Genomic DNA, 70,753 nt, shown 5'->3' on the forward strand with positions numbered 1-70,753 from the left:
ACGAAGGGCACAAATCCACACAACGGTACAAACCAATGGGCAGATTTCAGACTTATCCGTCCAGCACCACGGCAGGGTTATCAGATCGCTACAAGAACAACCCGTCAAACCAAAAAGAAAGAAAGAAGAAAGAAAGGGCTACCTCACAAGGAACAAAAGAACCCGGTTATTTAAGAAAGAACTCAGTAATCTCATGAACGACAGGGATCACAGTAGAAAAGTAAAAGACAACTCAGAAGACAAGATTCGTTACATTACAAGCGACTTCAAAAATAGAAGATTACAAATCTTACAAGACCCAACGAACTTGGTACCACGAAAAGCAAAGTAGCAAAGAGGAACGCGGACACGGCTAGGCTCTGGAATGACTATGTGTCCCGAATTGCTACTCGGAAGGACAAACCGCCATCAGCTACACTATTTTCTTCAAAGGATGGACGCAGTGCATCCAAGGCGGAAATCGGCAGCACGGCAAGACAACATGGAGCAGAGAAGGCCGGCAGGCATCTGTCTACCCAAGACCGATGTGATGCTGGATATGATGTTGATCTGCACCAGACAGTCTCAGGGCAGGCGACGAGGATCAACCCAGAACTGCCCGATGAAGAAACGAAGCCCACATCACAAGACTTCCTCCAACTACCGCCACGTACATCCTGGCACAATGCTGTCGTGGGATTAGCCTACCTCTAATCCCTATCACAAGACTTCCTCCAGCTACGACAAGACATACAGGAACTACAAAATATGCCCGGGGGCTGCTCTACTTCACAAACTACCATGTTCATGACCACGAAGGTTTCAACAGAATGTCCAATGGATGAAAACAAGCACTCCGAGACAGTATTTATAGACCAAAGGAGCGGCGCACATGGACTAGGAGTACCAACGAAATAAGCCTAACAAAGGACACAGTGAAAAGACATGACTCAATAATAGATGACTCAGGCGAGAGGAAACAGTACTCGAAGACGGGCATATTCGGAAGAATATACCAGCACAGTACAACCCGTGAACAAAAGGCATTTACACTCAACCACCACCATACAACTACATCTAACAACAGCAGACTATCAAAGAATACGCCAAGACCTCGCATCCGAGTTCTTCCTGAACAAAACAACACGGATATACGCTCGGGGGCTCGGCCAGCATCATAGCTTAATCAACACTAAGCTAGGGAGCTCGGCCTTCATTTCAACTACTCCCGGAGGCTCGGAACCAAAGACAAAGGACCAAGAATACAAGAGACTCAAGACTACAACGACGACGACACATCAAGACTCTTCTCTTCATCTGACTTCTTTTCTAAAGAGAAGAACTCGAAAAAAGCACGGGGCTGCGGGATACATAGCCCCAGAATTTTTTGAAGACAAGAATCTAGACCCTCCAACTTTTGCAAGCACCCACCCAAAAAGAACCCGGATATAAGCTTAAGCTCGGAGGCTGCATGCCGCGAAACTACTCGGATGATGGTTTAATCCAAGACTAAAGGGCCGCTTCAGAAAGATACCGCAAAACTACTCGGATGATGACATAATCCAAGTCTCGGGGACTACTTCAGAACACAAATTTTCAAACAACATAAAGGTTCAAGACCCTCCAACTTTTTGTTCCAAATAGCAAGAGGCTCGGGGGCTACACTCAGTGAGTGCACTTTTTCTTCGAAAAAGCACACGTCACCAAAAGACTTCCTCAACACAGACCACTTCAAGACATTACGACAAAAAGAACCCGGAACGAGCCATATTCGAGTTCTTTTTGATAAAGCTTCAATGAACAATCAGAACAACTTCAAGACAAGATCCTCCAGCTCCTTGTTCCAAATAGCAAGAGGCTCGGGGGCTACAACCAGATGGATGTACTTTTTCTTCAAAAAGCACTCACCACTCGAAGATCCCAAAAAGCGCTACAAGGTTTCACTCCAGAAAGCACTCGGATGACATTTTGTTCCTACTCAACAAGACTTGAAGGAGCAAAGCGAGACTTTCAGAGCTCAACCATGAAGTGCTCGGGGGCTTGTCGATGCGGGACCCATAGGATACCCCGCAAGGGAGAGAGAAGATCTAGTCCAACTAGGATTCTTCCCATGTAATCTTAGTAGTAGAACTATTAAGTAATCCTACTAGGAAATCTCATTGCAAACCGACTAGGACTCTGGCCTCCTGACTATATAAAGGAGGGCAGGGCTCCTGAGAGAAGGGACGACAATTGTACAACACAACATATCACGATCAATCCAACGCAAAGGCTAAACGCCGACTGGACATAAGGTTATTACTCGATCTACGATCGAGGGCCTGAACCAGGATAAATCGACTGTCTCTTGCGTTAACCATCGAGTTCAGCATATGCCAAAACTCGAACATACTACCCCGGGTACCCCCGTGGCAGGCTATCGGTGGTGAAACATCGACAGGACCCAAGAATCAGGCAGAGCAGATAAGACAAGGCACTCAAGTCAACCGCAATATTGAGGACCGTACCCTACATACCTATAGGACAGTATTGTCAGGCCATGTCGGAAGGGTGCTTTGCAGCCTTCTAGACATGTCAGAACACGAACAGTGTTGTGGGTGCTGACATTTGTCCTACAGTATGGTAGGCACCGACATTTACCATACCAGAAGAACACGATGGAGCCTACCACATGCATCTGGCGTCAATAGTATTATGGGCACCAACAAACCATCTTGTACCCGACGGCGTGGGCAACAAGACTAGGTAGCACACACGCTCTCTTTCTCTCACACTCTCTCTCACTTGTAAGGCCATCCCCTTCACCTATAAAAGAGGATGTGCTCTCTCCTAAAGAAAAAGAACAAGACAACAAAAAGAACAGACAGATCATTCCGACTCACTCTCTGCTAGCTTTAGATATTCTAAAGCTACATAGAGCATACGTTCCAATACATAGCTCACGTAGGAGCATACTTGTTGGTCACTTTTCGCACCGACAAGGGGTATAGAAGAACACTTGCTTGTCAAACACTCTGGATAGATGAGATTATTCAAATCTCGAGTTAGGAAAGCACTCTGAACTAATCTGGTCAGAGGGTGCGTCACTGCCGCACACTAGGAGCGGCACTGCTGCACCTAGTGCTTTACCTCTCCCACGATTCAATTCTTCTCAACTATTCAGACTATTTCTCAAATATTCTCCTAAACCACTAGACAATCTCAGAATGAATAGACCTAAACAAATACATGGAGTTGTCTACAATGTAGGTAAAGTGGCTACATAGAAACAAATCTGGTGCACAAATCCAACCAAACACAGAGAGTCATCAATGGAACAACATCTGCATTTACAAGTTCAATCTGTTAAGTGCGACACTGTCGCACCCAACATGCAGCACTACCGAGGGTACAGATGAGGCTCAACCAACAAATCATTGTTTTGATTCAATTCATCCATCAAACTAGTTTCTACCCTAATCATGCAGTCACTAGAAACCATCTTCCAACAAATATAGAATTCCATGGCATAGATCGGGATTAGGTTATGGTTTCATCTTGATTTACATGGATTGAGGAGGAAAGGAATGAATCGGCTCCATCCATGAGCTACTCTAGCTGCTAGCAGTGAGGGGGGAAGAGCAGCAGCGGGCTCGGTAGTGTCGCGGGTAGCATCACGGCAGGACAGGCGGCGTCGGCTACTGCCTGTGCGTGCGGTTAAGAGAGGGGGGCAGCGGCGGCTGTGGTGAAAGAGGGAGAATTACCCTGGAGGCTAATAGAAATAAGAGGTAAGATGGCCCCCCACTATAATAGCTGATATGGGCTGAATTTCTAGTTGAAATTCAAAGTGCGGCACTGCCGCTCGCCACACACTGCACTGCTACAGGGCAGGCATGGCACTACCGCACTCCCCAGTATAGCAGATTTAGCTACTAGCTAAATACCTATATATATAGGATATGGACACATATCTCAAGCACATTATGATCAGCAACAAATAATCAATACAAACAATGATCATAATGCACTTGTTTCTTATGATAAAATATTTTAAGCACAATATTTATACTTTTGCAATTCATTTCTCCTATCCATGCTAGTTCATCAATCAAGGTGTGTTATAGTTCAAGCAACGTTATGAGAATCAAGAATATTTAGCTCACTACGCAAAGCACAAAACCTTGACTTATCAAGAGGCTTAGTGAAGATATCGGCTAGTTGCTTTTCGGTGCTTATATGGCGAATTTCGATATCTCCTTTGGCTTCATGGTCTCTCAAGAAATGATATCGGATGTTTATGTGCTTAGTTCTTGAGTGGCTTACGAGATTGTTCGCTAACTTTATGGCACTTTCGTTGTCACACAAGAGTGAGATTTTAGTGAAGTGACATCCGAAATTTTGAAGAGTTTGTCTCATCCAAAGTAGTTGAGCACAACATACATCGGCTGCAACATACTCGGCCTTGGTGGTGGAAAGGGCTACACAATTTTGCTTTTTAGAACTCTAAGACACTAGAGACCATCCAAGGAATTAACATGTCCCCGAAGTGCTTTTTCGATCTACTTTGTAACCGGCGTAATCAGAATCCTAATACCCATGTAGATCAAACCTAGAGCCCTTAGGATATCACAAGCCAATGTTAGGAGTGTGTACTAAATATCTCAACATTATCTTAATGGCCACTAAGAGACACTCTTTTGGGTTAGCTTGAAATCTAGCACACATGCACACACTAAGCATAATATCGGCCCTAGATTCGCACAAATAAAGTAGAGAGCCGATCATGGAGCGATATACCTTAGTATCCATAGCTTTCCCTTCATTATTGAGATCTAGATGTCCATTGGTTGGCATGGGAGTTTTGATAGGCTTGACATTCACCATGTCAAACTTCTTGAGCATATCATGAGTGTACTTTGTTTGGCTAATAAAAGTTCCATCCTTCACTTGCTTGATTTGAAATCCAAGGAAGAACTTTAATTCACCCATCATAGACATCTCAAATCTCTTGGTCATGATCCTACTAAATTCCTCACAAAAAGAATGATTAGTACTACCAAATATTATATCATCGACATATATTTGGCACACAAATATATCTTTGCCAACTTTGTGAGTGAAAAGGGTAGGATCGACTTTGCCTATTTCAAAGCCTTATTTAAGCAAGAATTCCTTAAGGCATTCATACCATGCTCTTGGTGCTTGCTTAAACCCATAGAGCGCCTTTTGGAGTTTGTAGACACGGTTGGGAAACTTGTGATCTTCAAAGCCTGGTGGTTGCTCAACATAGACAAGTTCTTGAATAGGGCCATTGAGAAATGCACTCTTCACATCCATTTGATATAGCTTGAAGTCATGATGAGCGGCATAGGCTAGAAGCATTCGAATTGCTTCAAGTCTTACCACCAGTGCATATGTTTCTTTAAAGTCCAAGCCCTCTACTTGAGTGAAACCTTGGGCAACCAATCTTACTTTGTTCCTTGTCACCACTCTATTCTCATCTTGCTTGTTGTGAAAGACCCATTTGGTGCCAATGACATTGGTATTGGGTTGTTCTACCAAGGTCCACACTTGGTTTCTTTTGAAGTTGTTGAGCTCTTCTTGCATGGCCATCACGCAATCCGGGTCTCCAAGTGCTTGTTCTACCTTAAGAGGTTCCAAAGAGGAAACAAATGAGTAATATTGGTAAAAAATTGCTAAATGTGAACAAGTTGTTATCCCCTTTCGAAGACTCCCAAGGATGTTGTCAATGGGATGATCCCATTGTATGGTTTGCCTTAGTCTTGGATGCTCAATGGCCTCTTGTTCATCTTCTGGATCTTCATCATCTTCTTGCTCAAATATGGGTTGTAGGTCTTGTCCATGAACTAGAGTCGAATTAGCTGCTGCTAACTATGTAGGTGCGGCACTGCCGCACTCTAGAGTTGCAGCAGATGCTCGCTGTAGTGTAGCATTAGGTACGTCAGCGAAAATAGGTGCAGCAGCAACTTGAGGAACCTCCACTTCAGTGACTTCTTCTTCTTGTGGTCTAATATCACCAATAGCCAATTGCTTGATTGCTTCACATGGTGGATCCTCCTTTCCTACAACACTTAAATCAACTTGCTCCACTTGAGAGCCATTAGATTCATCAAATGTCACGTCTACCGCAATCTCAACTCTCCCAGAGGTTTTATTGAAGACACGGTAGGTATGTTCATTTAATCCATAACCAAGAAGAAAACATTCATCAACTTTAGGTGCAAACTTAGAGGTTTTGGGTTTCTTGTTAAGTATGAAACACTTGCACCCAAACACTCTAAAGTAAGACTCCTTAGGCTTGTTACCGGATAGAGCTCATATGAAGTTTTCTTCAACTTCTTGTGTAGGTAGAGACGGTTGATGGCATGGCAAGTGGTGTTGATGGCCTCGCACCAAAAGATGTCCGACGTCTTGTACTCATCTAGCATTGTCCTTGCCATATCAATGAGTGTACGATTCTTCCTCTCTACTACACTATTTTGTTTAGGGGTGTATGGAGTTAAAAACTTATGCTTGATGCCCTCTTCATCAAGAAACTCAACTAGAGTATTCTTTAATTCGGTCCCATTATTGCTTCTCACTTTCTTGATAGGAAGACCAAACTCCTTTTGAGCTCTTCTAACAAATATCTTCATCTTCTCTTTTACTTGGCACTTGTCATGCAAGAAAAATACCTAAGTGAAACGGGAATAGTCATCAACAATAACAAGACCATATTTGTTATCCTCGATACTTAGGTAGGCGACCGGTCCAAAGAGATCCATATGTATTAGCTCCAATGGTTGCTTGGTGGTCATGATGCTCTTTGATGGGTGAGGTATGCCAACTTGCTTTCTGGCTTGACAAGCGCTACAAATTCTATCTTTCTCAAAGTGAACATTTGTTAGCCCAAGGATGTGTTCATCTTTTAGAAGTTTGGCCAAGTTCCTCATCCCAACATGAGCTAGTCAATGATGCTAAAGCCAACCCATGCTACTTTTTGCCACTAAACAAGTCTCAAGCTTAGCTTTACTTTTATTGAAATCAACTAAGTAAAGCTTGTTCTTTAATTGACCCATAAAGACAATAGAGGAATCCTCTCTTCTAAAGACTTCCACACCCTTATCCGAAAAGAGACAATTGTAGCCCATTTCACACAATTGAGAAATGGACAATAAATTGTAACTTAATGAATCAACATGTAATACATTTGTAATTGAATGCTCAAGGGTTATAGCAACTTTATCGAGACCAATTACATCCCCTTTGAATTGTCTCCAAAGACAATATTTTTATTTGAGTGCGTCATCGGGGAATATGATGAGAACATACTCCTTTCTCTGGTCATGTGATTTGTACATCTGCTATCAAGCACCCAACTTGATCCACCGGAGGAGTATGCCTACAAAACAAGTTTAGTTACTAGATTTAGGTCCCCAAATTAACTTGGGGCCTTGCATGTTAGTCACAAGAATCTTAGGAACCCAAATAGAAGTATTCCTATATAAGTTGATTTCCTTTCCAACATATTTTGCAACCACTTTCTCATTGCTGTTGTTCTTCAAAACAAAGCATGATGTTAAGTTTTGTCGACATACATAAGTCTTTGGTTGATAGGCATACTTGTTCTTAGTAGCCCACAATGATTCCTTAGGCTTCTAGAAAACTTGTTTCTGCTGGTACACCTTCTTCTTGGGCTTATTTTGATCAGGAATAGAATTGGTAGCCTTTCCATTTTTGTAGGGCGCGGCACTGCTGCCCTTCACCGCGGCACTACCACTCGGGGACGCTACACTGCCGCGGTCTGTGTAGACTGATCTGTACCAATTTTGCCCTTCCTCTCAAACTGCACACACTCATAGTCATTCACTATCCTTCTTCCATTTGTCTTGGCTTCTTTTGTGTGTCCAAGCCCATGCTTGATTGAGGGATGTCTTCCTTACTTGAATTGTGGCCCTTTTGATTCATCAACGTTCTTGTCATTGAATTGGGTCACACTTATCCACCCTTTTTCAATGACTTCATTGAGCCTAGCAATCTACTTTCTCATAGCCTCCATGTTTACAAGGTTAGTGGAATAGGCATTCAAATCAAGATTAAAATATTTTTCACAACCTTGACTAGTGGAGAGAGTAGTGGTTTCCTTTGCCTTAGGGAGATGTGAGTTGCTATCCCAAAGAATGCTATATTGCATCTCAAGTTCTTTGTGCTTTTCATCTAAGTCACAATACCTTTTCTTGAGAGCTTTATTTGCTTTCTTTGTGATAGCATGGTCCTCTTGCTCTTTGGCCAAAGCCTTGCTTCATTAGCCCCTTGTGAAATCTCTTCATAAAGAGAGCAACATAATCAATCTTCTCATATTGATCATCATCATTTTCATTTTCACTTGAAGATGATGTGGTCTCTACTCTTTCTTGAACTTGCTTGCTTGCTTTAGGCTTGCTAGTTGAAGCTTGTTGGTTGATCTTGGACTTACTTGTAGAGCCTTATTTGCTTGATTTGTTGGCCTTGAGAGCTACATCGTTGATCTTGATGCCCTCTAACTTTGCTTGCAATTCTCCAAGTTTCTTCCTCTCATTTGCTTCTTCTCTTTGCATGTTAAAGGTCAAGATCCTCCCAAGTACAACATTTGGTGTGAAGTACTCAAACTTCTTCTTGTCTCTAATTAGAGTGACTACGGTCTCATTTCTAGGTGAATAAGCTTCCAACATAATCTTGATAACTTTGTGATCATCTAGCTCATCACAACCATAACATCTTATCTTACCCACCATTGTCATCAACCTATCAAACATCTCTTGTGGTCCCTCTCCATCCAAAATCACAAACCAGTTGAGCTTTGACATCTACAAATCAATTCTTGCCTTTCTTACTTTGTCAACCCCTTCATGTGCTAGGTGCAAAGTGTCCAAAATTTGCTTGGTGACATCAACTCCAATCACTCTATTGTACTCATCACCATCCAAGGCACTAAGCAACACACTTGTGGCTTGACCATTGAGATGAATGATTCTCATCTCTTCTAGTGTTGGGTTCTTGGGATCAACTGGTGGCTCAAATCCATTGCAAATAATTTTCCAAATGTCGGGGTGAATACCTATAATATAGGCTCTCATCAAGTGCTTACACTTGGCAAAGTTAGTCCCATTGAAATAAGGTAACTTTCCCGTGGGTACATTGATGAAAGACCTCCGATCATGGTTAGTCATAGGAATAGAAGAATAGTTAAAGGATACGGCGGCATATTTGTTGTTGTCGCCCTTGCCCTTTTCTTTCTCCTCCTTCTTGTTCCCCTTTGACACTTGGTATGACTCATCATCATCTCCATCTTCGGAACTACTTGATATGCTTGATGATGCACTTGTTGCCTTCTCTTCTTCTTCCTTCTTCTTCCTAGCTTATCTTCTTTTTCTTCTTGCTTCTCTCTTGAGCCTTCTTTCTTCTTTTCTTTGCTTCTTCTTCTCTAATCGCTCGTCCTCCTTCTCTCTTGCTTCTCTTTTTAGCTTTCTTGCCTCCTTCCTTCTTCTTCTCTCATTATCATTGAGAGCTCTTTCGGCATCGGTAGCCTCAAGATGTGGTAGTGTGGTGTTGCTTGCTGTCGACGCGCTCAGCTCGCTGCTGTCCGTGTCGATATCCACTGGCTTCATGCCACTAACTCCTCCTCCATGCTCCATACCTCACGCGGTGAAGCGTATATGATGTAACTTTGCTTAGATACCACTTGTAGGATCTCTGGTTGGCCTAGAGGGAGGTGGATAGGCCTATCAAAACAAACACTCAAACTTTTATCAAATTCACCCTACGACACTGCCGCTCTGGAGGGCGGCACTGCCGAACTACGGCACTGCCGGACCAGAACAGTGGCACTGCCACACCTACAGACAACTTAGAGTCATAGTTCAAAAACAATGAACGGAAACTTAGACCAGAGAAATTTCTTAGCTTACTGTAGGTATGATAGTCACAGATCAAGAGCTAGAATGAGTAGGAACACCCCACACAAGTAGATCGACTAGAAACCCTAGAAATCACTTCAACCAACAATATGAAATGCAAGTAATGTAAAACAAGCACAAATGACACAATGATTTATCCTGTGGTTCGGCTCGCCACCAAGACTTGTCTACCTCCACGTTGTTGAGGTTAGCCACTAAGGCTTAGGGCTTTCCAACCCTTCCTCGTTCTCAAGTCAAGAGACCTAACTCTTAGGATAAAAGGTAAGTTTACTAGCTTCAAGAGATGGTTACAAACCCCTCAGGGCTACCACACTAGGAGCTAAGCTCCAAGAGTAACAAACACAACCGTCGGCCAAAACGTGAACCAAGTGCTCTTTTTAGTTTGGGAATCAATGGAGCTACTCTCTAATCAAGTTTTGGACCCTTTTCTCTCAAGGATTGATGGAGAAATCAATGAATTTGCTTGAGGGCTCAAGGTCAACAATGGAGGGAGAGAGAGAGAGAGTCTCCTTTCTGTTTTGGACGAGCTGGAGTGAGGAAGAAGAGGCAGAACGCCGTTGGGGAGGAAGGGGAAGGGTATAAATACCCCCGGCCTCCAACGATCACTTAAGTCGCGGCAGTGTCGCGGCTCAAGTGCGGCAGTGCCTCTCTTTAGGTGCGGCAGTGCCTCTCTTTAGGTGCGGCAGTGCCGTACCACGTAAGACAACAAGGGTAAAAGTAAAGTGTAGACTGTCTTGGCTATAAATCTGAGGATGCATGTGTATGTTTGAGCACTTGGTAGCACATGTTAGCTTAAGCATTGTGTCCCCCTTTATAGTACGGCTTTTCGTATACTCAAATTCAAAATATAAAAGAATTTAAACCTACTTTGAGTTTGAAGCCATCTACATTTATAATTGGGGGCTCCTTCGTTTCGTGTAGTATCCTCGAACATGAATTCTCTGCTTGTCATCTCGATAAAATCTCATTAGTTCTCTAATTGCGTGGTTATTATCACCAAAACCCACAATTAGGGTTTGATTGCACTTTTAGCTGCGCCGGGCTGGGCCAGTCTAGGCCCACTGTCCATCGGGCCCTGGCGTGCTTGGGCTAGGCCGAAATTGCAGGCTTCGTGTCGGGCCATCGTGGCTCGGGCTGCATGGACATTTATAATCATGTCCCTAAAGCTTTTGTACTTGTATATACTAATAGTACTATCCTCTAATGTGTTTTTGGTTAATTGAGCTGATGCGAAATCATCAACTGGTGCAAAAAAACGCCGATCATTTCTACAGTATGTTGCAACTTTCGACCTAATGCTGCATACTCATGGTCACGTGGGATGGCTGACGGCGCATTCGGTTTTGCTCTTTATTTTTGTTCACGCCTTGTACGTTTCATCTGCATAAAAATTGGTTTATTGCCCCATACAACTATGTCGATCAGGATTGACTTTCTCATTTACAAATTGTTATGCTTTTACTCATGTGTGGCCAAGGATACCGTAGTCTACAGACAACGGTCTTGTTTGGTTTCTGCTTCCAACTCTAGTTCCACCGATACTTGATAGTTGTTGGAGCCCAAACCCGAAAGTTTACAACTTCGCCGTCTCTAACTTTGATCCCACTCCAGTCTCACCAATACTTGTAGTCGTTGGTGCTTATTCTATGATGTATTTTTGTGATATGATGTTCTGTGGAGTATTTTGTGATGTCCGCTTATTATACATGTGATGTTCTATTATGTATTTTAGATGTCCACGTAGTATACATAAATCTACGAAGTATTATCTTATAATATTCACTTAGCATGTGATGTTCTACGATATATTTTGTCATGTTCATATTATACATGGGATGGTCTATGATGTATTTGAGGATCTCTAGGCAATATAAATTTCTTTTACGATGTATTTTCCTTATTTTTTGTAACTTTGTAACTTTTATTAAAGAAAGGAAAGTTGCGAAAATAATTTTGCGAGATAACGAAAAGTATTTAAAAAAGTTATGGAAATATTTTCTCTCTGAAATGAAAAGTCACTGGAGGTCGGCAATTGACCGACCAGCGGTTGTTTCCCAGAATAGTGGCGTCGGTTTCTTACCTAGCCGGGCAAAGCAAGCAGTGGCAGGGCAACAGACCTCCAATATCGGCCAACCTGACGTGCCCACGGCCCATCTCCGTCTTACTAAATGTGGCCTGACACAGAAACGAGCCCAAAAACTCCAGAAAAGTGAAGAGGCGAGCGGGCTTGCCGTACCTGGCCCACAGTCATTAAGAATTCGGACCCAAACCGATGCACTCCGGTCCCGGTCGTCTTTCTTTCGGGTCTTCCCCTTCGACTTCGAGTGGTCATAAACCCCCGCCTCCCTTGTGTAATCCCCATCCGTCTCGACCTCGCAGCCGCAACAGCGAAACCCTAGCCTCGACCTCTATCTCCCTCCGGCCACAGCAGGTAGGAATCTCCTTTCCTCATCGTTCCACGGGTGGTTCGTTCCCGTACCCCGCGCCGCGCTGCCTTCTAGATTTGTTTTCTTGTGGGGGTGTCGTGTCGGGTTCCGGAGATGCGGATTCGGACGCGGACGCGGCGGGGGCTGATTTGCTGATTGATGACCCTTCTAACTTTGTTGGTGAAGGATGAGCAGGCGCTGGAGCCGCACGATCTACGTCGGGAACCTCCCCGGCGACATCCGGGAGAGGGAGGTGGAGGATCTGTTCTACAAGGTGGGGAATTTTTTTAATTGTTTGATTCCTTGCTACCCTATTAATCATTAGCACAGAGCGCAACCCGTCTTACTGTATTAGGCTGGGCTCACTTACCGTGTGCTTCTTAGATTCAGTACCTCCGATGCTTATACTACTTTCCTAATGCAATAGGATGCGATGCACTGCTATGCTCTTTGTGACCATGCCCATAAATCGTAGAAAACTGGTGGCTTGGATAACCTTGTGCTATCAGGGTCCACCTAGTTCCTACTACATTCACTATGATCCTCAAGCTATAGCTTGCGCTTGAGAATGTTGCTTATAGTTGCTGTTCATTTGAAAGGTTGCATGGATTTATACTAATAATGTCCATTTTTATAAAATTTGTGAACGCAGTATGGTAGAATTGTTGACATCGACCTGAAGGTCCCCCCAAGGCCACCTGGTTATGCTTTTGTTGAGGTAAGATTCACCTGAATGTGTTGAATGACATGGTTATCTTTTCCCCGCAAAGATTATCTTGTGTTGGTTGATGACTTTAGTCACGAACAGCAAATTTGAGGTACTTTGCTAATCTTGTAGTTTGAAGATCCTCGTGATGCTGAGGATGCAATTGCTGGGCGGGATGGATACAACTTTGATGGACACCGTCTAAGAGTAAGCTAATCAGTGCTTTGATAAGCTACATGCTTACTCTCTTTCTCTTCAATCTGTTGATCCAATGCCTACTTCTGTGGTCAGGTGGAGGCTGCTCATGGTGGTAGAGGTAATACTTCCTCGAATGACCGTTCAAGTGGCTTTGGTGGCGGTGGTGGAGCACGTCGTGGTGTGTCGAGACACTCAGAGTATCGTGGTATGGTTTCTATTCATGTTGAACATCAGTGATTGCTCTTCTCTTCTCTGTCAGCAACCTTTAACTTGAATCATTGCAAACAGTTCTTGTCACTGGACTGCCTTCTTCTGCTTCATGGCAGGATTTAAAGGTCTGAGGCAAAACTTTTTCCCTGTGTTCTTCCATAAGACTGTATCGTTTGTCTCATTAACACCAAATATATTCTTCCCAGGATCATATGCGGAAGGCTGGTGATGTTTGTTTCTCTGAAGTGTATCGCGAAGGCGGTGGTAAGTAGCATTTTTGGGTTAAAGCCGCTGCCTTTATTACAATTTTGAAATGTTCATCATAAATATTTAGAAGCAGAGGTGCACAAATATATTTGGGGTGCATTTTTTTTTTCAAAAGCAATTATGTTTGATCTTTTTGCCCTTTTGGTGCCATCGTCATGACAAAGGCACATCCTGTTACATACTGGAGATCCATATATGGCTATACGAAGTTCCCTGTGTTCCATTTTATTTTTCTCTTAGTATTCTCATTTCCCAGAACAGGAAACTATTAGTTCTTTGATATTTTTAAATATTGATTGATAAAATACTAATTGTTCAGTTAAAAGATAATTTAGGAACAGTTGAAAAATGCTTGGGATTGCAAGAATGATACTGCCACAAGAAAGTTCAAGCTTGCTTGGGTACATAATGACCAAATGTACTACAGTAACAATTTTAACATGCTAGCACCACTTGAATGGATCAAATGTATTGGGACAATAACTAAAGCTCGTAGCCATTATTGAAGTAATGTGCTTGCCATACTTAGTCCCTATGATTGAAGCAGCTTGAGAACTGGATGCTTGAGGATATTGCGTTCGAAATTTGCAAATGGACTTATTTTGTTGGTGAAACTGTAAGCTGCCCACAATTTATAGGGAAATTCATCACACATCCTATATTCTCAATCCCCATAAATGACCATCTGTTCATCAGTAATCTCTCTCCCCTTGATCTGGAATACGGACACGGCCATTTTGATGACTTCTTATCAAGTTTTAGAAAGAGGGCCTACTTAGCCTTCCCATATCTGATGTGTCAAAAAAAAAGTACTCATCATTGCTGTTTATTCTAGGATTTGGGCACATATAAATGCCGCATAACATGATTACTAGCATATCTTATTATTTATTGTGAAGGTTTATTTCATTTGGTTGCTTGGTTTTCAACCTTATTTTCTTCAAGGAATGTGTTGTAAAGCTATCTATGTTCTTAACACTTCTTTTCTTTTTCAAGTTCTTATCATATATTTCTATCTTGTTACAGGCACCATAGGAATTGTGGACTACACAAATTCTGATGATATGAAATATGCTGTAAGTCCATAATACATTCCCTTCTGTCTTGGTGTGAATCATTTCATTCTATAGTTTTTTTTTCCATGTATCTACTTTTGACCACCTACAATACCTGATATTTGATTGCTTCCTATGTGTCATCATTAGTTCAATCTCTTCTACAATAGCCCTAAAAATGTGCTCTTAATGCTTTTGAACTATGCTCTTGTCATTGACAACCCATTGCAGATAAAGAAGCTGGATGATACTGAATTCAGGAACGCCTTTGGGCGAGCCTATATAAGGGTAAGCATTGTATCATGTTACTGGTTTAGTCCTGGGGATCATCTGTGTAGTTCGTTGTTGAGCATGCACCTTATTCTTTACAGGTGAAGGAATATGATGGCAAACGTGATCGCTCCTACTCACGTAGCCGAAGCCCAAGTCGTAGCTACAGCAAAAGCAGGAGCCCGAGGTTTGCTGCTGTACCGAGATGTCATGGGTAACCTTGTTGATAAGTAATAACTAACACGGAATATACTTTGCAGCAAATCACCCAGGACTCGCCGTTCAGCATCTAGATCCCGGTCTAGATCCCGGTCGAGGTCTGTTTCTTCCCATTCAAGGTCTGCATCAAAAGGACGTTCTCCGTCTAGGTAACATACACTGTTCCAGATTTTGAGCTTTTTGAATCCTTATATGTGTCAAGTTCTTTTCTACTGTTTTGTCCAATGCACAATATATATGCATTAGTAGAATATCTGGCCAAATTGCAAATATGCCTACTTCTGTATTGTAATTACCTGTTGCCTACTCTGGGCTTTTTTTTTATTTGCAAAAATTGCTTCTGTTTTAGTCAAACAGTGGTTAACAATCTTTATTAAAATATCATTTTTGTTCTGTAACCTTCATTGGCCTGAATATTTGGTATCTAATCATTCTCTAATAAGTAAATCAGTTAAGTCCAAGTTAACACAGTTACGCTCCCAGGCATGTATACAATGATGATGGCTCGCTGTACAGTCTGATTGCTTTGGGATTCCTTCTCAAGTGCTCAGAGTCTCTAATGAACTATATGAACTGCTTAGTCTGTTCTGTTTTGTTTTTGAAGACTCAATTATCTCGCCCTTTTATCTGGGATTGTGCGGTCATCTGGGGATTGCACATTAGGATATTGAGGATGGGATTTTCACAATATGCTACAGTTCAGTTGGTTTTATAAGGTATGGTTATTAATTGAGAGCTTGTATGGAAAGCTAAAATCGTCCCATTATTTTACCTAATGTCCTGTAACTGATTGACATCAGAGCTTGGGCATAAGCACATTGTTTGGAATACTGGACATAGGAGCGTTAAGGATTGGTGATCTGGATTATGGTGGTACAGTGACTAGGAATGTACTTGGAGTTCAATGCTTGGGGAATGAGTTTTCTTCCTACCTCGGGCACACTTCAGATGGTTGCTGTAGTTCGTATATGCACTTTTGACATTATTATACAACAATTTTACACTTGCATGGAACTGAATGCTTCAATTTTCATGAGCTTTTATTGCTTTCGACGCGGCATCATGGCTTTTGGAACCAAGTTGTTAAAGCTGCATTTTGGATATTGAATCAGTTGTTTCTGGAACGTTTTGCAGATCACCAGCAAGATCCAAATCTCCAAATGCTTCTGTAAGTTCCCTTCATCATTTTGATAATATTTTGGTTATTTTTGTTGCTTAATTTTATATCTGCTAAAATGTCTATGTAGCCCGCAAATGGTGAAGCAGCAAGCCCCAAGAAGCAGAGTCCAAGCAGGAGCCCATCCGGCTCACGTTCTCCTGATGTAAAATGATTCTACTCGTATTTTCCGTACTTAATAGCAAACACAGCTGAACTGACAACAATGCGATCAAAATTTGCAGGTGAAACCTGAATAAAATTAATATGCTGTCGAGGATTGCAGATGGAGTCCAGAGATCTTTTCTGGACACTTATCCTCCATACTGTTCTAGTTCCATCTTTGTCTTAGCAACAGTACAAGATTCGATGATATTAACTATCAGTATCAACTTGTATCGATGGACCCCTGTGTTGTCACTGTTGTGTTGAATAGTGCGCTGAAGGGCCCATTTACTTATGCTTAATTTTCTATTAGTGATTGTTGAATGCATGCTATGTGGATTTGTGCTATGTTGACTATCATGTTGTTTTGGAGCTCATGCATGTTTTCTTCATTTCCGTAATTTATTTGAAGGTTGCTGCAGATTATGCTCAATTTTGCACTATGTGAAACACATAGGCTCGTTGCAATGATGCTGTCCTGTAATCTTGAGCTTTATTTGACTAGTGAAATAATGCTGCCCAGTAATCTTTAGCTTTATTTGACTAGTGAAATAATGCTGCCCTGTCAGTATAGTTAAACAGCATATACTTGCACTTGGGGACTGTATCACTCATTCACTGTATTCGTAGTTACTCCATTCCAAATAGTAAGAGTTTTAACTTTTCTAGATACACATTTTTTTTATACTATGCATTTACTGTATGTCTATAGTAAAAAGCAATGTATGTAGAAAAAATCAAAATGTCTTATCATTTGGACCGGAGGGAGTACTTGGTAGTCCGATTTGCAGTTTGCTAGACTTCGGCGGTCGGATGTAAACGAGGTCGTGCAAACTTGCTGCCATTTTACAAAGGGCGTGATTGGTACGTAGCTCCTGTCTACTACGTACCGGCACAGCATCAGTTGGAACCTGCGTTTCTACCGAACCTGGCCGGTGTTGTGCAGTGTGTTGAGTACTCCCTCTTTTTTAGAATATCTGTCGTTCTCGTTTTTTGAGAAACAACTTTAATAAAATATATATTAAAAAATATTATTATTTATGGTATATAATTAGTATCATCGGAAAGGCCTTTGAATTTAGATTTTAATAAATTTATTTGGAGATATAAATGTTGCTAGTATTTTTTACAAATTAAGTTAAACTTGTGGTAAAAAACCGGAAACGACAATTAAATGGGGACAGAGGGAGTAGGTAGGTTGTGCGGACTGAGGGGAGACGTGCATACAATCACAATCCTTCGTTTCTACCGAGCCTGGCCGGTGTTGTGCAGCGTGAGTAGGTAGGTTGTGCGGACTGAGAGAGGAGACGTGCATACAGACTGCCGAACCAATCACCATCGTTCCCTGTCCTGGCTGCAAGCAGATGGTAACCAAACAAACTCGTGAAGATGCACTGATCCTGGCCAACAAGAGCCTGGTGCCTTTTTTTTTGGCGAATAAAGAGCCTGGTGCTGCTGGTGCTACGATGCGCAAGGAACTAATCACGCCCGAAATGTTTGTTCTATTCACGGCAATGAAGCTGCAGCGGTTGTCTGATGGCAACTGAGATTATAATGCCGCGTTGTTTTTCAATATTTCTGTATGGAAATTGTATCCTTTAACTTACACTGATCTTAAATCGGCAGCCACCAAGGTTGTTATTAGTACATCAGAAGGCCCGTGTCATAAACAGACTTACAGACACAAGCAACATTGATGTTTTCCATGCTGTTTACTCTCTTGGTCCCAAAATAAACGTCGATATGGTTTTTGTGCCGGTCAATTTTTATTAGGTTTGACTGAGTGTATAAAAAATATTAGCAATATTTATATCTCTAAATAAGTTTATTATAAAAATAGATTCAATGATTTACTTAATGATGCTAATATGTACTATAAATATTAATATTTTCTTGTATATATTTGGACAATGTAAAAAACAATTAACACCCCGAGAAACGAGAACGACACTTTATTTTGTGACATAGGGAGTACTCTGATATAGTATTTACCAGTACACTAGCAACATTAATTAATTATTAGGGCCCGACTGTACTCAGCCTTAAACTCTTAATAGACTTTAACATTCCGATAGAAAAAAATCTAATGAAACACACGGATTCAAAGAATATCAAAATCTAATGAAACACGACTAATAGGAGATACTTTACTGATATAAGAATCACCGTACAACCCAAATGATACTTTACTGATATAAGAATCACCGTACAACCCAAATGGGTTCTTATTAATTGAATCGAGAGAATTACTTCCTTGACTCTAAAAAAGGCTATGCTTTCTTTCTTGGCCCCTCTAGTTTTGAACTAACATATTTGGACTAAAATCCAACTTCAGTTTCTTATTTGTCCATTCTGTTAGATTTGGCTACTAACGGGGGCACAAATTGACGCTCTTACCCCTAGGCAAGACAGACAAATATTAGTTTTGTTATATTTCATTTTGAGGATTATTTAAACTATTTTACATGGTTTGTGCAATTATGATGTCCTAGACCATGCAAAATTAGTCTAAATAATCCTAAAAATAAAATATACCATATTAAACTTTGTATACTCTTTACCTATCTCACCTAGAGGTAAAAGCGTCATTTCGTGTCCCACCTAACACCGTGAGCAACCAAACCTAACAGATGGGCTAAATAAGAATCAAAGTTGGATTCGAGCCAAATAGGTAAGTTCAAAATTAACGGACCGAGAAAGGAAGTGAAACTTTTTTTTAGATAATAAGAAAGTAATTATCTGAATTTTGCTAAAAAAAAGTAATTATCTGAATCGAATTTGCTTCGGACAAGACAAGAACGAACTCGGGCCGCAACGAACGCCTTGGATAGAGATCCCTGGGCCCACCCGCAGAGTGCAGTGTTGCCCTGCACTGCACCACGCACGCCATCGTTACCAAGAGGAAAGCGGCAAGACTATTCCGTCCCATCTTCTGCCGTCCGGTTCCGCCGAACACGCAGCCAGGTCTCCTTCCGCCAGAGCACGCCACCTCGGATCCCCCTCCCTGCTCACGTGCCCGGCGACTCGGCACCTCCGCCCCCCGTCCTCCTCCACGGACCACCTGCCCCCCACCCCTCCTCGAACGGCGTCGAGTGGGGATTCATCAGGACTGGTTGGTGAGCCCTTGACCCGCTCGGATCGTTCTAATTTGTTCTGATTTTTTTTTCTCTCTCGTTTGCTTCCGCGAGCAGTCGACTCCAATTCTTCCGTCGTAGGGGTTACTCCAATGCATGCGGTTAGTAGTTGTGGAGTTCTGGGGTACACCTGATCCTTCGACGGTTAGATTCGGTTCGTCTTCTTGTTCTGAGTTTTCGAGTTCATGGATTAGGGCGCCACTACCCTGAACTAGATAAACTTTGTTGTTGGTTTAACTGAACCCCCATGCCCCACGGTGATGCTGCACCTACCAGTTTGTGTTGATTTTCATGGCATTCTATATTTGGCAATATGGTGTTTACTGAGTATTATGTTGAGGAAGCCTCAGCAGTGACAATTGGTTTTATCCCCACTAAGGCCTTGTTTGGATGCACATGCATCCGTCTCAATCTATGAGTGTTGGAGCGGATTGGGGGTCGAACTTAGTTTAATTTCCACCCCAATCCACTTCAACACACATAGATTCAGGTGAATACATGTGCATCCAAACAAGGCTTAAGGATAGGCATTCAACTTTTACCATGCAATCTGCATGTAGAATCGGTGTGGAAACCACATGTAGAGCAGTGGGCACTCGGCAGTGGCTGTAGTTTTCTTAGATAATGGAATGAAAATTCCCAACCTTCACATCATGAGATGTTTTGGCCGATTCTTATCACAATATCTGCACTTGCAGCAAGAGCAAACACATAGTTGTTTGGTGTGTTTATATGGTTGCTTTTTGCCCCTGTGCCTGGAACTCCTTTACTGATTGTAGGTTCTGTTTTTTACTCTTGGTATAACTGGAACATGAGATCCTTCAACAGTTACTCATAAGCCCTTTGTGAATGTTACCATTAATTCGCCTAGCTACAGTAGAGTACTGTGCCACTGTTCACTGATGATTTGCTTGTACCATCTTCTATAGTACATAAATGCAGATTTTTTTGCTAGTTTTTCTGTAGACATTTATCCAGGAACATTAATAAAATCTTTCAGCCAGAAGGATTTATTGATTAGCTCGGCTGTTGCATCGTTGTACCCATCAAAGAATCCAACTCCTGGTTATATACTGAAAAAGAACAAACTCGTATACTTCATTCTTGCATTTTTTTGCTGGAGAATAGAAATGCACACCTACTAACCCCTAGTTGCTTGAAGAATAGACCATAGTCATTAAAATACGTTAACATATCAGGGAACATGCAGTTATTTGCTGACCTCATAGTGAGTTGCCATAGAAATATAGCATTTCCAACAATTTGTTGGCCGTGTAGGTTTCAAATCCTATAGGACTACAATATAATAGGACAGACTATCTCGGCTGGAAGAATTGTTCAATCTTATATGCAGTTGCTTACCAAAGATTCTAGTATGCTGCATTCTTTGTTGTTACACTTTGGAAATTTTTAAAGAAATCTGCTTTTCTAATATAGGGAAGGACTGGCATGCTCTACAGAGAAGTGTTGCAGAGCATTAAAAGCAGTTTGGGAAGACTACAGGAATACCAAAAAAGATTGCCCCTTAGCTTCTGAATCCTTCAATCCTCTAGCCTGTAAAAGAACAAAGCCAGGAGTAGCTAAAGACGACAATCCCAACACTTCGTCATTATCTTTACTGACAGTATGGCACTGAAAAATGTGATCCGTTTCATTTTGGTGCTGGCCCATGTGAGCAGTTGTCTGGCTCGATCAGGGAACATGTTCTCTCCTGGCTTCATTTCAGCATCAAGGCCATTACCAAGCTGGCCAATTTTGAGTGCAGGAACATCTGTAACTGTGGCTCTTGTTCTGTCGTTGTTTCTAACCTTTGAGCATCTGTGTGCATACCATCAACCTGAGGTATTTTGCTTTCATACCTTGGTTTTGATTTATTAATATTCTCCTAATAAAGATTTTATATGTGTGCAAGATGTTCGACTATTCACCCTGTTCTTCTTATCCATTTTTACTTTCTGATTCAGTTAATCACTATGCATATTTCAGGAGCAAAAATTCATGATTGGTCTGATTCTGATGGTTCCAGTATATGCTGTTCAATCAGTAAGTAGATACAGCTACTTTTGCTTTCTATCCCAGCATTTCTGCCAATAAGTTGCCATCACTTCCTAAATTAGTTTAATCTTCATATCATAATTATGATACTTGGAGAGAATCTGAATGCTGAATATTTTTGGATGGTACAAAAATACAATCTTCTTGTTATTTGTCTTCGTCTTACTTATGTAATTTTTTACAAAGTTCTCTGTTCTCCTTGTTGTTTATTGATAGTCATACTATTATGTTATTTGGTCCACCCCTCTTTAGTTTTGTATATAGTGATATAAGATGAGATCACATTAACCTTTACATAGATGTTCAGCGACTGCAACCCACTCTTTAAAAATATGCTGTCTTTGATACACTTTATAATACTTGTATTCGCTTATTGTAACTTGTTTTGGCTTTCAGTTTTCACCAACTTGAACTTATTTTATGGTATTCATCTGTTCAAGAATAGGCGATTGGACCATATATGTCACTAATAAGCAACTTCGACTGAGCTTTTGGAGTAATGCATATATACAAAGTTACAGACTCTTGAGATATTGTACACTTAAAGTTGTTTTCATAGCAAACTTATAATATCATAACATGCAGCTAAATATTTTCTTTATATATCAGTGGTCAAAGTTGAAGTTTGTCTGCTGAAATTTTTAGACATCATATATTTCTGAGTCTTACCGCCTGTGACCGGAAGGTCCCGGGTTCGAGTCGCGGTCTCCTCGCATTGCACAGGCGAGGGTAAGGCTTGCCACTGACACCCTTCCCCAGACCCCGCACAGAGCGGGAGCTCTCTGCACTGGGTACGCCCTTTATATATTTCTGAGTAGAGGGAGTAAATTCTGAAACAACCTTGATTTTGTTTCTTCAGTGTTGGCAGCATTCTTATTTACTGTTGGAAATATATAATGTTTCTTGTGTTTTTTGCAGTTCTTTTCATTACTGGATTCGAATGTCGCATTCATCTGTGAACTGATGCGTGACTGTTACGAGGCATTTGCCATGTATTGTTTTGAGAGATATTTGATAGCATGCTTAGGTGAGTATTTGAATATCTGTTGGAATTCTGCACAAGTGAAATATCTTCAGTTAACCAATAGTTGGAAGTAAGGCACACCAATACTTCCATTCTCAGCAGCAGAATAAAGAGGAATTTCGCTCTTAAGCAGAAGGTTCTTATTTGTGTTCTCATCTGTGGTAACGACCAGGAGCAGCAGCTGGTCTGGCGTGCTGTACAGTTGTGGTGTGTGTCCATAGGCAGCGCTTAATGTAGATCAAGGGTCCCTACTATAGAAAGTTCTTTAGGAAATACTCCCTCCATTACAAATTATAAGACGTTTTGGCTTTTCTAGATGCATTTGCCTTTCCTATGTATCTAGAGATATTGTATATCTAAGTGTATAGCAAAAGCTATTGTATCCAGAAAAGCCAAAACGTCTTATAATTTGGAATGGAGGGAGTACTAGTTTTCATCACTTGAGTAATACAAAAAAACAAAACTAAACTAATATAGGTTTATGTATCTGAGTTTGGTCCCCTTAATCTTTTTCAAGCTCTGGCATTAATGATGATGTAGAGTCCCATTACATGCTGCTATGACTTATATAGCATGTGATGTTTCTTTTTTACTGGCAGTCACCCTTCAATACGATGCAATTTCAGATTTTGCTTTGGTTACTCCATTCCTTAAATATTATGGTCCTGTTCATGTTGAATACTTGCTCTTAATACTTAGGGCACACCACTAAGTTATCCTGATGCAAGATAAGCCATTTCACTTCAAAAAATTGACTGGTCAGGTTCATGTTATTTTCTTTCTTATAAAAATAAAATAGCTGATTGTTCTGCACCTGCTGTGTTGTTTCCCGCTATGTGCTACCAAACTACTTCAACCTGACCCTTGCATTATCTGCTACATAAAACATTGTGGTGTCTTGTCCATCACTTGGTTAATGCCACGACTTACAAAATATATGTGATCATAAAAGAAATATACCTGTATCAAAGTATTCATGTGGAATGATATCCTTTACGTTCTTCAACTATTCAAATTTACAGAAATAAAAATTTGATCATAAATAAGTATGAGAACTTGGTGAAACTCCTAAGTCTATTCCCTGTTTTAGTTTGATCATGCATGGGCCTGCATAGTTGGAATGATGGTTGGCTCAAATATTGTTTTCTAACTTATGTAGTTATATTTTAGCTTCCTTTATATGACCAATTTTTTTGTCATTTAAGGTGGGGAGGAAAGTACCATTAGGTTTATGGAGGGTCGGCTCCAAATAAGTGAGAGCTCACCTCTGCTAGATATGGATTATGATTATGGCATTGTGAAGCATCCTTTCCCATTGAGCTGCTTTATGAGAAATTGGTACCTTGGTCCCGACTTCTACCATGCTGTGAAGATTGGTATTGTGCAATATGTATGTATGCATGAGGGGTCACATTTCTCTAATTTTCTTAATCCTGTTTAATTTGTTCTGATTGATTGTGGTTTCCTACTTTCTAGATGATCCTCAAACCTATCTGTGCTGTCTTGGCAATTTTCTTTGAACTTCTTGGAATCTATGGAGAAGGAAAGTTTGGGTGGAAATACGGGTACGAGTATGAATCAATTCCATTGCTTGTGCAGTTGTGCGCTATTTGGCTATTGTTCTTTTGAATACTTTATTTTGGAATTATAAGTATACTTCTGTCAAGAACAGTCTAACACCTAGTCAATACTTGCTTAAACTTTTCAAATTTTGTACTCAAATGACTGAAAGATTTCAAGTTTTGCATCCTCATGAATTTTGTCGATTCATTTGCAGGTATCCATATTTGGCTGTTGTCCTAAATTTCAGCCAGACATGGGCATTATATTGTCTTATACAGTTTTATACTGCTACCAAGGAGAAGCTGGAACCTATAAAGCCTCTGTCCAAGTTTCTTACTTTCAAATCTATTGTGTTTTTGACCTGGTGGCAGGGTGTTGCTGTTGCGTTTCTTTTCTCAACTGGACTTTTTAATGGACATTTGGCACAAAGGTTTCAAACACGTATCCAGGATTACATTATATGCCTTGAGGTCTGTTTTATCTGACTTTTTTTGTCCACTGTCATGGTTTAGCTTATGCCCAATTTTGTTTGGTTCACTTTTCCATATGATGCCAGAACAACAAAGAAAAAAACTTTAATGTTAACTTGCTAGGTCATTCCATGCTCTTTTTTCCTTAGCACGTCTCCAACTATATAAGCTGATAAATATGGAGGAGAGAGAGACCGTAGCTAGTAGCCCTGAACATCGTGTTGTGAGAGAGGGATGCATCGTGAAATGTGCGGGACTATCTCTTGAGTCTACACTAGGCTCTTGCTTTTTGCACTGTTGAGTGATTAAAAATTTGATTCAGCTAGCTCTAAGCTAGACCATTAGAGACACCCTTAGGAAGTTATATCTATCTATTAGTTAATTATATGAAAAATCTAGATCAGTGCTAATACTCGTGTACCTGTTTCTTGCCTGGAAAGATAAATACTATGTACTTGTGCTAAGTATTATCTTGAATTGAAGGGTGGGCCTGGTGCAAGCGGTAGAGTCTTACCGCCTTTGACTGGAAGGTCCCGGGTTCGAGTCGCGGTCTCCTCGCATTGCACAGGCGAGGGTAAGGCTTGCCACTGACACCCTTCCCTAGACCCCGCACAGAGCGGGAGCTCTCTGCACTGGGTACGCCCAAGTATTATCTTGAATTGTCTTATGTTATTCTATTTAGTCTGTTATCCTGATATTAGCTGTACTGTGTCACTGTTAAAATTTTGGTGTTCCTCCATATCAATGAATATTTGCTGTAAATTAATTTACACAACTTCCCTTTATGCTCTGTGCAAACATTGTGAAGAGAATGGCTGCGAAAACCTGCTAGTTTCATGTCTCAATATTGTTGGGTTGTTTTCCCCATGAATTTCTTGTCTCAAGTAGATCTTGTCACGATAATACTTTTTTTTGGCATGCGTACATCCATTGTGTTCATCGTGTTGATGATTACTATTGATGCTCGTATCCTGGCCTGTTTAAGTTCATTCCTGTAACAAATCTCTTGAATGACAGATGGGGGTTGCTGCAGTGGTCCATTTAAAAGTCTTTCCAGCTAAACCTTACAGCCGTGGGGAAAGAAGTGTTCGCAATGTGGCTGTCATGTCTGATTATGCATCACTGGGAGCTCCAGATCCTGAAGAAATCGGAGGAGGGATTGACAGCTTAACAGTCTTGCAAACTCCTGCCACTAAAGACAGGCGGTTGAGTTTTTCTCAGAGTGTTCGTGATGTTGTGTTGGGCAGCGGTGAAATCGTATGCTTCTGACACTCAAGTTGCTTCATCCTGACATATTCAATCCATCCTAACTATTGACTCGTTTGTTTATGTTGCAACTTTTCAGATGGTTGATGACGTCAAATATACAGTTTCCCATGTCGTGGAGCCTATGGAGCGGAGTTTTACAAAGATAAATAAGACAATTCATCAAATCTCAGAAAACGTCAAGCAGCTTGAGAAGCAAAAGAGGAAGGCAAAGGATGACAGTCATCTTATTCCCCTAGAACCATGGTCAGAGGAATTTTCAGAAGCTCATGATCATGTTGTGGGCGGTAGTGTCAGTGATAGCGGATTGGCTAAGACAAGGTACAACAGGATCTCAAATAGGCCCCGGAGGTCATTTGAGTCCAGATTGCGCAGATGGTTCTAGCAGCAAGTCGGTGCTGGTGGGTTAATTGATTTTGATTTTTGATCAAAAGAGGGGGTTAACCTTTTAACTCCAGTGGTTTATACATAGGCCTTGTCTTATGAGTCGTACTGTTTCGTCAAAGGAACAGTGGGCCATATACATCAGAGGACATAGCGAGGACAAAATGATGGCAATTCTGACAACTGGTAGTCGGCACGAGGTGGAGGCAGTAGCTTCCTGTTGTTTATAGCTGACCCTGGGCTCTTTCCCATTGTGGAGGCAGTAGCTACATGAGTTTTTTATTTTAGCGTCCTTGTTTAGAACTTAGCTTTTAGGACCGGCAAATACGGATGTAACCCGTTGATTCCCAGAGTTAGTAGAAAGTACCATGCATTAAACTGAGACTTTTAGAACTTACCTTTTAGGACTGGCAAATACGGATGTAACCCGTTGCTTCCCAGCGTTCGTAGAAAGGAACATGCATTAAACTGAGAGATTTGTAATACGTGTTAAACATGGTTTAAATTGAAATAAAGAAATCAAATACTCCAGTTGGTTTAATGCTTACATTCTCGTGCATGGGAGCACGACGATATTTACGGTATCGTTAGTTTAGTGCCTCATTTACGACAAGTTTGGCGTGTCTGCTTTCTTTTCTTTTTTTAAATCCAACGGACGTTAAGATTTAAGAGGCCTTAAGCTATCTAAATAAATATTGAGATCATTGCACATATTTGCAAAATTGTGCCTATGGTATGTACGCGTTTGAAGCTCTCATAGGCTGCTGGCTTTCTTGCGGTTATCTAAGAGCATCTTCAATAGATTACTAAGTAAAAAAAACTGCCATTTAGGAGATTTAAGATGTATTTAGTAGCGATCTGGATTCTTCTAGCAATGTTTTAGATTTAGATTCTATAGAAACATTTCTCTATAACTAAAATCAGGAGAAACTAGGTTTTTAGATGTTTTTTAGACTAAGTACGAAAACGAGAATCGGTTTAAGTGATTCTTCCTCAAACGTTTTTCTCTTTGTGGCATATGATAGCAATTCTAGTATTCCTACTAAGAATCCAAAACGTTTCTAGTTGTTAAACGCACCCTTAAAGTGCTCTAACAGATTACTTATCACCAACAACTAATTTTTAAATCACTAAATCACACCCTCTCTCTCCCACAAATGGAGGGGATGGAAGCATCTCCCCTGTCCGTCTGTTGGTGCTTGAGCCATGAAATGTCACGTGCACAATCAGGCAGGCGCCGACAAGGCCACAAGGAAAGTGTTTTTTTTATTGATTTTTAATGGTATTTATACGATATAGGATTAGTTTTCCTATTAGCTTTCCCCTCTTTTGTTCAATATTTTTTTTCGTTTTTATCTTTCTTTATTATCTCAAAAAAAGAAGTATTGATTTGGTTGAAAACGAAAAGCATATTTGACTAAAGAAAAAGTCATATAACATAATTTTTTTTTCTTTAATTTATCATCTCAGTGACACTTCAAATAGTATTTATCTTTCGAAATACTTGAATGCGGTCGCGTCGGTTTGGACGTGGCTTCCACTCCGCCTTGCCTGTCTCTTTGTTTCTCCGCTCCATCTCGCCCTCCCCATCTCCGTTCGCTGGCAGTAGTAGAGCCCCGCGCTGCCACTGTTGCTTCCTTCCTCCACCCAAGCCGACCATGCCATGCCTCCCTGGCCTCTTTCCGAACCCAGCGCTGTCAGGATGCGTCGCCGGCGCGGGTCGCCGTGTCGGTGTTTTCGGACCACTGACGAGTAAATTTGTATTTGTGCGTCTAGCTCGGATAGTGTGCTCGGAGGACACAATGGTTTATACTGGTTCGGGCGGAACGTCCCTACGTCCAGTTCGCTGCTGCTCGTGTTACCGGCACTTGGTCTGCAGTAGGGGTTACAAACAGGCGAGAGAGGAAGAGGATCCCATGTCTCTGGTGGAAGGAGTGGACGGGTATTGAGAGCTCGACTACCCCGGTCAGCTGTGTGCTTGTGTCGTGCTCTTGTGTTTCTAGCTTGTTGTCCGACCCCCCGGTAGGGGCGCCCTGCTTCCTCTTTTATAGGCGAAGTGAAAGCGCGGGTTACAGAGGAGGAAAAGGAGAAGAACGAGAGAGAAGAAGACTTCCAGGATGGCCGGATCCTTCTTCTCCTTCATGTGGGTCCTGTCGATCTTGTAGATGTCAACAGGGATGGCTCCACGTCGCAGCCCTGTTCATCACTGGCGCCATGCGCAGGCGTCCTCTGTCGGTCATGGCGCTCCATTCTGTCCCGACAGACGTCATGGTGAATTGACGCGCCTGTAAGCGTTCGTACGAGAGTTAGGCAGAATAGCACCGGCACGCCCGACACTGTTCTTGATATGAATCCTCAGGTATGGCCCGTCATGGCCATGGGTTACATCGAGGCATGCTAGTCTCTTCCCTGGTGTCAGAGTTTTGACCCAGGCTCATACGCTTGGACCTGGAGTGGTTAGCGGTGGTATGGGTCCCTGTCGGATGAGACGAAAACCACAACCTTGGGGTCGGGCGAGATGGAGCCTGTACCCAAGGGGTTGGGCGAGGCGGAGCCCGCACCCAAGGGGTCGGGCGAGGCGGAGCCTACGGCCTCGGGGTCGGGCGAGACAGAGCCCGCGGCCTTGGGGTAGGGCGATAAGGAGCCCCCAACCAAGGGGTCGGGCGATAAGGAGCCCCCAACCAAGGGGTCGGGCGAGACGAAGCCCGCGACCTTAGGGTTGGGCGAGACCTTTTAATACGTCTTGCTCCATCCGGGGAAGTTAGCATGGGCGCTCACTTCCTTGCTTTGGGTATCCCTACTATCGATATCCGACAGTAGCCCCCGAGCCTACGGAGGAGTAGAATACTCCTTTGGAGGCTTTTTCGAACGGGAGGACTCTGAGGGCCTTGACCTTCTTTTTATGTCCCGCGACGCGTCCTGGTAGGATGGCGGTTCCCTTTTGTCATGGTCGGTCTTCTTGGGGGCATGTAACTGTAGGATTTAGGAGGTCGAAAAGATTTTTCTTGATCCCGGTCCCCTAGGTTCCGATCAGTCCGCCGTCGTACTACGACCGAGCGTTCGGTCTCCTTGTGAGTCCAACTTTCCTCGAGCCCCCGCGCGTAGCGGGGGTCTAGTCGAGGGTCAGCTCATCTTCATGATCATCGTCCCTCAAGCGTTTTTTTTGAAAAAACGGAGGGGATGAGCCGTGCCATGTTTTTCCTCGATGGACGAAACATGATGCTCGGTGAGCTGTTAACGGGCTAGTCCGAGTGGGGTCCTAGCTTCCCGTTCATGGGGATCCAACATGGGTCAGCTGGTGACCGACTCCTGACTCTTGGCGACCAATCCATATAGTTCTTGGGTCCGTTCGGCCGGTCCCGAGGGCTCGTTGCCTTTCTTCGAGGAAAAAACCATGGACTGGGAACTGACCAAGACCCGAACATGGGCTAGGATGCCCACGACACTCGTGTGCCTAGGTACTGGCCACTTAGTGGACCCATCCCTTTCCACCCCTCACTCTAAGGGCGCCCCAAAGCGGCTGTGAACCCATCGGAGGGCCAACCTTCGAACTCTTGGCCTAAATGGGCCGTAGGAGCGTTTTCAGCTCCGTATCCCACCTTACCTATGATGGTTCATGGCCCGTTGAATGAGCAAACCGTCATCTGGCGTATCCTTCGAGGGTACGGCCAGAGGTAGCATGCGTGCGATCTTTGGAGGGAGGTGACGTGACACGACGCAATGGGCACGTGAATCTAGGCAGACGGTTTGCCTTCTCACCCCGCTCTGTCCTATAAATAGCGGCCTTCCCCTTCATGTTTCTACACACCAAAACTGCAGCCTTACCCTCTCTGTTTCTTTGTCGCCACCGTTTGGATCTGCCGTGCTTACTAATCCACCGTCGGAGCCCTAGATTCGTAGCTTCCGCTTCTCCGCAGCTGCCTCCATCCTACATGGATTCGTGGTATCGCTCCGATGTTACCTATGCGTGCATGGAAGGCCTCGTCAAGCGTGGTCTTCTCTGCGGGAGGACCGATATGGCGGAGTGGCTTGTGCCCGGCCGCGAGGATGCACTGGCGCCGCCCGACGGCTATGTCGTCTCCTTCACGCTCTTCCATGAGCGCGGACTCGCGGTTCCTCCTCACCCGTTCTTCCGGGGTCTGCTGCACCACTATCAGATCGAGCTACAGCACTTGAACCCTAATGGGATCAAGCACATTGCGGCCTTCATTACGATATGCGAGGGGTACCTAGGGATCGAGCCCCACTTTGAGCTCTAGAGATATTTCTTCTCTATCTCCTTGATCAACAAGAAGGAGAGAAGCCGAGAGACCCTAGTGCTAATGGGATGGGCGGGTATCCACCTCCGAGGGTAGCTGGCGGCTGAGTACATGCCCTGCCATCTCTTCGGATCCAACAAGGGGTGGCACTCGCATTGGTTCTACTTGAAGAACGACCCTGTCACTTCCTTGTCGATCTTCTCCGGGCGTCTGATCGAAGAGGTGCCACCGTCATGGCCGTGGGGGCCACCCATCAAGGAGAAGAAGAGGATGTGCAACCTCCTTGAGGCCATCGTGTTCCTAAAGACCCACGACCTCTATGGGGTCGACGTCATCGGGGGGGTATCACACGAGGAGGGTGGCGCCCCTGATGGCGCATGTTCTCCTGCTATACGGGATGATGCCCGACGCGCAGCTCATCGGGACGACGCTCGCCTAGGGGCTGCTCCATGATAGCAAGGTCATGCAGTGCGTCAAGGAGGCCACGGGGGAGGCCGACATCGTGTTCCTGATTCTAGGGCATCCCATGATGCGGCCGGATGCAGGCTTCATCGAGCTACCGGCGGGGTTAGCCTTTCGGGACTCCGTCACGCTGCTGTCAGAGCACGCGGCCATGAGGGCGGCCAACCATGCCACAGATGAACAACAGAAGAAGAAGGATGATGAGGAGAAGAAACGACGGTCGAAGCAGCGAGCGAAGCTGCAACGAGGGAAGCAGCGTCAAGGCTCGTCGGAAGAATAGGAGGAAGAAGAAGAGGAGGAGGAAGATGATGGCTCCATGTTTCCCATCCTGTGGGATGATCTAGCCACCGGGGACAAGAACCCGCCTTCACCGCAGGCGGGGCCCTTCCTGTGGCATGTTGCGAGGTAGGAGGGGGAGGACGCGCCCCTGAAGCCAACAAAATCAAGCCACCCCGCCCCGTCTGGGCCTTCGACGGCGGCCTCGAAACTGGCGGAGTCAGGCCACCTTGCCTCGTCCGGGCCTTCGACGGAGGCCTCAGAGCCGGCGGAAACAGGTCGCCCTGCTCCGTCCGAGCCCTCGGCGGCGCCTCTAGAGTCGGCGGGAGGCGGCCGTTTTCATTTGTCCGAGCCCTCCAACCCAAGGGAGGGATTGAAGCGACAATGTGCTGACGAGGAGTAGCTAGGGTCGGGCAAGCCGACCCTAAAACGTCCTCGTATGATGGTGTAACACCTCTGGTGTTACGAGCTCGTTTAGCACTGCGATTTAGGCCTAAGAAAAATTTTCGAAACGATTTTCTTGGATTTTAAAATTTGACTTATATTTAAAAATGTCTGATAGCAAATAAAATGGCGAATGGTTGGTTCTATGGGATTAAGTGTGAAAAAACAATTTTTATAAACCAAATAAAATATAGCTGGTAATTCATATTTAGATAAAAGTTTGAAGTGCAAGCTTAGTAGATAAAATGCTATTTTTCGGCGTTTGAATTCTAACAAAAATTTCTAAATCTTAGTTTCGTGTTTGGTACGATTTGTCGCATCAAAGTGTGGACTTGCGCCTTCGTCGCATTAGTAAGTTATTTTGATTCACTTGTAAAAGCGTGCGCGACGTCGTTTTGGCCAGCCCGGTCGCTGCCACTGCCTCGTTCTGCGCTGTGCTCCTGCTGTCTCGCGTCGTGTCCTGGTCCCTGCACCATTGCGACACTGTCGGCCGCCCGATGCCATTGCTGCGCGTGCACGATCTCCCTGGCCACAAGTTTCATAGCGCCGTGGTCTGTCTTCACGTCCCGCCAAGATTGAATTGTCTCGTCCATGCATTGCTATCCTGCGCCGGCCAAGTGTGTTTCTGTGCTGGCACTTGGCCACTGCCCTCGCTGGTACTGCCTCGACATGCGCCTTGTCAGCCGCCCACGTGTGCTTGCTTCCTCATCGTCCCGCTCGCGTCCTTGCTACTGCTGAGTCGCTGCTCGCTCTGTTCCCTTGCCTCTGTTGCCTGCCTTCCTTGTCTCCATTGCTTGTCGTGTCTGCCTTTGTTATCTGCCTTTGCTTGCCTTGCCTACCTCGGCCGAGTCGAGTACCCATTGCGGCAGCATCCATGGCCTTCGCGTATACGCGCCCTACGTGTCGGCGTGGCCACGTTTTTGCTTCCTCTGCTGGCCGTGCTGAGACCCATGCGCACCTCACTTCTACCCGCTGCCTCAAACCGCACCATTGCTCTGCTTCCCCTCCCTCTATTTTTCTGCTGCTGTGGTGGATGAGCCCCAGCTCTGCTCATCCACCTAGCTCTCTCGTTGTTTTCCTCCCACCTGCAGCGCCACCGTGGCTATGCTCCCATCGCCGGCCACCGCATGCGCAAATGCATGGGGAACCCCACGGTCCTACGCTGCTACCGCACGCCACCGTTGCCCTGCTCTAGGTCTGCTCGCCGATGCTGGTCCTCCTCCGTCGCGCGCCCGAGCCGCAGCCCCACTGCGTGGCCCTATGCCGCATCCACGCCATCCGTCGCCGTCCGTGGCCTGGTCTCCTCGCAAGCCCATGCGCACCTCGTGGCTCCGGGCGACCTCCAGCACGGGCTCGGTGAGGTCAGCCGACTCATCCGCACCCTCGTGCCCCTTCTGTGCTGAGCCAGCAGCAGCGCCACGAGCAGCACACCGGCGTGCTCTGTTCGTCGGCAACCACCACTGCGCCACCTCTATCTCTTCTCTGGCATAGTTCAGCGTAAGGTGGGCACCCACTTCCCTCCATCACCCCAGCGCCTCCTCGCATGCACGCGCAAACGCACCATGAGCGGCGTGACGCCACGCTCGCGTAAGCAAGCAGAGCAAGCTAGCAGCCGGCTGTGCGTGCCTTTGCTCTTTCTAGCTTGTTGACGTCATTCCTGCATCACACCCAATATAGGGCCATTTTCTTGTAGGAAAATAAATCCCAGAATACATTAGGAATACCTGCACGGCCTGTTGGGCCGCGACTTGCGCACCTAGCCCGACCGCGCCAGCTATCAGCCTGCCGCCGCCGCACTTGGCCGCTCGCGCCCGTGCCCCCGCCGTGGGCCGGCTTGCTCGCGCCGGCCTTGGTCCGCTGCCACCTAGGCCGCGCACGCGCCTGTGGGCCGTGTCGCAATGGGCCAGCCTATCATCGCTCACGCTCGCGTGCGCGCCCCGCCCCCGTCTGGGCCGCCGTGCCTTACCGCGCAGCTAGGCCGGCCGATGGCCACCGTCCGCGCACTGGGCCGGCTTGTGCCGCCCGCACCTGGGCCGTTGCCTGCACGCCTAGGCCGCGTTAGGGCTGCTGGGCTGCTTAGCGGCCGTCGGCCCTTTTCGATTTCTAGAGCAAATTCTGATTTAGCTTATAAGGTAAAATTTGTAAATTCAAAGTAAAATTTATAGGTGTCCAAAAATAGTGAAACAAGTTTTGTTGAGTTCCTAAAATCATGATCTATCTAATAGTGTATTTTGTTCACATAGATTCGGTATGTTTTTAGGGTTGCTCTAATAATTTTAACATGCTTAATATTGATAAAAGATGAACTTGTAGGAATTTCCGTGATAAATCGGTGATAGTGTTGCCTCTAAAAATTTTACAGTAAATTACTAATATTATTAGCTGCTCACTGTAATTTGTGTAGCTACAAAATAATTAGTTGCTGGATAGATAATGATGCCCTATTTCGAATAAAAATTAATTCGATCGGATAGAATAAAGAAACACCTTGGGTTTGTATAACTAAAACATTGGTTGGAAAATAACACCTTATTCGACAACATGGATATGTGGCCTAAGTACTGTCGTCGTTAGAACTAGCTCGTTAACTTGAGAGGCGTAAATTGTATATTATGAGTCACAATTGCAGTGATTAATTATGTCTTTACATCGCATCACATTGCGTATCATAATAGGGACGTCGATGGATCGCGGAGTCATCGAGAATTGCTGGAGAAATGGTGCTTTTGGAGATCGTGTCGCCATGATGGAAAGCTAATTTCTGATTAATCTTACCCAGGCAAGCCCCGGTACATAACCCCTACTTTTCTGCAGTTTAAATTATATTTGTGCATTAAGTTTTAAGGAGTTGAATGAAACCCACTTATATATATATTTATATCTTTATCCTATAAGTCTTACTAGTATGACATGATCGTGTAGATTGCTATGCTACAGGACTTCGGTAGAAGTCGAGTGATGGCTGTCACTCACGAGAAATAGGAAATATATTATTGGATTATTATCACTTGAAATATATAAAAATGGTGGAAAGGAAAATGATAGCCGGGCAGGGATATGGTTTGGGTATTGGTGGGTGTAAGAGGTTGTGTTGCCGCAGCTGCGGGGCATAGCTTGGTTACACTATTTTCCCTGTCTGTGTCAATTAAGGATCGGTCGTTGCATAAGGCTCTAGGCAAGTCACAGACTTATTATCCCGAGCACATACTTGGGTATGAGCGCTTGGAAGACTTGTTACTCTCTTGTCATAGGTTCTGGCTCTTTCTAGACCGACTGTCTTGGTGGTTTTGGGGTTAGGAGGTCCTTGCACTGCACTAAGTCCGGGACTCAGGGGCGAGGGCTTGAGTCCCAGTTTGGACGGGGACCTAGACCCCGTGACAGGAGGGTAGTAGGTTGGTCCTACTTGTGCTCGGGGTACAAGCGGGACGTGTGTTTTTGGGTACCTAACTGGGGGCATTGATTCGCGAATCGTCAGCGTTTCGGTACGACTTGTCTACGATTTAGCATCGTAGTAAGAACTGGAAGATAAAAAATAGAAAAAGGAAATTTGATTGCTTACCACCTGCTTGACAGTAGCATAGGTACTTACATAGAATGGTTAGTTAATGAACTAATACACTGCTAATAAAAATCAAATATAAGGACACTTTTAATAATGCTTCCTATAGATGCAATAAACCCACAAGCCAGATAGCCTTGCATATCATTAGAGTATTTTCTTACCTCCTATCGGGTAAGTCTACAATTGAGTACTTAGGGTTTTATTTTCCCCTGTTGTAGGTGACAGGTGGATGCTAGGGCTGACTTTTATGTGTGAATTCTTCCTATTGGGCTCAGAGAGGATTTCCTTTACGCCACGATCATAGTTTTATTTATAACTCTCACCAAATATTTTTATAAAATGGGGTTTTATAATCTGTTGTCATAGTTTACATATCAATGCTTCATCATGCCATGAATAGATATGTATTTCCGCTGTAACTCTATTCACATGTTTATATTCCGCTGTTCAATTAAATTGTTCATAAATCTGATAATAGGATTTCATTTCGCTGTTATAACAATGAATATTATACTCTGATGTTGTATTAATAGTGATGTAAGAAATGGTTAAGAATGATGTAAGCTTTATTCTCTCATTTGTGATCCTGATGGAAAATTATGGATTTTTGGGTTCTCCCCTGAGGTGTGCCCGACAGAACTGTGTAATTTAGTGTTCTCCCTTGGGTGCTTAGTGTCTAATGGAAGACAAACACTCCTAGGAGACATTAGATTAGGCGGTTCTGCCACAGATGGCGTCAAGGTGAGTCGAGAGTTTTTGTCATCCTTTGGTCCTAACGAATTTTTGTCGCGAACTGACCGTCATGTCCCTTGCAGCGTCAGAGGACGTGGGACTCTCCTACGGCTTGCTCCGAAAAATATTCTCCTTTGGCAGATGCGCTAGGAGCCGGCTGTCGCCGCGATGATGGAGGGCGTGAGTGGTGTCGGGATGGCCACAACGTCGACCGGGAAGGTGCAGTCGATGGCTATGTCCATGAGAGAGCAGACGGAGGAGGGCGCGTCTAGGGCGCCTGTGGCGGGCGCGACGTAGCCAGTCATGTCCTCGGCATTGTAGACGGAGGAGGCACGGCCGGAGCCACCGTCTGTGCAGGTGGCCATGTCCACGGTGGGGTAAATGGAAGGGGGCGCACCCAAGGCATCCTTCGCGGATGTGGCGACAGGGCAGGCCTCCGTGTCTGCTTCACCTGCCCCCTCTGTCGCTAGAGGAGCCGCTCTAGAGGAGCTACCGTCGCCAGAGAGGTCAACATCGCTTGAGGTCAGCGCAGGGACATCCCGGTCTCTGGTCCGAGTGGCTGCCCTTGATGAAGTGGCAGAGGAGAGGGAATGGGGGAGCGTCCACATGGAGGTTGGGGACATGGTTAGCGCCTTGACCACCATGTTGGGCTCGATGCGTGGTATTGTCGCCCCGATTGGCCAGGTATGATATGACCGTGCTTTCGACCCCCATGTTCTCTTTCTGTGCCTCTAAGTCTTGTCTTCTTCGTAGGTCCTTATGGCCTGCAGCCGAGAGAATTCCCAACTCCTTGCTAAGGAGACACGATGGAGTGAGGGGCTGGCCACACAGCTCGCTGCCGCCCATCAGGAGGTGGCTGAGCTTGCCCCTACCACCCAGGAGGTGACTGACCTCCAAGTCAGGGAGAAGGACGCTCGCGACAATGCCCGCAAGGTCGAGGAGAAGCTTGTGGCCCTAATCGAGAGGGCACGCATGGATGCCTTGGAGGCTGAACGGCTATGGAAGGAGCGGGATGATTTGCTCTGGGCCATAGAGGTGCTCCGTACGGGGACTGAACCGACTTGCCAGGAGCGCACCAATGCTCAGCAGCAGGTCAGTCACCTCGAGGAGCTCTGGAGGGAGAGGGACCTGAAGGTTGCAGTCGAGGGCGTGTCCATCGGGTTCGCTGTGGAGGTCGGGCAGCGCCAAGAGGAGGTCCAGCGCTTGGAGGCCAAGGTGACCCAGCAGCGTGATGAGGTGTGCAGGCTTTGGGTAGACGTGGATAGTAAGTCCCTAGTTTCCCTTGTTGTCTTTCTCCCTGGAATCCATGGTAAGCCTTAACATGGTCGGTATGTGACTTGGGCAGGTCTTGATGATAAGCTCAGGGCAGAGGTGGTGAAGAGCCGCGGCCTGGAGAAGGAGCTCAGCGAGGTGAAGGACACCCTCTAGAAGGAGAACGATGAACATGACAACCTATGTGTCGCCATCTAGCTAGTCTGCGACGAGCTCGAGCTAGCCCCGGAGCAGGAGACAAGCTCCCTCGCGGTTCGCGCCACCTAGATTATGGACCGAGCACGTGATATGGTGAGGGGCCCGCTTTACTTTGGCGTTCACTGATCATTCACGATTGCCCATTCTCATTACGTGAACATTGATCTGGTGACGATGAGCCAAGGCTTTGTGCCCATCTATACTAACACCGAGCTGGACACCATCGAGGAGGAGGTGGCCCCCCTAGCGCATGACCTTTTTGCCAAGATAGAAGATGAAATCATCCCTCCAAGGGGTTAGTTTAGTTAGATAGGTCAGGTGGTGCATTTGTAATAAGCGAACAAGTCACATCCCTTTTGTTTCGTTTAAACAAGTCTGTTCTTTTGTTTTAGTTTGAACAAATTTGTTCTTCCTCCCTTTTTATGTGTAAAAAAGAGGTTAGTGCGTTCCAACCCTTCCTTTTGTTAAGACTGTAGAGCTCGAGGTGTGGGCGAGAAAACTCTGGTCACATTGATAAGCAAGAGTGCCGTAGCTGCTAGGGCATAGGTTTCTTGCAGTCCGACCAGTTTTACTCAGCGTTCATTTCCGTAAACCTTGCCTCTAGGTTTTTAACATGAGAAAGGGTCAGGCACGGTGACTATTTTAGAAAGGGTATATATATACCCTTATCTATATATACCCTTATCAGCCACCGAGTGAGACCCGACCCCTTACCGTTGCTAGGGTTAGGTTTCACTAAAGATCGAGGAGATGATAGCGAAAACTGATAGGGGAAAGCGTTTTTGTTTTAGAAACATTATTCTTAGTTTTCATATGTACCCCCTCCCTAGGGTCCGAGCCATCGTTCTATGACCGCGCATTCGGTTTTCTTGTGAGTCCAACTTCCCTCGAGCCCCCGTGTATTGCAGGGGGTCCGGTTGAGCGGTCAGCTCGTCTTTGTGATCGTCACCCCGTCCATGGTTTCTGCAACTAGAGGGGTTGAGCTAATGTCACTTGCCTCGATGGCTCGAGTGTCGCGCTTGGTGAGCTTGCTACCGGGCATGTCTGAGTAGAATCCGGGTCCATCGTTCATAACGGGGTCGGCGTAACCCTCACGTGTCATTCCACTGCTCCTTAACCCACCTCTCGGCTGATGCCCGAGTCATTCTAGAGACCGACTCAGGTGGCCCGCTGGCTTCCCCTCGATGGAGATTCTGTGGGCATGGCTTGGGGTTAGGATCGAACGAGAAGGTCGAGATGACCCTGTCTGCTTTTGAGCGGGTTGGGCAAAGATTGCTAGGGCTCATCTATGTTTTCTCCCCTAGCTCTATTCGACGCGAGGCGGCCTTGAGCCCTTCGTGGGCTAGCCTTCAAACCTTTGTCGGTCGCCGCTCATGTTGAATGAGACGACTACCGCTTTGTGACGTGACACGAAGTGTTGTGATGCAATAATTGCATATGCGATGCTTGGATGTATAAGAATAGATGAATGAATGCTCATGCACTAGAAAAGTAAAGTGGGGGTTGGTAAAGTTACCTCGATGGCTCGAGTGATGGGTTTAGGGAGCTCTTACCGGATATGTCTGAGTGGAATCCGGGTCTATCGTTTGTGACAGAGTTGGCATAACCCGCATATGGCATCCTACTGCTCTTTACCCATCTCTCAGCAGTGGCTCGAACCATCTGATCGACTTGGGTGACCCACTGGCATAGGACTTACCTCGATAGCTCAAGTGATGAGTTTGGGGAGCTCTTATCGGATATGTCTGAGTGAAATCTGGGTCCATCATTCATGACGGAGTCAGCATAACCCACATGGGGCATCCAACTGCTCCTTACCCGTCTCTCGGCAACTGCCCAAGCCGTCCGATCGACTTGGGTGACCCGCTGGCATAGGACTTACCTCGATGGCTCGAGTGACGTGTTCAGGGAGCTCTTATCGGATATGTCCAAGTGGAATCCGGGTTTGTCATTTGTGACGGAGTTGGCATAACCCGCATGGGGCATCCTACTGCTCCTTACCCATCTCTCGGCAGTGGCCCGAGCCATCCGATCGACTTGGGTGACCCGCTAGTGTAGGACTTACCTACGGAGATAGAGGATGAGATCATCCCCACCAAGAAATTAGTTAGGCAGCTAAGCCAGGCGGTGAACTCGTAATAAGTGGACAAGCTCTTAAATTTCATGATGGCCAAATAGATTTTTAGCCCTTCTCCCCTTTTTGTATAAAAAGGTTAATGTGTTCTGACCCTTTCTGTCGTTAAGGTTGTAAAGCTTGGGGTGCGGGTGAACAAACTCTAATCACGCTGGTGAGCAAAAACATCATAGCTGCTAGGGCGTAGGTTTTTTGCAGTCCGATCAGTTTTACTCAACGTTCATTTCCGTAACCCTTGCTTCTAGATCTTAATGTGAGAGAGGGTCGAAACCCTTGCTTCTAGATCTTAACGTGAGAGAGGGTCAAACACAGAGAATGTTTGCCAGGTGGATATACTCTTAAATGTGCTCCGACACTTTCCGTAGTTAAGGCTAAAAAGCTCAGGGTGTGGGAAAAACTCTGGTCATGCTGGTGAGCAAAAATGTCATAGCCGCTGGGGCATCGGTTTCTTACTGTCTAACCAGTTTTACTCAACGTTTGTTTCCGCGACCCTCACTTCTGGGTCTTAACGTCAGAAAGGGTCAGGCATTGAAAATGTCTACTAGATAGATATGCTCTTATCAGCCCCCGAGTGAGGCCCGACTCCCTACCGTTGCTGGGGTCGGGTGTCGTTAAAGATCAAGGAGTTGATAGCGAAACTGATAAGAGAAAGCATACATAAATTTAAGGGTAAAAGCGACATAGCTGTTCGATGTTCTAGGCGTTGATGAAAACTTCCCCGTCGATGGTCCTAAGTTTGTAGGTGCCTGGTCAGAGAACCTCCGCGATGATGTATGATCCCTCCCATGATAGAGAGAACTTGTGGCGTTTCTTATTGCTTTGGACGAGGTGGAGCACCAGGTCCTCAACGTTGAAAGCCTGACCCCACACTCGACGGCTGTGGTATCGGTGCAACGCTTGCTGGTACTTGGCCAAGCGAAGAAGGGCAACGTCACGCGCTTCATCTAGCTAGTCCATGGCATCCTCAAGGGACGCCTTAGCTCCCTATTCATCGTACGCCCTGACCCTCAGTGCTTCATAATCAAGGTCAATTGGGAGGATAGCCTTGGAACTATAAACCATGAAGAATGGCGTGTAGCCGGTGGCCCGGCTGGGGGTTGTCCTCAGGCTCTAGAGCACCACGGGAAGCTCCGTGACCCATTATCTCCCAAACTTGTTCAATCGGTTGAAGATCCTAGGCTTGAGGCCTTGTAGGACCATGCCATTCGTGCACTCGACCTGCCTATTCGTGTGGGGGTGCGCCACGGCGGCCCAATCGACGCGGATGTGGTATTCATCGTAGAATCGGAGGAACTTCTTCCCAGTGAACTATGTGCCATTGTCATTGATAATGGAGTTTGGGACTCCAAAGTGATGGGCGATGTCAAGGAAGAACAACATGGCTTGCTCGAACTTAATCGCGGAGATCGGTCGAGCGTCTATCCACTTTGTAAACTTGTCTACAACGACGAGCAAGTGCGTATAACCCCTAGGCACCCTCCTGAGAGATCTGACTAGATCGAGCCCCTAGACCGCGAATGGCCATATGATGGGGATCATTTGGAGTGCTTGGGCCAGTAGGTGGGTCTGCCGAGCATAGTATTAACACCCTTCATAGGTGTGCACAATCTGTTCAGCATCGGCTACTGCGGTCGGTCAGTAGAAGCTTTGTCAGAACACATTTCTGACCAGGGTTCTAGCTGTGGCATGGTGCCCGTAGATCCCACCGTGGATATCACTCAGCAACTGTTTCCCTTGTTCGATGGGGATGCAGCGCTATAGGATCCCGGTGTGGCTTCGCCTATAGAGCTCGCCCTCAATAAGGATAAGGGACTTGGCACGATGCGTGAGCTGCTAAGCCTCCATTTTGTCCGTCAGCAGTGCCTCTGGAGGAGGTAGTCAAGGTAAGGCATCCTCCAGTCGGTCAGAGGGTCGGGCTTTGTTGTTGGATCCTCGTCAAGCTCCATGACTTTAGGGTCAAATGGAGCCACTGGTTGGTTAGCCCCTGAGCCCAGGGCAGGCGACCTGTCACCAGTCTATTCTAGCTCCTCGTAGCAGACCGAGGGCTTGTACTAATCGCTGGCGAAGATGCCTATCGGCACCGGCTCTCGACCGGACGCCATTTTCTCCAGCGTGTCAGCCGCCTCATTGAGACGCCTCGGGATGTGATTGAGCTCGAGACCATCGAACTTGTCTTCTAGCTGGTAGACTTCTCCGCAATATGTAGCCATCTTAGCATTGTGGCATCTTGATTCCTTCAAGACTTGGTTGATGACCAGCTAGGAGTCACCCCGAACATCAAGCCGTCGGATACCCAACTCGATGGTGATGCGTAGGTTGTTGATGAGTGCCTCATACTCGGCCACATTATTGGAGATGGGGAAATGGATGCGAACAATGTACCTCATGCGTACCCCGAGGGGCGAAACTAAGACCAGCCCTGCGCCAGTGCCTTTCTTCATTAGCGATACATCAAAGTACATCATCCAGTACTCTTGGTCGATGATTGCTGGTGGCATGTGGATCTCGATCCACTCTTCAATGAAATCAGCCAGCACTTGGGACTTGATGGCTGTCCCAGGGGCATATGAAATGCCTTGATCCATCAGCTCGAGTGCCCACTTCGTGATTCTCCCCGTGGCATCCTGGTTTTGGACGACCTCGCTGAGAGGGAAGGACGTCACGACCATCACCAGATGCGACTCGAAGTAGTGATGCAACTTCCTCTTGGCGATAAGATGGCATACAGAGCTTCTAGATTTGGGGGTAGTAGGTCTTAGAATCAGACAAGACCTCACTAATGAAGTACACGGGACGCTGCAGTTTGAGGGCATGTCCCTCTTCTTCTCGCTCTACCACCAGGGTGGCGCTGATCACTTGTGTGGTGGCTACAATATAGAGCAGAAGCGGTTCCCTATCGTTTGGGAGGACCAAGATCAAGGCCTTCATCAGGAGCTACATGACCTTGTTAAGTGCCTCCTAGGCCTCGGGCGTTCATTAGAAGCGGTTGACCTTCTTCAGAAGCCGATAGAGGGGGAGACCTCGTTTGTCGAGGCACGAGATAAAATGGCTAAGCGTGGCGAGGCACCCGATAACTCATTGTACCCCCTTTATGTTCTAAATTGGGCCCATCCTCGTGATGGCCGAGATCTTCTCCGGGTTGGCTTCGATGCCACGCTTGAAGACAATAAAACCCAACAGCATACCCCTTGGAACCCCAAAAACACACTTCTTGAGGTTGAGCTTGATGTCGTTTGCTTAGAGTTTCATGAAGGTCTGCTCTAGGTCGGCTATGACCTGGTCATCCTATTTGGACTTGACCACGATGTCATCCACGTAGGCCTCAATGGTCCGCCCAATGAGATCCCCGAAACACTTGAGCATGCAGCGTTGGTATGTAGACCACGTGTTCTTCAGGCCAAACGACATTGTGACGTAGCAGAACGAACCAAATAGGATGATGAAAGATGTCATGAGCTGGTCGGACTCTTTCATCGTGATTTTATGGTACCCAGAGTACGCATCAAGGAAGCAAAGGGTTTCACACCCTGAGATCGAGTTGACTACTTGGTCTATGCGTGGCAAAGGAAACGGATCCTTTAGACATGCTTTGTTGAGACCCATGTAGTCAACACACATCCTCCATTGCCCATTCTTTCTTATACAAGAATAGGATTGGCTAACCACTTAGGATGGTATACTTCCTTGATGAACCCGGCCGCCAAAAGCTTTGCAATCTCCTCGCCAATGGCCCTATGTTTCTCCTCGTCGAAGCGATGCAGGTGCTGCTTCACCGACTCGAAGCCAGGCCTGATCTTCAAGGCATGCTCGGCGACTTCTCTTAGAATGCCTAGCATATCCGAGGGTTTCCACTCAAAGATATCTCTATTGGCGTGGAGGAAGTCGGTGAGCGCGCTTTCCTATTCGGAGGAAAGCGTGGTGCCGATGCGCACCACTTTGCCCTCGAAGCCACTAGGGTCCATGAGGACCTCCTTCACACCCTCAATAGGCTCAAAAGACCCGGACGTTCGCTTGGGGTCATGTGCTTCTTCGACGACCTCCTCCTTGATGGCCGCAAGCTCTTTGGAGGTGACAATTGCCACGTCGTGTTCGCAACACTTGACTTCACACTCGTAGGCACGCTAGAAGGAGGTGCTGATGGTGATGACCCCACATGGACCCAGCATCTTCAACTTTAGATAGGTGTAGTTAGGGACGACCATGAACTTCGCGTAGCATGGATGTCCCAGGATGGTGTGGTGGGTTCTGTGGAACCCAACCTCCTCGAAGGTAAGGGTCTCCATCCTATAATTGGTTGGTTTGCCGAAGGTGATGGGTAGATCGATCTGCCCTAGTGGCACGACCTGTTTCTAGGTATAATGCCATGGAAAGGCGCCCCGGTCGGTCGGATGCATGATCGGTCTATGACCATGGCGTCGAGCATTTCAGCGTACATGGTGTTGAGGCTGTTGCCTCCATCCATCAGCACCTTGGTGAACCGCTTCATGCCGATGATCGGGTTGACCACGAGCAGATATCTTCTCGGCTATAGGATGCTTTCCAGGTGGTCGGTCCGATCAAAGGTTATGGTAGACTCTGACCATCAGAGGAAGGAAGACGTGGCTGGCTTGACCATATAGACCTCGCGGCGCACAAGCTTTGGGCAGTGCCTAGAGTCGTAGGCCGCTGACCCTCCAAAGATCATAAGGCAGCCATCTAGCGCTAGAAATCTGTCATCCTTCCCCTCGGCATCGTCTGCGGCCAGCTTGGGCTCCTTCCTATGCTCCCCCTTGTTGGAGCCTCCGGAGAAGAACCGCTTCAAGAGGACGTAGTCCTTGTATAGGTGTTTGATAAGGAAAGCATGGTTCAGGCATGGCCCTTCGAGGAGCTTCTCGAAGTGGTCCGGGGTACTCTCGGTGGGCTTCCAGCCCCCTTGCAGTCGACGGTGGCCACGAGCGAGCCCTCACACCACTGCCTGTTCTTCTTCTTGTTGAGGCAGTTGGAGGCGCCTTCGCTGGTGTCCTCGTCCCAGTTTGCCTTGCCTTTGAGGCGGTCAAAAATCGCTCCGACCACCTCCTCGCCCTAGGCATGGCTGGTGACGATGTCGAGGAGCTCCTTGATGGTTCATGGGCCCTTAAGTCCCAGCTTATGAACCAGAGACTCACAGGTGATCCCAGACAGTAAAGCTCCTATGACGTCGACGTTGGGCAGCTCATTGCACTACCAGGAAAAGCGTCGGATATACCCACGAAGAGTTTCCCTAGAGTTCTATCGGTAGTTTTTAAGATCCCATGGGTTCCTAGGACGCACATATGTGTCCTAGAAGTTTTCCACAAAGATCTCTTTTAGGTCCGCCCAACTTTAGATTTGGTTGGGCGAAAGGTGTTCCAACCACGTTCGTGCCGAATCAGCCAGGAACAATGGAAGGCTGCGGATAATGAAATCATCACTATCCGCTCCACTGGCTTGGCAAGCAAGCCGATAATCCTCAAGCCATAGTCCGGGGTTTGTTTCCTCGGAGTATTTTGGGATGTTGGTCGACGGTCGGTACCACGGTGGGAAGACGACGTTGAGGATGTGTCGTCCAAAGGACTGAGGCCCTAGCAAGTTAGGGCTCGGGCTTATGTTACAAGTGTTTTTATTTGGATGTTGTGTATGTTACAAGTGTTTTTATTTGGATGTTGCCTATGTTTCACACATATGTTTGTAATTGTTTTTGTCAGGATATTGCGTATGTTTTGCAATGGCTTTTCAAGTGTTTTTAGGTGTTTTCGTAAGTGTTTTAGACGCATGTTTCAAGTGCTTCATCTTTTTTCAGACACATGTTGCAAAAGTTTTATCAAGATGTTTCAAAGATAGATCGGGTGTTGTACATGTTGCAATGTAACTTACCTGCCACAGTCGTCTGTTGTAGCTGTTGGGATGACGTGCATGAGTGTGGGAAGCAGAGGGATGGAGCGTTGCGTGCCTACGGGCGATCCCCACCTAGCGTGGCCGTGCAGTAACCGCGAGCGTCCGTCCGAACATCCAGGCTAGTACCGCCTATTTATCTCGCATACATTTTGCATAGTTGTTAGCCAACGTTTTAAATTTGACCTCTTTAGTCTGATACGTTATCATTTCTACGACGCCACTAATTGGCGAACGTTCATCCAAAAAGAAACCAACGAACAATTTTCAGACTACAAATATTGCCTAAATAGGAAAGCATTCATTCCCACCTGACACCATTTTAGGATAGTATACTGTTTTCTTTCTCTTTTCAGGCGTGCAAGCATTCAATTCTCTTTTCAGGCACATGCTGGGCACAGACGTGCTGGATCTCGCGTGTTCCCACATTTTTTTTATTTTTTAGAACCATGCGCACATAGCTTAGATAACTGAATTATACAACATAACTTTGACGAATAACTTAGCAGTGCTCCTACATTCTCTTTTAGGTTTCATCAGCCTTTTTTCTCTTTTCAGAAACTAATCATTCGGGACATGGGAAAAGGGTTTATAGAAGGGTGTGGGGATGAAATAAAAGTAACTTTTACAACCTATACTATACAGTGAATTCCATAGTATGATGTAAACTTCCAAAACCAGATAAATAAATAACTTTCATAACTTCTACAACGATAATCTCAGCATCTCTATAATTATGACATTGAACATATTTGTTTCTTCAATTGGAAGATTTGCAAAATATTTTAATATTTAAAGTAACAAATACAAGACACAAGTTAGATACATTACTCTTTACAGTAAGTTAGTCAAATAAGTTAGCTAGCATGCAAGCACATGGAAACACAAGTTAGATACATAACTCTGTACACTAAGTGAATCAAGTAAGTTAGGTAGCATATACATAAAAAGAGGAGTTAGATACATAATTGAGTACAATAACCTAATGAACTAACTTAGGTAGCATAGACATGAACAACAAAGAGAGAAATAAATAACTCTGTTATTTAACATAGGACCACAAAAAGACCACATAGCACAAATCTATAAAAATAAACTATACGAATAGCAACAAATGTAATAAGTTAAGTAGAAAATCATATCTGTTATACCTTGTTCATGTATAATTTGAAAGCTTTATACCCTGACAAGTTTAAGGAGTAAAGATAAGGATTCCATCACAGACAAAATAATAGGTACAAATATGAAATCTTACATGTTGCTCAGCTATTTCACGTATCGAAGGTAACAAGAATTGATTCTCCTCATGGGTGTATAAATAGTATGTCAATGCCTCACGAATAGGTTTTGCATGCTCCTGCATAACATAAAAATTTGGAAAAACATCTTGTCAACTAATATGAAGATGTAGACAATATGCCCTAATCAAATGATCAACATCTTAGGCATTGAAAATTGACTTTGGAATGATTGAAAAAAAAAATAAAAGAAAGACTAGTTAGTATTTTCTTAGTCAATTCACCACAAACGAACTATCTGGAAGCTACATTGAGCTTGTTACTGTAGCATTCAGCAAAAACAACTAATGCAAGAAAGAACAAAAAAAATAAATATACAGTAAAGAACTCACTCGCTATTATAACCTGAAACATATGACCTGAATGCAAACCAACATTTGTAGCACAGTCAAAGTACGAAAACGGAGTCATTGCAATCCTGGGAACACCATAGGTAGCATTTGAGACTAGACAATCTTCGGATCCTTCTATTAAGAACCTACGTGTCGGATTTGGAGGTTTAATTGTACCCCTGTCTTTTCAAAATTATTATAGGGCAATCTTGGTCAAGTTTGGCTGGCTAAGTTCTTCGAAAAATATATTAACGTCCAGAATACCAAATAAGTGCACTATCTAGACATATTTAATGGTGAAATTAATATTATAGATGTGAGAGTATTTTTCAACAAACTTAGTCAAATACAGAGAAGCATAATTTAGGACAAAGCTAAAGTGGTCTATAATATGAAACAAAGGGAGTATCTTTTGAACTGTTACATGCATGAATGCACCAAATGTGCTTTTAACACAAGTTGGAATCGACATTCATCTCATCAACAAACAAAAATGGTGGGGGTTCCTTTTCTCAAATTATTTCCTTGACTTTCCAAGATTTTTGCATCCTGATTACCTCTAATTGCCTCTTATTACCTCTAATTTCTAAGCTTGTACAATTCGATGGCCACAAAAGAATAAAAGTTCATGTATGACAGTTCAATGCAAGAAAAGGATCCATGACTGCTCAACTCTCATACTGATATGATCATCCAGAATAGCTATGATGACGTATTGACATCTCAGAATGCAAAAAGAATGAAAAGCAATGCAGACCACTCTATCCAAACTTGAAAACTCGCCAAAAAAAACAACAGACAAGTAACCACTACACCATTTTGGAGAGCTTTGCCACCATAAGTCAATAAAGAAAGCAAAACTGAGCTAAACAAAACTCAAATAAGCCAGTGACAACAGAAATAGGTCATACTTTTTGTGTGAAGAATAAAGATAGGAAATACTGATATCTCATCCACAAAAAAAGATTATTATCTATATCACCACAACACAGTCAGTGTCATGATTGAGACCAGAGCAACCCTAATTTTAAAACTAATCTTGTATTACTAATTTTAAAACTTCCAAACAAAACAAGTAATGTGTGCAAGATAGAACATACAAGTTGAACATACTAACTTAATAACTCGCACAACACAACTAAACAATACAAGTTATGTGTCAAAGTTGAACTTACAAGTTAGCAGCATAAACTTAAACATGCAAGTTGAACATACTAACTTGCAAACAAAAGATTACTCAACAAGTTCAACATAATAACTTGCAAAGCACAACTAAACCATACAACTTCATACATATAAGTTATGTTTGCAAATAAGTACAAGGTCCTACTTAATCCATTTGGCAAAAACAAACAACACAAAATTATGAATAGACCAAAACATCACTTGTTATGGTGGGGAAGACTTATGCAAGGCGCAACAACAACAGAAGGGCCTGAACCGTGTTGTATTTAGGCCCATCTGGAGTCCTAGTAGATTGGGTTAGAGTCTTAGAAGATTTGGTCCAGATTTATAGCAAGAGTTTGTTAGCGTCAAGGGTCGAGTTGTAAGGACTACAAGAGTCCAACTTCATTAAGGAAACGGGGAGCCTGGGATTGTGACTACAAGTCACCCTTGGGCGCCTAGCGTCTTCCAGTTCATCGCCATCTACTGTTCATCGTCACCTATTGCCACCGCAATCACGGCTCCAGTCCGCCGAACCCTTGCACGCTCTCACGCTCCTCGATCCCCTCCATACTTCCTCCGAAGCAAAACCCACCGTCGCACCAACCTGGTATCAGAGACCATGGCGACATCCGAGGTCTCATCTACGCCAGTCCCTCCTTCCTCCGCTGCTTCCACGACCGGCGTGCCTGCCTCCGCCGTGCAGCTACCGATGGTTGGCACATCGGGCACCCTTGCGCCCCCTGTGCCGTCTGCGTCCCAACCCATGTCGACCGCGGAGGCGCTCCAGGCACTGACGCAGGCCATCGCGGGCCTCCAACTCCAGATGACAGCCGTCAACCACCACCTGGCGGACCAGGGTACCCGGCTTTCGGCGCTCGATGGCCGGCCAGCGTTGCCACAATTCGGCTTGCCGGGGTTCGGTGGGGTCCCAGCCCTACCCGTGGCCTCCGCTCTGGTGATCTCCGAGGTTGCTGCGGCATCTGTGGAATCCACCGTGGCGCCACCGCCATCAGTGCCATTACCATCCCCAGTGGTGCACGGATCGCGGACGCTTGCTCTACTACGGTCGACGGGTGTGCCGATCACCCAGATTAATTTCCTGCACTCACCGTCACCGCTGCATGTGTTCTCATCTACAGGATTGCCCTACGTCTCGGCGCCGACGTCGCACATGTCTTCGACGTCGGCACAGATCCCATTACTGCCGGAGGTGGAGGGTGTGGCTGTGCCAAAGTACCACAAACTCACGTTCGCCACCTACGATGGCAAAGAGGACCCGCTTGGGTGGCTCAACAAGTGTGAGCAGTTTCTCCACGGCCAAATGACACGGGAGGTGGACAAGGTCTGGCTCACATCGTATCACCTCACGGGCATGGCTCAACAGTGGTACCTCATCTTGGAAGGCGCAAAAGGCCATCCCGCGTGGCCGGACTTCCGTCGCATGTGCCAGCAACGCTTCGGCCTGGCCCTCAGCACCAACCACCTCGCCGACTTGGCGTGGCTACCGTTTGGAGGATCGGTGGACATGTACATGGCGGAGTTTCAAGCCCGTGCCGCACATGCCGATGACCTCTCTATGCTGTAGAAGGCGCGGCTGTTCACCAGTGGTTTGCCGGAACACATCCGCGTCGATGTCGAGCTCCTCGAGCCCTAGGACCTGCAGCATGCCATGCGGCTTGCGCGCGCTTATGAGCGCCGCAATGCCTCGTAGGTTTCGGCACCGCGCTTGGCGCGCTGCCCTATTAGCGCACCAGCCGCGTAGCCTGCACCAGCAGTTCCAGCGCCACTTCTTCGACATCAGCGCCTCGCACGTTCAAGCGCCTCACACCGGAGGAGATGGTAGAATGGCGCAAGATGGGCTTATGCTACAATTGCGATGAACAATACATAAGGGGCACAAGTGTGCCAGGCTCTTCTACCTCGAGGCCTTAGATTACATCGTGGAGGAGCCGGAAGACACGGAGGATGGCCTGGCTGCACCGCCATTCGACCTCAACGCACCTATGATCTCTCTGTCCGCCATCACGGGCATCCGGGCCAAAAAGACCATGCAGCTCCACGTCCACATTGGCGCGCATCAGTTCACCGTGCTCCTGGACTCCGGTTCAACTCACAACTTCATCAGCACACAAGCGGCTCGGCACGCGGACCTGTAGCTTCAGGACAGCAACGGTGCACACATGGTTGTGGCGAACGGGGACCAAGTCGTGTGCTGTGGTCTCGCCCATGACGTCAAGCTCAAGATCAGCGAAGAAGTCTTTCCAGTGGACTGCTTCTCCATCCCACTGGAGTGCTACGACATGGTCCTGGGGATTGCCTGGCTGTAGACCCTGGGGCCGATCCTATGGGACTTTGAGGGTCTTCGCATGGCGTTCATCCTCCGCAGCCACCGCGTCCTGTGGATGGGCATTGGCTCGCCAAGCGCGGGCCGTGCCAAGCAGCTTCTCTCCGGCCACATCTTCACCGACAAGGGGGCGGAGCCAGTCCTCCTAGACTATCTCCTCGACACCTACGCCGACGTGTTCGCAGAGCCCACAGGACTCCCACCCACGCACCCCTATGATCATCAGATACACTTGAAGCCAGGCACCGACCCCGTCGCCGTCCGCCCCTATAGGTATCCCCACCTCTAGAAGGATGAGCTGGAGAGGCACTGCGAGGCAATGCTCTAGCAGGGGGTCATACGGGATAGCACTTCCCCATTCTCCGCGCCGGTACTGCTTGTCAAGAAGCAGGATGGGACTTGGTGCTTTTGTGTCGACTACAGGTCACTCAACGCCGTGACGGTGAAAGACAAGTTCCCGATCCCGGTCGTCAAAGAACTTCTGGATGAACTACATGGTGCCAAATTCTTCACCAAGTTGGACCTCCGTTCAGGTTATCACCAGGTCTGCGTCGACCCCGCTGATGTGGAAAAGACGGTGTTCCAGACACACCACGGCCACTTCGAGTTCTTGGTCATGCCTTTCGGATTGTCTAACGCGCCTTCGACGTTCCAGGTGCTCATGAACCTCGTCCTCAAGCCGTTCCTATGACGCAGCGTCCTCGTCTTCTTCGATAACATCCTCGTCTATAGTTCCACATGGATCGAGCACCTACAGCATCTCCGCGCTGTCTTGGACGTCCTCCGTGAGCACCGGCTGCATCTCAAGCGGTCCAAGTGCTCTTTCGCTACCTCGTCGGTCCACTACCTTGGCCATGTCATCACGGCTGAGGGGGTGGCCATGGACACAACCAAGGTGGTGGCGGTACAGTCGTGGCCGCATCCATGTTCGGCGCGTGGCCTTCGCGGTTTCCTCGGGCTAGCCGACTACTACCGCCGGTTCATCAAAGACTACGGCACCATCGCCACCCCATTGACGCAGCTCTTGCGGAAAGAGGGGTTTTGGTGGTCAAACACCATCGACGTGGCATTTACAGCTCTCAAGGCCGCGCTGTGTGCGGCGCCAGTGCTCCATCTCCTGGACTTCAACGCCACGTTCGTCATTGACTGCGACGCGTCCGGCTTCGACTTCAGAGCCATCCTTCATCAAGAAGGGAATCCCATTGCGTTCTTCAGTCGGCCCTTTGCGGCTCGGCACCTCAAAGCGGCTACGTATGAGCGTGAGCTCATCGGTCTCATCCAAGCGGTCCGCCATTGGTGCCCTTATCTTTGGGGGCGCGCTTTTGTCGTCCGGACTGATCACTATGCCCTCAAGTTCATGCTCGACCAGCGGCTTTCGACAATTCCACAACATCACTGGGTGAGCAAATTGTTCGAGTATGATTTCAGGATTGAGTACCGCCCCGGCAAGGTGAACGTGGTGGCCGATGCGCTGTCCCGCCGCGACGGTGACACCCCGCTCTTGGCGGGTCTCTACAACACTGAGGTGGCGTCCCTCGTGGCGCTCTTGACTTCGACATTCCGGCTCTTCGATGACCTCCGCTAGGAGCTAGACACCGATGCCATGTTGCGCGCACGCCGCGACGCCGTGGCCGCAGGTGCGCACGGGGCCTCCTGGACCATGCACGAGGGCCTCATACTCCATGACGGACACGTCTTCGTGCCTGCCTCGTCCCCGCTCCTGGAAGACGTCCTCTAGCTCGCCCACATAGGAGCCCACGAGGGGATCCAAAAGACTCTACGGCGGCTCCGTACCCAGTTCTACGTCGACCATGATCGGCGCGTCATCGGTGACTTCGTGCGTTCCTGCTCCACGTGCCAGCGGAACAAAACGGAGACGTTGCACCCCGCGGGACTGCGGCAACCCTTACCAGTGCCCTCGCGAATCTGGGCAGATATCTCCCTCGACTTCATTGAGGCACTGCCCAAGGTCCACGGTAAAAGTGTTCTCCTAACCGTGGTTGACGGGTTTTCGAAGTATGCGCACTTCATTCCATTCGGCCACCCCTACACGGCGTCGTCAGTGGCGCAAGCTTTCTTCCAGGACATCGTGCGCCTCCATGGATTTCCCGAGTCCATCGTCAGTGATCGTGACCCGGTGTTCACAGGCCATGTGTGGCGCGATCTTTTTCGCCACGTCGGCGTCCAGCTTCGGATGAGCACTGCGTTCCACCCATAGACGGACGGGCAGTCCAAAGCGGTGAACAAGGCCATGACCATGTACTTGAGATGTCTCACCGGTGACCGCTCTCGCGATTGGCTGGACTAGTTGCCGTGGGCGTAATTCTGTTACAACACCGCATATCACACGGCGCTTCAGACTACTCTGTTTTAGGTGGTCTATGGATGTCCCCCGCCCGACCTGTTGCCGTATGTTCCAGGGGAGGCGCGCATGGAGGTCGTCGACACCATGCTGTCCAACCGGGATGAGTTCTTGGATGAGGTACGCGCTCGCCTTCTCCAGGCGCAGGAGTACGCTCGCCACTTCTACGACGCCAAGCACCATGCCCTGGAGTTTGCCGTCGGGGACTGGGTACTGCTCCGCATGCTTCATCGACACACGCAGTCCCTAGCCCCTAGCGGTCGGGGCAAGTTGGGGCCCAAGTATGCTGGCCCATTCCAGGTGCTTGCGAGGGTGGGCGAAGTGGCCTACCGGCTTCGTCTTCCGGAGGACGCCCAGATTCACGACGTCTTCCATGTCGGGGTGTTAAAGTCGTTCCGTGGTACACCGCTGACATCCGAGCCTGTGCTTCCTCCACTTCGCCACGGTCGGCCTCTCCAGCGACCGAAACACATATTGCGCGCTAAACTTCGTCATGGCGTCTGGCATGTCCTCGTCGAGTGGTCTGGCATGCCTGCGTCCGAGGCAACGTGGGAGCCGGTTCCTGCATTCCGGGAAGCTCACCCTTCCTTCCAGCTCGCGGACGAGCTGTTTCCCGAGGGAGGGAGAGATGTTATGGTGGGGAAGACTTATGCAAGGCACAACAACAACAGAAGGGCCTGAACCGTGTTGTATTCAGGCCCATCTGGAGTCCTTGCAGATTGGGTTAGAGTCTTAGAAGATTTGGTCCAGATTTATAGAAAGAGTTTGTTAGCGTCAAGGGTCGAGTTGTAAGGACTACAAGAGTCCAACTTCATTAAGGAAATGGGGGGCCTGGGATTGTGACTACAAGTCACCCTTGGGCGCCTGGCGTCTTCCAGTTCATCACCATCTACTATTCATCATCACCTATTGCCACCTCAATCATGGCTCCAGTCCACCGAACCCTTGCACGCTCTCACGCTCCTCGATCCCCTCCGTACTTCCTCCGAAGCAAAACCCGCCGTCGTACCCTCACTCACTGTAGATTCATTGGTTGTGCTCTCGCCACTGTCACTCCCATCCCCATCATTGTTATTATCATCAGCAGCACCAGAAGAACCAGATTCCTAAATAAAAGAACTCAGTTAGCACACTAACTAATAAAAAACATGCGCGAAACAAAATTATCTCACTGGTAATTCAACTAAACAAAACTGAGAAAGAAATTGCCAAACTAAGAATTTATAGAACATTAGCACACTGTGATCTTAGGCCCTGTTTGCAGTCTTCTATATAAACTGAGAATTGCAAGATCCAAGCAGACAGAACAAAAAAGGGTGTTGATTGACCTAAGACAATAATTGCTAATCCATTTGAACTATACTGATTTCTATATTAATCGCTTATCACTGCACTAAGCATAAAAAGGCTTGCTTAACCTGCAATTTCATGCTACTGTCATTCTCAGTCAAGTCATGGTGACACAATATTAGTTGTATCGTTGTGAAATTATGGGATAACATTAGCACAGAACAGACACAATATTTAAGGAATTTATAGAACATACCAATACAGTCTAGCGAAATAGGCCACCACTTCTGACATCATTATTAGAAGACTGCAACCCCAACTCTTCACTTGATTTGGACTTTTCTTTAGAAGAAGAAGAATCTCCCTCATCAGCCATCTGTAACCAAATGTATTTCAAAAAAAAATTAGAATCACTTTGTACTGATGAATTCTTTTACTCTCAACTCTATTGGATGGTTGCACTACTGATGAACGAAACACATAAAAGTGAAAAAATAATTAGTGATTTCCTCTCATTTTGTATGCAGTTGCTTAATCTGGAAGGAACAGAGCTCGCAGTTGAACCATATTTAATATAAAGTATAACTTATCAAATTGCAGGTGATTAATTCATCTATTCCCTACTGATCAGGTTCGAGCAATGCAAAAAAAATTATACTCTATACTCTACTGGATGGCAGGGGAGGGAGCTACAAAAGAGAGGAGCAGCCAGAGTCACCCAGGGCTAGGGAACATTTGCTTGCTCTGTACTTCACTCACCATACCATAGACCATACCACATACCCTCTGGCCTCTGGGCTCTGGTTGAGTGCATCACACTTTAAGGCTACTATATACTATATTTGGGTTTAGACCAAAAATGGCGTGGATCAATTCATCAACCTCCAATAAGCTTTTCAAGTGTCCCTATCAAACATAAGTACATAACTCTGGTTTGTATGTCCTAAATTTGTGAACATCCTTTCTCGTATATCAGCAAAAGAGTCGAGAGAAACAAAATTTCTAAACTCTGTCCTGGACAGCTGAACCTGAACTCCTAACCGAAAACCCAATGACGTGGATAAATTCTTCTACTCTCAACTCTACTGGATGGCTGTACTAGTGATGAATGAAACACATAAAAGTGAAAAAATAATTAGTGATTTCCTCTCATTTTGTATGTAATTGCTTAATCTGGAAGGACACAGAGCTTGCAGTTCAACCATATTTAATATAAAGTACAACTTAGCCTATTGCAGTTGATGAATTCATCTATTCCCTGCTGATCAGATTCAATGCAAAAAGATATTGAACAAAGGACTAAAACATTTATCCCTTCTACATTTCTTATTTTAGTTTCAATCTCCACGAAATTTAGATAGTAGAATATGAAAACACCAAATGCAAAAATACTAACGATTCAGTGGGCAAAATACTAGAAAAAATGAACCAAACCTAATAAAAAATTAATGTATGCAAGCACGATGCGTGGCTGAAACAGGTCTATGCCATGGCGCCGCCCTGCAGGTTCAGTTATGGCACCACCCACACCGGCGAATATGTGGATCGTGTAATGCAGGGTGAAGTCCAGCAGTGGCGACTCCAGCTGCGACGTCGCTATCCCGTCCAGCTGGGTTGGGGCCGGGACCGGTGCCGGGGCCGGAGCAGGATACGCTAAACCCGACGCCGGCCACGTAGGGCAGGGGACGGAGCTGGAAAAGAGAGGAGCAGCCACCGGAGAGCGATGGCGGTCAGCAACGCGCGGCACAGGAGTCGGGCTCAGGCTGGGCAGCTGAAACCGCGGCGGCCGCGTAGGGTAGCGGAGGAAAATGGAAAGAGCGAGAGGAGGGCGGTAGCGGTCAGAAACACGAGGCCACCGGTGCGGAAGCAGGGGTCGCTGGTGAACCCGCGGCAGCCGCGCAAGGCAGAGAAAGGGCCGGGAGAGAGAAAACTAGAAAACTAATCGATATGACCTCGAATTGAATAGCCCCTTGATGCAATCACGACGAGATGAGAGAGAAGAGATCTCAGCAATACCTTGCGATGAGCCTGACGAACCCCTCGAAGTGGAATCCAGCGGCCGGCGAGGTCACCCCGAGGAGGAGGGCGATGGGGAGAGAAGATGAACAACCGCACTGTTCAAAATTGCTGCCCGCTTCGTTTGGGCGTCGCGTGGAGGACTCAGATTCGGTGCCTTTCCACTAGGCAAGGCACGGCCTAACTTTCGGCACTCTATTCACCGTTGAAAGAGAATCCGATGGCTCTCATAAATTTTCAGCACATTTTTAGCTTTTTCCAATGGAAATGGGTGGAAACGGCGGCTCATCTGCGCGTGTGTTGCGCCTGGCTCCCGGGCGGAGCTCTCTGCCCCCACCGCTGAGGCCTCTTCCTCCCCACCCCCTTCTCCTCACCGCCGCCGGAGCAGACCACTGGAGGCCGGTGGCCGCGAGGAGGGCGGTAGCGGGGTGCTTTTTTCTCCACACGTAGGGCTGTGGCACCGTCGCCGTCACCGCCGTCGAGTCTGAAGCCCGCTCCGCTGTCCTGGAGCGTGGATCCGGGACCTGCCGGCGTGGATCTCGCCCTGCGCTGTCATCGACAAGGAACGCGCATGCAGGGGTCGTTGCGCCACGGCCCGGCCATCGCCGCCGCCGCCACCGGATCCCACATCCTCGTGCTTCGATCTGAAGAGCCAAGCCACGTCGAGGACGAGGAGCACTGAGCAGACCAGCATCCTACGTAGGGACGCCTTCCAGGAGCACTACAACATCATCGAGGAGGACCATCCTTGTGAGTTGCTTCACAGATTCAGAATAGAGCCCCTTCTTAAGTTTTCTGTCAGATTGTAACAGACCTAATGCTGCTATGAGGCTATGATGCTATTGACATGATTTTGATTGGTTCGAAGGATGCAAGTCTAGCTTAGTCTCTCTGCTATGACACCATTTATTGTCATGAAACTTCAGTACCAAAATCTATAGTAGTCCAGTTACTCTACATCTATGTGCTATTTATTGTTTACAATAAATGTTTAGCTTGATAAAAATTGCAAATCTACCATCATGTGCTAGTAATTGTTTGCTGTAAATTTTGTTCTTTGTGACAGAATTTGACAAGGAAAATTGGGTTAGATATTGAAAGGCAATGGCAGAACTTGACAAGGGAACACCTAAAGTTGGTTTGAGGTTTCGAAATCCAGATGAGGCTTGGCGGTTTTGGGTGGCATATGGGGGTCGTACAGGCTTTGATGTGAGAAAAAGATATAGAAATTTAAGCAAATTTGATGGCAAGGTGACTTCATGCAGATTTGTTTGTGCCAACGAAGGCCATTGAAGGAAAGTGGAAAGAGAGCATGTGACAAAGTGTTTTAGAGCTGAAACAAGAACCGATTACAAAGCACGAATGACAATTACATTGGACCGAGGGGAAGAAAATTATGAAGTCACTGATATTGTCCTTGAACACAATCACTCCCTTCACTTGCCTGAAACTCGACACTTGATGGTATCACAAAGAAAAATTTCAGAACTACAGGCTTTTGAAATTGAGACCGCCGATGATTCTGGAATTAGGCCAAAAGCTGCCCATGAGTTGGCTATCCATCAAGTTGGAGGGCCTTTTAACCTTAGTTACACTTGTCGTGATCGCAAAAATTATTTACAGATCAAGAGGTAGAGGGAGTTAGCATTTGGACAGGTTGGTAGTATGTTGAAATATTTTCATGACAAGATCTCTGAAAATCCATCATTCCAATATACTTTGGAAGTGGATTGTGATGAGCATATAACCAACATATTTTTGGCTGATGCCAAAATGATCTTGATTACGCATATTTTGGTGATGTCGTGACATTTGACACTACTTTTGGCACAAATAAAGAATACCGACCATTTGGTGTGACATCACAACAATTTAACTGTAATCACATACTGCACTGACATTTTAATCTGATTATTCATATCCATGAAGATACATTTCTGAAGGTGGTTGGCTTGCCAAGGAAATCTAAGGTATTCTTTCAGGAGCACATTTGTAGTTGAACCATGATCATGTACACCATTGCATTTTCCCAGTTCAAGTACTTAACATGGTCTCTGTGTTCAAGTTACAAAATCACAGTTGTCAAGTCATTCATTTATCAAATTTTGTTTAAAACTAGAAGCACTGTCAAATAGAATAGAACTAAGCATCACTGAATGTCCATTAGCAAGCCACTGAGTTTAATACATCATTGATTAACCAGGTGGACACCCATCATAGAAGTTTTGACAACAATACGCTATACAACGGCAGAGCCAGTGCACCATTCAGTTAACTGACATGGGCTCAATCAAAAGGTCAGGAACGTAGCCTAAGAGGTATCCAGAAAACTAGTTCGTCAACCACTACGTAGACCCTAACTTGAGCAAAAGACCAAGCCGATTTACCACCAGCAGGTACTTGGCATCAGTTCTTGAACATGATGGTAGCGATGAGGAATGCGATCACTCCAATGAGACAGTAGACGAGGTACATGAGCTTGCACTTGTCAATAGCTGCGAGAGAAGCCTTCCAGTGGTAAACCTAATAGATGCACTCAGCAACACGCCTGGTACGGTTCACCTCCTCCTGTAGCTCCACCCTAGCATTGTTGGCCACATCGTTGCAGCGGATAGCATCGATCAGAGCTTCATTAGTTGTGGCTTCACAACGCCTGGTGGTTTTGATCTCCTTCTAGAGTTCCTTCAGGCACTCCTAAACCCGTTCAGGCCAGGGTTCATCCTGCCATTCCACAAACTAGCATTGATCCGCCTCTTCCTGCGTGTCACAATTGTAGTTTCAGTAACTTGGTCAATAGGGACACCATCATGCAGTGATAGATAAGATGAAAACTACACAATTGCAATGAAAAATGGTAGAAAGATTGTAGGCAAACCTTCAGTGGGCACCCCAAGAAGTGTCTGCCTATGTGCTGTCAGCTCGATCATCGCCGGCCACCATGGACGCCCAAGAAGCATGAGGCGTGCCCAACCTAGCAGCCACACTGTCAACCGCACCTCAACCTTGCACGGCACAACCCGGTGTCATAGCTGCACTTTGCCCCGCAACCTAGGGCCATAGCCACCACACCTAGGCTCTCGAGACGCTGCCTCCGCCAACCAACAAGCAGCAGGGGTGCCACCCAAAACCACCACTAGATCCATGCACTAGGAGGCCGGATCCACGCACAGACCACGGATCGAAGCACGACGACGTGGGATCCGGTGGCGGCGGCAGTGATGGCTGGGCCATGGCACAGCGACCCCTGCCTGCATGTTCCTTGCCGACAACAATGCGGGGGCGAGATCCACACTGGTAGGTCCCGGATCCGCGCTATAGGACAGCGGAGCGGGCTTCAGACTCGATGGCGGTGGCGGCGGTGCCATAGCCCTGCATGCGGAGAGAAAAGCACCCCACCATGGCCCTCCTCGCGGCCACCGACCTCTAGTGGTCTGCTCCAGTGGTGGCAAGGAGAAGGGGGTGGGGAGGAAGTGGCCTTGGCGGTGGGGCAAAGAGCTCCGCCCGGGAGCCAAGCGCAATGCGCGCGTAGATGAGTTGCCGCTCCCGTAGCCGCTCCCGCCCATTTCCATTGGGAAAAGCTAAAAGATGTGCTAAAAATTTATGAGAGCCATCAGATTCTCTTTCAACGGTGGATAGAGGGCCAAAAGGTATGCCATGCCTTGCTAGAGGAAAGGCACCAAATCTGAGTCCTCGCGTGGAAGGGGAAGGTGAGGTGGGGGAAATATTTTAGAATAAAATTTTCAGCGGCGACCGCTAGCTCACGCTCTCATCACGTGCAATAGATAGAAAAGGAAAGGTAATGGCGGACGGGAAAGGGAAAGGGAAGCCCAGTCGGATCATTCGCTCGGAACAAATACGATGAACGACCGTAGAAATGGAATTGGGTCATTTCTAGGCAAAGAGAACTTACTAAGGAACTTGATCTGGCCTTTCATTTGATCAATGAGTTTTACGATGTGGAATTTTGTGCCAAGTTCAGTGGTCTAGGCGCACTATGCATGAACAACTACTTGAGCCTTGGGGTGATGCTCTACTCGTACGGTCGTACCAACAGGAGTGGAGCAAAATTTAGAAAACAAAACTGAAAAAATGGAGCACCGGGCGAGTCGAACCGGATAGCGACCAAACAATCAGAGCCAAGGTGAACTTGGACAACACATCGATCGGACCCTAGAAAAGGAAAACAAGGACAGACTCTAGACCGCAACACCAACAGCCATGCAAGGCCCCATCACATCCGAGTCCAGCATGGTCGCCTCGTGCCTAGGCCAATAAAATGGCACCTCCTCGCCACGCTGTCTCATCATCATCAAAATAAAGTTGAAAGTTGTCCAGCTCCATCGGCCAAATGATAACGTAATCGAGATGGGGTGCATTGTGCCGTCGCTTGTACTCACCATCACCTTCACGCTTCTGCTCCCGGCATCGTTCTGCCCCACCGAGCCGATCAAGATCACACCCACGCACTAGAGCTTCCACCTACCGCTGCCCGACGGTGTCACCGACGCCGAGAGCCTCTCCTTCGACCGCAGCGGCCGAGGCCCCTATGCCGGTGTCTCCAATGGCCACGTCCTCAAGTGGGGTATGTTAGGATGATCTCCACCAGTTGGCCCAATAACCAATTGAGCCCTTGATCCACGCCCTGATCGAGGGTGCTCAGCTAGTTCTCCTGGCTGATGGGCCCCTATCGCGCAGCGCCATAAAAAGGATGGTGGGGGCTAGGGCACAAGACATGAGGTCACCGGTAGCCACCAGCCCCACCCGAAGTTCCTAACCCTAGACCAATCAAGAGGGGCGCTGTGAGTGACGGGAAGCGCCATTGCCTTCACCGCCACCACAGCACTGCGCCTGCGTGGCTTCCCCTACTATGACTCTAGTGGCCATGTCATGGTGTTGCTGTGGGTGTGACTGTGCATGGCGAGGTACATCACCAAGTCTCCCATCTAAGTCAAGTTTATCCCCTGATCTACGATCCTATAGGCCATATTTTCTATTAATGGTATCAGAGCAATGGTTCTAGTGTGTAGATCTAGATTAGGGTACAAAAGTCAAAAGAAATTAGAAGGAGTTGATAGATTCCCAAACCCTAACCCTAGATCACCACCGTCGGCCATCGCCTCGACGTCGCACGGGAAACGCACCTCAAGCCGTCATGGGCGCAAGAAGAATCCACCTAACCCAAACCCTAGAGCAGGGAAACAGACAGAGAAGGGGAGGAAGAACCTACCTAGTCTCCTTACTATTGTCACCATCGCCGTCATGCGGGAAGAGATCTGCCATTGTGCGGGCCCCAAAGGGCACCACCGTGGCACCGTTTGACGCCCAAAGGGCACCACCACAGTGTCGCTTGATGGCATCGCACGCGACTCTGGCCACACGCATGCGCCGGCGAGGGGTGCCACGGTGGCGCCATCTCTTTCGTCGTGCTCGTCCCGAAGTAGTCTACTACGGTGGCAGTGGTGTGCAGCACGACAAAGAGAGAGAAGCAGAGGAAAGAATGAGCTCTAGGGTTTTAGGGAGCCATGCACACGTGCTTAGGGCACCATCGCTAGATCACTCGATGGTGGTGCGCTCACCCTATGGTGGGCGCGCGCACCGGCGAGGGGACCCATGGCGGTGCCGCCATATCCGACCGCCATGTTGTTGGGTGAGAAAGGAGAGATAGTCAGCCGGCGCGGCGCTAAGGAGAGGACATGGGGGAGAGAAAGAACAGAATGAGTTAGGGTTTTGAGGGAGCGGCGCGGCGCCATTTTTGTTTCGTGCGAGAAGTGCGGGCGACCGTCGGATGACGATCGACAACGGGGACGCGACCGGGCTGAATGAGGCCCTAGCGGGTGAGCGAAATCATTGCCCAGGCCCAGGTTAGGGCCTGGTACGCGGGCGCGCATTGTACTTGAAGTAGGCCACGGGCCTCTTTGGGCTTGGCCTGGGCGCATGACAGCGCGGTGCACGCGGCTCGGTCACAGGCCGGATTTGCCGCTGGGCGGCCGTGGGAACAAGCGCAAGAATGGGTCGTGTCGCGTGAGCTAGGCCTTCGGGGTAAAATGCAACGTAACAGTCTGCTTTTGAGTTTTATTAATTTCAGAAGCACATTTTGATGAATTTTGTCAAGTTTTGATGTTAAATCTCTGTTAAAATTTGAACCAACGGGATTATTTTTTCAGAGAGTAGATGAGTATAGTAAAATGCTTCTAAAATATAGATAAATTAGTTTTTCATGTTTCTGTTGTAAAGTTTAATGTTGATTATTTTCTAATTAAATTCAAACCAATGGAAGAATTTAATTTGAAGAGAAGTTATATTTAGTAAATAATGATTATGTTTATCCTCTAATTAAATTAGAGGAGTAGTCCAATTTGTTTATGTTAAATTATGGTATTGTTATCTTCGGATCAACGTTGATGATAACAATATTATAATGAGTTTAAGTTTAAAGTTTAAATCTCTGGAAAAAAATTACACCAACGTGGTCAATTTTTCAGAGAGTAGATAAAGACCAAGAAATGCTCCTGAACTAAAAGAATGTGTTTTATTATCGTGTTTCCACTGCAATGATGTTGATTATCTTCTAATTAAATTTGAAACAACAGAAAAAATTAATTTTGAAGAGTAGTTATATGTCTTTCAAGTTAATTTATCAGTTTTATGTATTAATTCTATTTTTTACCCAACAGTGATGTAGAATTGATACAGAAGCATCTTGTATATTTTATTTTTTAACCGACAAGATCTCTCGGCTGCATGCCAACGGGCTGCAATGCTAGGGTATGTAAATAAAAAGACTTGAGTCAAGCTAGTTCAGAATAGCTTTTTGTTAGCTTACAATTTTCTGATTAAATTGGTATCAACAGGAAGATTTAATTATAAAATAAAGTATAAGTAAATGTTTTAGTTGTCGTGACTAAGTTTTCGTATAAATGTATCCCGCATGTGGAAAAGTTTGGCATAGTACTTATGCTAGTCAATCCTGCATGGCGGGAGAAGTTTTGTGATGACATATGTTTTTTAATCCCGCATAGCAAGAGAAGTTTGGGTAGCTCTTATACTATCCTAGTATTAACCATGGCACAATAGAAATGCACCATCATGGCCAATACTAATCAAAAGATAAGAAAAAGATGTAAGTGTGACTTACAAAAGTACAGTTAATAAAAGACCTCGATGAGTTCTTGAAGTAGAATGAAGAAAGTGTACTCCTATACGGATCAAGAAATAACTTTGTTTTCATGACGTAATCATGTGAATGAAGTAAGTAGTAAGTGTCTCCTCGGTCACAGTTTTCCTAGATAGTTCTCAAAATTATGACAGTAAAGTTTATGCCATATTTTGAGGAGGAGAATAGTAAGATCAATTAAGAAAGATACTCTTCATTAAGAGTGAGATAAAGATCAATTAAGAAAGATACTCTTCATTAAGAGTGAGATAAAAATTAATTAAGATAAATGTGACCGTCGGAGGAGTACAACGGTCATAATAACGATACCCCTAAGCAGAGAAATAGCTAAATTCCTAGACTTTTTAAAGTTCTGATAGAAAGGTAGCGTAGTCAGCCTCAAAGATATAAAGGCGGTGCTTAAAGCGTCATATGAGGTTTTAACAGATGAAACCTAAAAGTGCATCTAGCCCTTGAGTGGGTTTTGGATGATTGAATGACACCGTGATTAAAGGTCTAACCCGTTTGCTAAGTGTGGATAGGTAATAGGTTATCTCATAGGTACTTAATGAAAGCCAAAATGATGTGTTGTTGTATAAACAATCTAGTTCAAGCACAAGACAACAATGCAAATGGAATTCGTACAAAGACTTATTTATTGTGGGATTTCTATGTACTGTGTGAAAGCAAGCTTGTAAGAATTAATTAATGAGATATGAGGGATTGCATATGGAATGGTCTCATATTTGAAGCTTGCTAAATTGAAATAAAAAAGATAACAATACAAATGAATAGTTGATTCAACACAAGATGTGACTTGATGGCTTGAGTTGGTGAAGATAGCAAGGAAAGGCTTCGAGGTACTAAGCAAGGATGAAGAGCAAGCGACGGCTTGGTGGCCAAAAAACCTAGCTATGGTAAAGAAGGAAGTACTTGCATTTAGTTGAGGTACTAATCAAGCTACGATGGTCATATTGATGTGGAGGATCAAATCTATATTGGACAAAGTGTTTGAAGTGACTTGATGCATTTGGAGTTATTCATATTTGATGAATGGAATCAAGTCATGTGCTCAAGATGGCTATGCTCAAGTGACAAGATCAATATCAACATGTTGGCACCCTTACTTGAAGATTGAAAGAGATGACATTAATTCAAAAGAGGTCAACTCAAGCGGTATAAATTTGTTTTTCCTTTAATCTTGAGTTTAATAGGTATGTCGTACTATTAATAGAGATGCATCATGTTGATAGATAATGTTTCATAAGTGCTTAAGCCAACCCATGTGAGTTTTGAGTATTTGAGAGACAAAAGAGCTAACTGATTTCTTGCTGGTCCGGCAATACCGGACGTGTCTGGTATTTGCCCAAAAATGGTAAAATTGTTGTTCTTGGGTTGGTTCATCTGGAGTTCTGACATAAGTCAGGAGTTCCGACGGTCGGGAGTTCTGGCAATGGTTGAGAGTTCCGACGTCTCGCGCTTTAACTGGCTTGGAGAGTTCATTGTGGTGGTCATACCGGACATGCCCGGTATTCATACCGGACATGTCTGGTATGGACGACCAGAGGCCAACGGCTAGTTTTCAAATGCCTTGAGAGTTAGGAGTTCCGACGTAAGTTGGGAGTTCCGACGATCAAAAGTTCTGGCATGAGTCGGGAGTTCCGACACCTCACATACTTTAACTCAGTTACATGGTTTTCAAATATGCTAAGGGTTGGGAGTTCCGACAGTCAGGAGTTCCAGCATTCATCGGGAGTTCTGACGCCTCACATTGTCACTATAACTTAGTTACCGTTGGGGCAGTATAAGTCATACCGGACGTGTCCAGTATGCAGTCCAGTATGGCAACGGCTATAAAACGGCTAATTTTTCCACGGAGGCTATAAATACCCCAAGCCTCCACCTTTAGAGGCAGCTAATTCTGCTGGTTTCTATACACATTTTTTAGCCTTGCCAACTCTCCCAAACCCTCTCTTAGTGAGTGTGTGATCCAAATAGCAAAATCCATTTATGGTTAAGAGAGAATTTTAAAAAGAGAGATAGCCACCACTTGAGCACTTATGCATATTGTCTACTTCGTGGTTCGCATTTATTACTCTTGGACTCTTTAGTCCTAGACGGCTAGGCGTCGCTGGAGATCACCCGAGAGATTGTGGTGTGCCTCGAAAAGTTTGTAACGGTCGATTCCGCCGCCTCGGAATCAACTAGTGGAAGGAGGAAAAGGAGTTGGAAAAGACTCCGGCTAGAGTGACCTTCATGGTACCCTCTAGGGCTGACCTTTGCTGGGTCGCCCGCAGCCCCCTCAATGTAGAGTAGGACTCGAACGAGTCCAAACTTCGGTAAAACAAATATCGTGTCTCAATTCATATTTCATTTAATATTTGTGTTGCTCCAGCTCTTGTGCAGGCTCTCTGTGTATATTGTGATCTCTAGTAGGTTCCTGTAGTTTGGTTTGAAGATAGAAATCGAAAGGAGCAAGTTTGGGGCTGATCTGTAGAAATCATGTATACCGGACACGTCTAGTATTCATACCGGACATGTCCGGTATTAAAGCTCAGTACTAAAAATATTTATTCTCTGTTCTAACTTTGTGTTGCAGGGTTGTAGCTTCTAGATATATTATTTATACCATGTTTACTTTGTGGCTAACTTGTGAGGGGTGGTATTACTCTTAATTTGGAGTTTCCAATTTAGAAACTCTCTTTTCTAATTGTTTCCGCATTTAAAGGTGTTAATTTTCAGAAACGCCTATTCACCCCCAACTAGGTGGCATCCTAGGTCCTTTCAATTGGTATCAGAGTGAGGTTCTCATCTAAAGCTTCACCGCCATGAGAAAAGGATGTCGACGCCTATTGAGTTGGAGCCAGTGCTTCTCCAAAATGATGGTTCAAACTTTCTACCTTGGTCAATTCATGTACTCAATGCTTTTAGGTATATTAGTCCTCTTGTTGAGCATATTGTGGATGCAAGCATAACTCTTCCTATAGTTAATTGAAGCAACTACAAAAAATTGTCAAAAGAGGAAGAGATATGTGTGCAACTCAATGCTCAAGCTATTAATATCATTTTGAGTACATTAAGTGTAGAGGTTCAAGATGAGGCAATCTTCAATGGACAACCACCTCCAGAGAGTGCTCATCTCATTTGGACTAGACTTTTTGATTTATACAAAAAATCCAAATGTGATGTTGCACTTGAGATCGAGTCAATGGAAAGTATGTCCATTGTGTCTTCATACAGCGAAGAAGCCTCACAAGACCTCAAGAGCGCCGAGCCGAAGCAAGAAGTGCAAGCAACGCATGACTTGCTGTCTGCCTACCGAGGCAGTAGAACAACAAGCAGCTGTTTACAACAATGCTCAAGCCTGGTGGCGACCAAGTGATGAGTCAATCTTAGTATCTCATGATACTCATCACTTGTGTCTCATGGCCAAGAAAAGCAAGAAAAGGAGTAACAAGAAAGATCAAGAAAAGGAGAAAGCACAAGTAGATGATCAAGATAAGAGTGATGTTGAAGTTGAAGACAACTACAACCTTGATCATCTCAACCGCAAAGACAAGTTCATCATCATGAAGATAGTTGAAAAGAATGATGAGCTTGAAGAAGAGATTGAGAAGCAAGAGCAATCACTTCAAAAGCAAGAATTGTTTCTCATCTCTAAGATGGAAGAACTAAAGGCTCTAAGTGAAAGGTATGAAAAATTATTAATTGAGCATGCTTTAGTTACTAACTCCTCTTCTAGTGTTTCACAACTAGAGAAGGAAAACTTTGAGCTCAAGGCAAGGCTAGATAAACTATCAAGCAAGTATAATGTGCTACAAGCAAACTATGTTCATCTAAAGTGCTCTCATGAGGAAGTAGTAGAATCAAGCATCATGCTTGAGGTAGCTCATGAGGTTGTGATGACATCAGCAAAATTTTCTCAACCTCTTACACATTCACTCACTAGTACACCATCTCAATTAAATATTTCTTGTACTAATGAGTGTGCTCCTCAAGCAAGCCAATCTTCGATTGAGCTAAATCTCATAGAAAACATAGAGCTCAAAGAAGAGGTGAAAAGATTAAAGAAAGATGTGATTCGGTTGAAGGGTAAGGAGAAAGCACAACCTTCTCAAGATAACCGTGATAACATGGTGAAGAAGCTTGAGAAGGGTTCAAATCTTGCTTCCTCCAAAACCCAACAAAAGAATCACATTTCAAGTAAGGCCAACACAACCAAGAGCAAGAAATATGGAAAAAGGTTATGCTATGGTTGTGGATTATATGGACATGAGTGGGCCATGTGTCCACATAAGAGTTGGGCCAACAAGTGTGAAGTGGCCAAACAAAAGGCCTCAAACAAGTTGGCCAACCAAAAGAAAAGTGATGGACAAAGCACTTGTCTCATGAGCAAGAAATTAGGGCATCCTACCAAGAAATGCCAAATGTACAAAGAGGCAAGAAAGGAAGCCCAAGTTGCAACAAGAAGATGCTATGGATGCAATGAGATGGGCCACAAGGTTGATAGATGTCCATACAAGCAAAGCAAACATAGAGCAAACAAAGGTCGCATATACTATGCTTGTAGAAGAAAGGGGCATCTAAGCTATGAATGCCCAAATGGTAACGCTCCTAAGCCGAACACATTTGGTTATAATGATAAGCTTAGGAAGACCACAAATGGAGTTAGCACTAGCAAGGTGATGTGTTCACCACAAACTAGTGCTAAAGCCATTTGGGTGCCTAAGCACTTGTTGACTAACCGAAAAGGATCCAACAAGAGTTGGGTACCAAAGTGTGCTTAGGTTAATGATGTAGGTACTTGGTGAAGAGATGAATGCTTCGGGGTGGTTGAGCAAGCAATTTGATAATATTCACTTAATCTATCAACCAATTCTTATCATAATCTCTTATATGGTTGACCCAAAGATAATTCAATAAATATATCATATATTTCATCCTCACCATTGGTAACAAGTACCTAAACCTTATAGGATAGCCACCTTGTTCATTTTGTGTTCAATAGTTCACAAATAGGCATATTTGTGAAATATTGAAAGTGGCTAATTGAAAAGTATTTTATTTTACCATATGATGCTTTTAATGGCTCTCTAGTGGAGCAATTTATTTGTTGAGATGCAGGGCATAAAATAAATACTATCACTAAAATAAAGAATCACAAGCAGCGGGTTATTTGCTTATGTCCTGCACCTATCGGACGTGTCTGGTATTACTATCGGACGTGTCCGATATGGATAGGGATAGAAAGCAAGTGTTTTTGTTTTGCGTATTCCGGATGTGTCCGGTATTGCAGGAACCAGAACACTAATAGGATTACAACTAAGTCTTTGATCCATATATTTTCATATATCCTCAATTTACTCAGAAGCTTATAGTTTATCAAATCTAAGTGGATTGTGAGCATCTCTTGAACTCAAATTTAAATATGGCAAATTATTTGGTTATGGTTCAAAATAGAAAATTGACTCCCATATTCTTAATAGAATAAAGTGCTAGTTGAAAGTCATTCAAATTACTTAAAGCACTTATTTAGAGGGAGCTCAGTTTCTATTTTGCACCTTTGTGGACTAACAAATTTATCTAGCATTCTTTGTTGTCCTTTGAATGAAAATGTATCTAGCATGATTATTTGGCAATTAAGGTCAACATAAAGATTGTCATGCTATGTATCTTCTTAGTGGTATTCTTGTGGGCTCAAGGCAAATGTATGTCTTTACATACATGCATTGTAAGTGCATCTAAGGCCCTTTATATGTTAGAATGTGCATTTGTGTGACATAGGAGAGATGTTTTTCAAAACCCATAACTAGCATGTGTAGGTGGTGTGAATTTGAAAAACTATTTGAATCTTGGTCTTTGTGACCTAGCCTTGTCATGTGATAATTATAGCTCCCCTTGATTGTGTGATTGGCTAATTACACATGACATGGCTTTCTTAAGTCCACAATCTACTATGTCTCACAATATCTCTCTCAAGTAATCAAAATCTATATATGCCAAATATTTGGAAAAGAGAAGTGATACTCATGACATTTGGATAAGAAAAGTATTTACACCTTATTTGGATCAAGGACATACATGTTTTTGGATCAAGAAATGATAGAGAAGGGGATTGGAATTAAGTGAATAAAAATTTGGAAAAAGAACAGCCATCCTGCAAATACCAGACATGTCCGGTACAGTATGAGCGGGATTATAAAAATAGCCGGTACCCCTTCGGCCAAGTTAGGTTTTTTATCTTCTAGCCAACCCAGCCGCCTCTCCTCGACCTTCATTGGTGATTTCAAGTTTCCACCATGAAAAGGAAGAGAGGGAGATTGGATCAGAGAAGATTTGCATCAAGATTGAAGGCTCTAGGACTTGGATTTCCAAACGTATCTTCATTCACTCTCTCAAGGTACCCTAATCCCAGACCTCATCTGATCTAAGCGGTTAGGGCATGATCTTGAAATCCCTTCGGTAGAGATACTACATTATCTATCTAGAAGCAATGCCTAGAGTTTGGATTGGATTGGTTAAAGATTGAGCCAAGGACCCCGATTAGGGTTGTTGTCCGCTCATACTGCATATCGGACGTGTCCGGTATAGGACAGTAGGGCAGATTTTGCTCCCTTATTTCAATCTTCTCAGTGGTTGATTCTTAGGACTAAGTTTAATTGTCTATTATGTTTTGTGAACCTTTTGACCTAGTTTGGTTGAGGTGATTACAAAGCATGGGACAATTATTCTTATTTCTATATACCAACTAAAATAAGCTATCGTTTGGGCATGTATCTAAAATTCCTTGCAAATATTTAGATATAGGATAGCAGCTATGAGTGGAAGACAGGAGCCTAGGTCTAAGCATAGGCATTGTCCAGCTTTGGAGAAATACAAGAAGGCAAGATAGGAAATGCATCCCAGATATAGTCAGTAGGAGCAGGGAAGCAGCAGAGGACTCTCTAGGGCTACTAGAGGTGCTCCATAATGCATAGAGGGAGACAACAGTTCTTCCTCTAACATAGATATAGAGGAGTATAGAGTGGAGCCCAGTACAAGAAAGAGGAAGAGCACTGACAGAGGTTCAGATGGTGGTAGC

The 70,753-nt window shown here is 45.5% G+C and overlaps 4 protein-coding genes and 1 long non-coding RNA gene across 11 annotated transcripts in view; 4 read left to right on the forward strand and 1 right to left on the reverse strand.

The window, feature by feature from the left end:
- Positions 1–12,204: 12,204 nt before the first annotated feature.
- Positions 12,205–16,963, forward strand: LOC136531368 (serine/arginine-rich-splicing factor SR34-like). Of its 5 annotated transcripts, none has more exons than XR_010778013.1 (16): positions 12,205–12,345; positions 12,527–12,614; positions 12,993–13,058; positions 13,179–13,253; positions 13,338–13,449; positions 13,533–13,579; positions 13,661–13,718; positions 14,748–14,797; positions 15,008–15,064; positions 15,148–15,233; positions 15,307–15,414; positions 15,749–15,981; positions 16,066–16,225; positions 16,400–16,433; positions 16,513–16,587; positions 16,667–16,963. XR_010778013.1 is itself a non-coding variant. In XM_066524047.1 (14 exons), the coding sequence occupies exons 2-14, from the start codon at positions 12,528–12,530 to the stop codon at positions 16,679–16,681; spliced, it is 870 nt and encodes a 289-aa protein (XP_066380144.1). In that variant the 5' UTR covers positions 12,205–12,345; position 12,527; the 3' UTR covers positions 16,682–16,963. The 5 variants fall into 5 exon arrangements, 1 of the variants encoding a protein (XP_066380144.1); XR_010778012.1 differs by having other exon boundaries at positions 16,066–16,216; XR_010778011.1 differs by having other exon boundaries at positions 16,066–16,433.
- Positions 16,964–19,042: 2,079 nt separating this feature from the next.
- On the forward strand, positions 19,043–27,017 carry LOC136531387 (protein LAZ1 homolog 1-like). 3 transcript variants are annotated; one of them, XM_066524056.1, is made up of 9 exons: positions 19,043–19,702; positions 21,158–21,562; positions 21,707–21,763; positions 22,694–22,802; positions 24,005–24,189; positions 24,276–24,364; positions 24,577–24,832; positions 25,850–26,089; positions 26,178–27,017. In XM_066524056.1, exons 2-9 carry the CDS (start codon positions 21,347–21,349, stop codon positions 26,481–26,483), a joined length of 1,458 nt encoding a protein of 485 aa, XP_066380153.1. In that variant the 5' UTR covers positions 19,043–19,702; positions 21,158–21,346; the 3' UTR covers positions 26,484–27,017. The 3 variants fall into 3 exon arrangements, with proteins under 3 accessions (XP_066380153.1, XP_066380158.1, XP_066380164.1); XM_066524061.1 differs by having other exon boundaries at positions 19,043–19,698; XM_066524067.1 differs by lacking the exon at positions 19,043–19,702 and adding an exon at positions 19,725–19,874.
- Positions 27,018–36,598: 9,581 nt separating this feature from the next.
- Positions 36,599–37,645, forward strand: LOC136537181 (uncharacterized). The gene is made up of 3 exons (XM_066529236.1): positions 36,599–36,901; positions 36,971–37,481; positions 37,563–37,645. Exons 1-3 carry the CDS (start codon positions 36,599–36,601, stop codon positions 37,643–37,645), a joined length of 897 nt encoding a protein of 298 aa, XP_066385333.1.
- Positions 37,646–53,868: 16,223 nt separating this feature from the next.
- LOC136539914 (uncharacterized) lies at positions 53,869–56,641 on the reverse strand. Its single transcript, XR_010779783.1, has 3 exons — positions 56,520–56,641; positions 54,760–54,879; positions 53,869–54,319 (listed from the first exon to the last, which is right to left on the reverse strand). It is a non-coding gene; the product is annotated as an uncharacterized lncRNA (long non-coding RNA).
- Positions 56,642–60,884: 4,243 nt separating this feature from the next.
- The window catches only part of LOC136537183 (protein STRICTOSIDINE SYNTHASE-LIKE 10-like), a 17,748-nt gene continuing 7,879 nt past the window's right edge, over positions 60,885–70,753 (forward strand). The window contains exons 1-2 of the mRNA XM_066529237.1: positions 60,885–60,908; positions 60,990–61,101. Coding sequence (XP_066385334.1) covers positions 60,885–60,908; positions 60,990–61,101 — 136 coding nt within the window. The remainder of the gene's footprint in view (positions 60,909–60,989; positions 61,102–70,753) is intronic.

The sequence above is a fragment of the Miscanthus floridulus genome, chromosome 2 (genome assembly GCF_019320115.1).
Source record: "Miscanthus floridulus cultivar M001 chromosome 2, ASM1932011v1, whole genome shotgun sequence".
In the NCBI taxonomy this organism is placed as follows: Eukaryota; Viridiplantae; Streptophyta; class Magnoliopsida; order Poales; family Poaceae; genus Miscanthus; species Miscanthus floridulus.

Excerpts from the sequence above, each read along its gene's own strand:
- LOC136531368 (XM_066524047.1), top strand. The coding sequence starts at position 12,528 with ATGAGCAGGCGCTGGAGCCGCACGATCTACGTCGGGAACCTCCCCGGC. Across the intron at positions 13,450-13,532 it reads GAGACACTCAGAGTATCGTG|TTCTTGTCACTGGACTGCCT; the intron begins GTATGGTTTCTA and ends CATTGCAAACAG. Across the intron at positions 15,415-16,399 it reads AAAGGACGTTCTCCGTCTAG|ATCACCAGCAAGATCCAAAT; the intron begins GTAACATACACT and ends AACGTTTTGCAG.
- LOC136531387 (XM_066524056.1), top strand. The coding sequence starts at position 21,347 with ATGGCACTGAAAAATGTGATCCGTTTCATTTTGGTGCTGGCCCATGTG. Across the intron at positions 21,563-21,706 it reads GTGCATACCATCAACCTGAG|GAGCAAAAATTCATGATTGG; the intron begins GTATTTTGCTTT and ends TGCATATTTCAG. Across the intron at positions 26,090-26,177 it reads TGTTGGGCAGCGGTGAAATC|ATGGTTGATGACGTCAAATA; the intron begins GTATGCTTCTGA and ends GCAACTTTTCAG.
- LOC136537181 (XM_066529236.1), top strand. The coding sequence starts at position 36,599 with ATGGAAGGGGGCGCACCCAAGGCATCCTTCGCGGATGTGGCGACAGGG. Across the intron at positions 36,902-36,970 it reads TTGTCGCCCCGATTGGCCAG|GTCCTTATGGCCTGCAGCCG; the intron begins GTATGATATGAC and ends TCTTCTTCGTAG. Across the intron at positions 37,482-37,562 it reads GCTTTGGGTAGACGTGGATA|GTCTTGATGATAAGCTCAGG; the intron begins GTAAGTCCCTAG and ends TGACTTGGGCAG.